This window comes from Lathyrus oleraceus, chromosome 1 (genome assembly GCF_024323335.1).
Source record: "Lathyrus oleraceus cultivar Zhongwan6 chromosome 1, CAAS_Psat_ZW6_1.0, whole genome shotgun sequence".
In the NCBI taxonomy this organism is placed as follows: Eukaryota; Viridiplantae; Streptophyta; class Magnoliopsida; order Fabales; family Fabaceae; genus Lathyrus; species Lathyrus oleraceus.
In genome coordinates, this window is record NC_066579.1 from 443608201 (window position 1) to 443680289 (window position 72089).

Sequence of the window (72089 nt, forward strand, 5' to 3'; positions counted from 1 at the left end):
ACCACCAAAGTGCCATCTATCAGAATTCAGAAAGACCACCCTAAGGATCTCATCATAGGGGATCCCACCAGTGGTGTAACCACCAGGTCAAGAGGAATAAACTCAAATTCCTGCTTTGTTTCCAAGGTTGAACCAAAGAATGTGAAAGAAGCCCTGACAGATGAATACTGGATCAGTGCCATGCAAGAGGAACTCGAGCAGTTCACAAGGCATGAAGTATGGGAGCTGGTTCCAAGACCTGAAGGGTCCAACATCATTGGTACCAAGTGGATCTACAAAAACAAATCTGATGAGAAAGGAGTAATTACTAGAAATAAAGCAAGACTAGTAGCTCAAGGATACACTCAAGTTGAAGGAGTAGACTTTGATGAGACATTTGCTCCTGTGGCTAGACTTGAGTCCATCAGATTGCTGTTGGGGGTAGCTTGCATCCTAAAGTTTAAGCTATTCCAAATGGATGTGAAGAGTGCATTCTTGAATGGCTACCTGAATGAAGAAGTCTATGTGGAACAACCCAAAGGGTTCTGTGATCCTAACCAACCTGAGCATGTATACAAGTTGAAGAAAGCCTTGTATGGGTTGAAGCAAGCACCCAGAGCTTGGTATGAAAGGTTAACCGAATTTCTGACCTCAAATGGATACAGAAAGGGTGGCATAGATAAAACCTTGTTTGTGAAGGATGAAGAAGGCAAAATCATGATAGCTCAAATCTATGTTGATGATATAGTCTTTGGTGGAATGTCAGAACAAATGGTTAAAAAATTTGTTCACCAGATGCAGTCTGAGTTTGAAATGAGTCTAGTGGGAGAACTGACCTATTTCCTTGGAATGCAAGTAAACCAAATGGAGGACTCTATGTTTCTCTCCCAAAGCAAGTATGCCAAGAACATAGTCAAGAAGTTTGGTATGGATCATGCCAGGCACAAGAGGACTCCAGCTCCTACTCATCTGAAGTTAACCAAAGATGATGGAGGGCCTAGTGTTGATCAATGCCTGTACAGGAGCATGATAGGTAGTCTGCTGTATCTAACTGCAAGTAGACCTGACATTTCTTATGCAGTTGGAGTATGTGTCAGATACCAAGCAGAGCCCAAGGTGAGTCACTTGAATCAAGTCAAAAGGATTCTCAAGTACATCAATGGGACATGTGACTATGGGATGCTGTACTCACATGGGTCTGAGCCTGTCCTATCTGGGTACTGTGATGCTGATTGGGCTGGAAGTGCTGACGACAGAAAAAGCACATCAGGTGGATGTTTCTTCTTAGGAGAAAACCTCATATCGTGGTTCAGCAAGAAGCAGAACTGTGTCTCTCTGTCCACTGCAGAGGCTGAATACATAGCTGCTGGAAGCAGTTGCTCCCAACTGGTTTGGATGAAACAAATGCTCACTGAGTACAATGTCACTCAAAATGTCATGACATTGTTCTGTGATAATCTCAGTGCCATCAACATCTCCAAGAATCCCATCCAACACAGCAGGACCAAACATATTGACATTAGGCACCACTTCATCAGAGATCTGGTGGAAGACAAGGTGATCACTTTGGAACATGTAGCCACGGATCTTCAACTGGCTGACATATTTACAAAGGCTCTGGATGCTACTCAGTTTGAAAACTTAAGGAGCAAACTGGGAATATGTCTCTCTGAGACCTTATAGCAACCACTGATGTTTGGGATAAATTGTTTAATATCTCTGCCTATTAAACAATTTGTACTAGGCTATGATTGGTCAACAGATCATAGCTATGCTGCTTGCAACAAGGGTGTATACAAGAGGGTAAGGAGACACCCTACAGTGAGAAGGCCACTGTACCTGCAGGAGTTCAAGGATGCTGTTCATGCAGGAGTGGTTCTGGATGTCAGAAACAAAATCATGGCATCTGATATGGTGGTACCTACTGTTAAGCAAAAGTGGGTGATCACTTGATCGAAGTTGTGAAGCAAGATCAAGTGGATGTTAACTTGGTTGAAACTGTGAAGTAAAACCAAGTCTGGGGCTCTGTCATTGTGCTCTGATAATGTTGTTGGCTTTGGCAACATTTGTGACAAAAAGGGGGAGTAATAACCATCAATCCCCTGACAAACAGAGTAAGTCTCTACAACAGACTCTCATGACAGATCTGAAGACCCCCCCCTGCAGCAGATATTGAAGTTTAGGTGCAACTTCTAATATGTGGGTGCTGCTATGTGAAGTTTTTATTTAACTTCCATGTGTGTGAGTGTGCTGCCACTCTGAGTGTTTTTAGCTAGTATTATTTCCTGCTAGGTGAGTGTTTCCGCTGCTATGAACTCTGTTATGGGGATCAAAGTGTTTTAGCCAAAAATTTGCCAAAGGGGGAGTTTGTAGGTGTTTAATTGGCTGCATTATATGGTAAAACACAAATGTCTTGACTGATGTCATGACATGCATATGTGACTACATTGTAGTTACTGCAGGACTAGCTAACACAGGATTTATTGAATGTCAAACTGGACGTTGTGACATTCATACCTGTCAACAGATACTAAGGAATAGAACATCAGGAGTTCTGTTAGAACTTAGTATTCACTTGCAGTCTGGTTATCAAGGAAGAACCAGACCTGGCATAAGGCCTACTGATTGAATGTCAAACTGGATGTTGTGACATTCATCATTGACAGCAGCTACTGAAGATTGGGCAGAGTGGTGTTCTGCTATACTTCAGCATTTTACTTAGTTTGTTCTTCAAGAGAATAAAAGAACTAACTTAAGGCCAACTGTGTAAATGTTAAGTTGGACACGTTGACATTTACTAATGTAAGCTGGTACTGTAGTATGGTCATTTTGATCATGTACAGGTCAGCAGATTTGTACAGTCTGTTTTCTGGAAAAACAGACTCAGCATATGGACCTTGATGTCAAGCTGAATGTTGTGACATTCATTCCTGACAGCATATGCTAAATTGTAGGTTGTTCAGTTTTCTGTTACAGCTTTCTCAGGCTATTCTTTAGGAAGTCAACAGCTTAGAGAAAATTCAGGAAATCAACAACCAAGCTACATTCAATGAACCTAACAAATAGCCTATTTGTTAGCAACCTAAATATTGAATTTGTGGGAACTTATGTGACCTAAAATTCAGGAAAATACAGGTGCAAAAGCCCAGGTGCTGCAATATAAAAAGGAAGGCATTCCTCCATTCAGTTTCAGGGATTTTGAGGCGTGAAGATTTAGTGTGTCCATCTTACTTCACTGCTGTATTTTTGTGAGTCTAGAATTAGACGTATCTTGTAAGCCAAGTCATTATCAAGTAGATGATTGCTTTGGCATAGGGTGTTCATTGAGTTGTAAGTGTTGTGTCACTCGAAGCTTTTAAGCGTGAGTGTTGTGTATCTTGGTTTAAGCTGTGAAGCATAACCAAGAGTTGTTTTTGAAGTGTGACTTCAAAGTGTTTTTAATATCACTGAGGTGATTGAGGGGGAGTGAGTAGGAACTCTGATCTTAGATTAAGATTGAAATTGCATTGGGTAGGGATTAAGTGATAAGTTGTAAACGGGTGAGTTTAGCTTTGAATTGATACTACTAATAGTGGATTTCCTCCCTGGCTTGGTAGCCCCCAGATGTAGGTCATGTTGGACTGAACTGGGTGAACAATTACTTGTGTTATTTACTGCACTTACTGTTAAGTTCTGCATAATCCCTGTCTGTGCAGAATTGGATGTCATAACAACCAGTGTGACATCCAAAGTCTGATAACTAGAATTTCACTACTGCTCCATGTACCTTCATCCTACACATGGTTTCTAGTGGGACAAAGAAGTAATTGGCGAATCTTACATGTGGGGAACTACTCATATAGCGCCAACAGTATGGGGAAGCGAATTTGATGATGACGAGTAAAGAAGCAGCGCTCGAAAAAATTACGGCTTACGTAGCAGAAAACAAACTCAAAGAGGCCCTTGAGGCTGAAGTAAAATATATGGCTGTCGAAGCCAACAAAGAAAATTCCAACGAACAATGTCCCCAAAGGGACGTTGCAGAAGATTATGATAGCAACCAAATGGGCGAATGGCAATACCAGAAGCTTGACGCCATTTATGATGACGAACCTCTAGGATTCGAAAAAGATCCAGTGTCAACTAACGTGAAGATTGTGGCACAAGATCCATTAGGAGAAGTAAATTTAGGAGTGGGGGCAGAAAGTAGACCAACCTACATAAGCACAAAAATGGACCCCCAGTTCAAGGTCGAAATAGTCCAGTTGTTGAAGGAATTCAAAGACTGCTTCGCATGGGATTACGACGAGATGCCTGGTCTAGACAGAAAGGTGGTCGAATTGCAAATGCCGATAATGGAAGGAAAAAAGCCAGTAAAGCAGACTCCACGATGCTTCGCACCAGAGATTCTGTCAAAAATAAAAGAAGATGTCGAAAGACTTCTAAAGTGCAAGTTCATCCGCACAACCAGGTATGTCGAATGGATTGCAAATATCGTTCCTGTAATTAAGAAAAATGGCAAACTTAGGGTATGCATTGATTTTCGAGACTTAAATTCGGCTACCCCAAAGGATGAATATCCCATGCCAGTAGCGTAAATGCTTATAGATTCTACAGTAGGCCATGAGTATTTAAGTATGTTAGACGGATACTCTGGCTATAATCAAATCTTTATCGCTGAAGAAGATGTTCCTAAAACAGCTTTCCGTTGTCCTGGAGCAATAGGAACATACGAATGGGTAGTAATGCCTTTTGGTTTAAAGAACGCTGGAGCAACTTACCAACGGGCTATGAATTCCATCTTTCACGACTTTATTGAAACTTTCATGCAAGTGTACATTGACGATATTGTGATTAAGTCTATTTCAGGAAAAAGTCATATTGATCATCTTCGACAATCCTTTGAAAGGATGAGGAAGTTTGGTTTGAAAATGAACCCACTAAAATGTGCTTTTGGTGTGCAGGCGGGTGATTTCTTAGGTTTTGTGGTCCACAAGAAGGGGATCGAAATAAATGAGAACAAAGCCAAAGCCATAATGGAGGCGAAAGCGCCATCAACGAAAAAGGGGTTGCAGTCTCTGCTAGGGAAAATCAACTTCCTCAGAAGATTTATCTCCAACCTTAGCAGAAAAACGCAAGCTTTCTCTCCTCTACTTCGACTAAAGAAGGAAGACTTTGCGTGGGGGCAAGAACAGCAAGCTGCCTTTGACAGAATCAAGGAGTACTTGGCTAGTCCCCCAATCCTAATGTCTCCTTGTAGAAAAATAAGTATGAGATTGTACATTTCGGCGTCAGACAAAACATTAGGAAGTATGTTGTGTCAAGAAGATGAGAATGGCGTCGAAAGGGCCATTTATTATCTCAGTAGAGTCCTGAATGATGCTGAAACTAGATATAGTATTATAGAAAAACTATGTTTATGTATATATTTCTCTTGTATGAAATTAAAGCATTATATAAAACCTGTTGATGTATATATTTCCTCTCATTTCGACGTAATAAAATATATGTTGTCTAAATCTATTTTACATAGTCGAATTGGAAAATGGGCTTTAGCATTAACAGAATACTCCTTGAAATATCTGCCTCTAAAGGCTGTGAAAGGACAAGTGGTTGCTGATTTTATAGCTGACCATTCTATAGATGAAGATGTAGAATATGTCGAATTAGAACCTTGGAAACTGTATTTCGATGGTTCCAGTCATAGAAATGGAACTGGCGTTGGGATGTTGATTATTTCTCTTGACAGAATTCCAACAAAATTCAAGTACAAAGTTGAAAGTCTGTGTTCAAATAATGAAGCAGAATATGAAGCTTTGATTGCTGGACTTGAAATCTTGTTGAAATTGGGGGCAACAAGAGTCGAAATAATGGGCGACTCTGAACTGGTGATAAAACAGTTGACTAAAGAGTATAAATGCGTGAAAGAAAATCTAATCATGTACTTTGTAATAGCCAATAGACTTCTCAAAGAATTCGACAATGTGGCCTTGAGGCACATCCCCAGGCTGGAGAACCAAGAGGCGAATGATCTTGCTCAAGTAGCGTCTGGATACAAAGTGTCGAAGGAAAAGTTAGAAGAGGCTATCGATGTCAGAGGAAGAGTCGTATCCACCAAGTTGTCATCATCAGATTTGGAGTCAATAAGATTAGGATACGGTGACGAAGAAAATTTTGAGATATTCAATATAGATGATTTAAGAATTGCAGACTAGAGAAAGCCTACCAAGAATTATCTACAAGACCCAAATCAGAAAGCAGAAAGAAAGATAAAATATAGAGCTTTAAGTTATGTACTTTTTGGAAACGAATTATTCAAAAAGACTGCAGAAGGAGTCTTGTTGAAATGCTTAGGTGAGGATGAAGCCTACATAGCATTGTCGAATGTGCATAGTGGAGCGTGTGGCACACACCAAGCAGGTCACAAAATGAAGTGGTTATTATTTCGACAAGGAATGTATTGGCCAACAATGCTGAAGGACTGTGTCGAATTTGCAAAAGGATGTCAGGAATGCCAAGTACATGCAGGCATACCCCATGTTCCTGCAAGTGAGTTGCATTCAATTATAAAGCCTTGGCCATTTAGAGGTTGGGCTTTATACTTGATTGGTGAAATTCGACCAGCCTCTTCAAAAGGGCAAAAATACATTTTGGTTGGAATAGACTATTTTACTAAATGGATCGAAGCCATACCATTGGTGAATGTGGATCAAGAAGCAATTATAGATTTTATCCAAAAGTACATAATCTACAGATTTGGGATACCTGAAACAATAACAACAGACCAAGGATCCGTGTTCACTAGTAAAAACATGCAGAAATTTGCACAAGAAACAGGTTTTAAACTCCTTACTTCGACACCTTACTACGCTCAAGCCAATGGACAAGTGGAAGCAGCCAACAAGGTGGTGATAAATTTGATCAAGAAGCACGTAAGAAAAAAACCTAGAAACTGGCACAAAACTTTAGTTCAAGTTTTGTGGGCTTGTCGAACGTCTCCAAAAGAAGCAACGAATTCGACTCCATTCAAGTTGGCTTATGGACATGATGCAGTTTTACCAGTTGAAATATATTTGTAGTCAGTTAGAGTGCAAAGGCATCATGAGATTCCATCAGATATATATTGGAGTATGATGATGGACGAGTTAGTTGATCTAGACGAAGAAAGGCTGCGTGCGCTAGATCTAATAAAGAGACAAAAAGAAAGAGTCGAAAAGTTTTACAACAAGAGAGTAAAATTCAAGACCTTCTCAATTGGTGATCTTGTTTGGAAAGTAATCCTTCCTATGGATCGAAAAGATAAGTTAATGGGAAAATGGTCTCCTAAGTGGGAAGGACCTTTCCAGATTTTGAAAATGTTTTCAAATGGCGCGTATGAGATTGAAGAAATAGGGAAAGATGAGAGAATCCTAAAGATAAATGGTAAATATTTGAAAAAATATAAGCCAATATTGCAGGAAGTAAAAATAACAGTCGAATAATTGAAAACATAATTGTGATAGCCCTGCCAAGTGAAAATGGCACTAAAGTTATTACAAGAAAGCCTCAAAGGGCTGAGAATTGTTAAAATTAATTCGACTATAGATTGAGATTAGCAAAAGTTTCTTTCAACGTGGCGAATTTCTTCCTCCGAAACTGGAGTCGATGGTCACAAAGACTTTTGTGAGTAGAGAGAGTCTCAATCTCTTGACTAAGTTGCTGGCCCTTTTTTGCATGTCGAATACCCGCCTTCAGTTCGTCGTCAATCTCAGTCTGCTTAGGTTGCTGTATAGATGCCTTGCATTTTTTCTCTTGAGAGATCTTTTCTTGAAGTGCTGCTATTTGTTTTTCCCATTTCTGGATATTATCATCACAAACAACAACTTCTTTGATGTAAGTTTCAGAAAGCTGTTGTAGCTTTGAAACTTTGTCAATCGAAGTTGCAACAGCGTTCCATTCAGCAGTTTGAGCCTCAGATTTGGAGGAGATTTGCTGGGTAAGATCTCTTTGACGATGAAGATCTGCAGTTGCCAAGTCAATAAGGGTCGTCAGCTCCATCACAAAACTGCCAACCTCAGCAGAAGTTTCCAAGACATTGACTTGCTTCAAAATTTTCTTGAGGTCAATATGGCAAGGGTGTTTTCTTCCAAGACTTTGAACAAATCAACATCAAGGTTCTTCATCTTAATATTGGTCAACATGTTACCAAGAGATGGTGCTTCAGAAGTGGCCCCATAAGTAGTCGAACTGCTCTGCGAAGAATCTTGAAAATTAAAACGAGTACTAAGCATAGCCTTCAGATACTCTAAGGGTCTCTGCACTTTGAGGTTTTCAAGCTCCTCGCGAGAGAAACTAGTCGAACCAGTTGATTTGCCACTTCCTTGGGTCTGGTCAGGAGCAGATAGAGTGTTTCGCTCTAAAATGTGCTCAGCCTCTGTTTGTTTCGACTGGTCGCCCCCATCTTGGGCAATTTCGTCTTCATGATCATTTTCGACCCCAACTTCCATGTCAGTATCATCATCCTGAGTTGCAGCATCTAATCCTGGATGAGGAGGAGATTCATCTTCAGAAGCTTCACCCCTTGTAGCATCGAATTCTGCTACAGTTTGCCTGTCATGATCACTTGTGGGGATATCTTCTTCTTGGACTGTTTCCTCCAGAATTTTCTCAGGTGTTCTTTCGACAGCCACTTGTTTCTGCAAAATAACTCTAAGCTTAGAAGAAAAAGAGGCAAAAAAGATGAATAATACAGTCGAAATAAAGATTTACCTCAGGAATCTCAGTGTTAAAGCTAGATTTCCCACTCTCTGTATCCTTCGACTGAGGGTTAGCATTGGGAGTACTTGCAAAATCCTTCCTAGTTGATTTAACAATGGATCTTTGGGAAGAGACCTTTGTGAGTTTCTTCTGAGGAGGAGGAGGGGGGATTAGCTCTGGAGATTCGTCACCAGATTCTTCATTAGGAACATTATCCTCTTCTTTCTCTTCTTCACTCTTTCTCTTTTGGACTGATGGGGGTTTTCAACTTACCTAGTCATACATACCAAAACCAAGTTAGTTTCTTAAAAGGGAAAGGAATAAATGAGAAGAAGTGATGTGTTGTACCTTTGTCGAATGTTTCTTAGCAGCACTTGGCGAGGCTTCGACAGAAGTTTTCTTGGCAGGAATCCTCACGGCTAAGGAAAGAAAGGAGATTCAGAAACGAATATAAGAAATACGTGATAATACAGTTAGAATAACAAAAGAAAAAATCATGTTTTCTGTGAACACCTTCAAGAGTGGGATCTTCCACGCGAACGTGTTCTATTCCAATATGAAGGTGTCCTTGGTATTCGTCCAGATGATACTTAGTCGGAACCACACGCTCAGCAGGTTTTTGGTACTGTTGACGAAGAATTTTCATAAAGTCCCCACAAACGAACCAATCTGGAAATGGAGGGCTAAATGCCACGCCAAATTCAGCAGTTGGCAAAGGAGAAAATTTTGGTGGATGACAACTAAAAGCCAGGTCATAGCGCGCCTCTGGTCGAAGATTTGGAGGCAATGACAAATTTTCAAACTTCTCCATCAATTTACGTTTTAATTTTGTTGCTGCTTCGTGTATGGTTCGACTAAGATCATCAGGTCTATACACAGTTTCGAAATTTCTGTATTTCTCTAATGTGTCTTTGAATACCTTTTTTCGTCTGATCCTGCACAAAAGCGAAGGCATTTGTTAAATGTGTAGCAAAGGCAGCTACGTCGAAAAATCTGTTGGAATAATAATCTTTCCACCATTCATCGAACTCAGGAGTACATAGGAATGATGGTCGAAAGATCACTGGTCGGATGTCGAGAGAGTCATCAGTCAGTTTCTTCGACAGTTCTTTGCCCTCACCTTCAGTATGAAGGGAGTTGTAAAAGATGATGGATCCTTTCTTGGGGAATATAGGTCGAGGTTTTATCTGGATCAGGCCAAACTATCTAGAAACAAGGTTGGGTTGATAAACTATCAAAGCGATTTGGGTTTTAGTGGCATTACGATAAGAAAAAAGGAGGCTAGGGGTTAAAAATGATTCCCAAACATTCAGAAATATATTTTCATCCTTCTGCATTTCAAAAGGCAGTTGTTGGGTAAACCATTTAGGTCCAATTTTTCTATCAGCAAAAGGTGTCATGGTCGAAGTAAACTGATACCTCTTGGCAAACATCATGACATAGCTTTTGAAAGCTTGTCGAAGGCTAATCCCTTCATCAGTTGGCGTTATTTGCACCAACCTTGGCCATTCGACAGTCCTATTTTTCACTTCTTCTTCATCTACCTCTGGCTCTACAGGGAGAGAAGCTTCAAAGGTGACATTAAGCCATAATTGCAAGAGCCAGAAAGGTCCTGATAAGTTGATTTTACCTTGGGTTTTGATGGTTTTCAAAAGATGTACGCTCTCACTCAGAGATTCGTAAAGGCTCGCCAAAATCATTTCGCTCAAACATAGTTTTGTGCCTGCATGAAGCTGATTGGCTATGATGATGAATCTCTTGGCAACTTGGAGGGAGCGAGAGCAGAACACATATTTGGATAGCCACAGAGTCAAAAAGGCTATGTGTTCGACATCTGAGACTTCCGTGGTGCTTTTGTCATGATAATAGGACGTAAATAAAGAGTACAGGGCGAGGCTAGTCTCAAAAGCGATGGTATCTTCATTTAGGATAGTAGGGTCGAAATCTATACCGTTGGGGTGAAGGCCAACGATGGCTGCTGTGTCGAAGAGAGTAGGCATAACCATCCCACAGGGAAGGTGAAAGGTATTATAAGTACTATCCCAGAAGTAGAGAGAAGCCAAAAGCATATTAGGGCAGATATTGGGTCCTACTCTCGACAACTGAATAAGGTCGAAAATGCCTACTTCTTTCCAAAAATCCCCTTTAACCTTTTCAATTTTATCTAGCCAAGATAAGTAGTCTGAAGGGTCTTTCGACCATGGGCAAGTTCTAAATATCCTGGGGTAATTTAAATAAGTTAAGTTCATTTCTCCGTCATCAGTCGAACTCGATGGGTCCTTTTGTTCTACCATTTCCTCTTTAGGTTGAGGTTTCACTCTAGCGCCTATGTGTTTTGTATGGAAATAAGATGGAAAAAATTCTCTTAAACGATCTGGTTTAATTTCTGGATTCGGAAGAGGACCTAACATAGCGTGACAGTTTCCAGAAATAAGAACAAGAATTAATACCTGGGATCTATAGATGCATTCTTTTTCTTTCTCATTTGGAGGTTCAGGAACATACTGTTGATTTCCAATAGTCATTGGTCCTTTCAAATCATGCATAGGAGAGAGAGCTGGATCCTGTTTCTTCTTGGAATGTTTGCTGCTTGAAGGTTTGTGAGGAGCCATTGTTAGGAAGAACAAAGGAATATTTCTCAGGGGAGTATGAAAGCTTAAGAAATGGGTATGAAGAAAAGTAAGCTGAAGCGTTAAAAGAGTTCAGAGGAAAAAGGTCTATGGGTATTTATAGGAGGAAGATGATGAAAACGCTTTAGAATGGTAATGATGATGGTGGGACACGTGGCCGATTTTCATGGTGATGTTGAAGAGGTGGAAGTTGAAAAGAAACCATAATGTTAGGAAATGATGGAGGTAGACTCTGAACGTGGGCTAGACGTGACATTTTGGAGAAAGTGTAATGATGAAATCTGTATTGGAAATTGAGATTATCAAAACTTGGAAATAATGGAATTAAATGACATGGCATCAAAACACTGGTTGACAACAAATGATTGTTTCTCCAAAAATAGTCGAAACATCTTTGCTGGGGGGCAATTTGTATATGTGCGTTTTTGACGCCATGAGATTAGTATGCAAAATGGTTCTTTCGACAAATGACGCCATAAGTGTTGTTCGACACTTCGACAAAATGATGGTTCGACATTTTGACAGGATAATTGCAGATGGAAAAACGTCTTTGACAAACATGGATGACACTATAGTATTTCGACAATTCGACAGAGTCTGGAGAGGGACGTCATTTTGACGTAAAGTGTAATTTCAAATTCAAAAGAGTTGTGACGTTTGGCAGAAGACGCGTGGAAGCATCTGGCGAAAGGAAGAGAGCCAAGTGTCACAGTTTTAGGATTTGTTCGTTAGTAACAGTTATTTTGTTTGTATATAAATAGGATAGTTGTTATCAGAAAAAGGGTGTGAAAAATTACTTGTACAAATTCCTGCAAACACTCAAAGTATCCGTGTGAGAGAAAAGAGTCATATCTAGAACATGTATGTGTAAACAAACACCAATCCTTTCAAAGTTTTATTTTATAAAATTTGAAGTTCTTTACCTATTTCTCTTTGCATTTATTAGTCAATTATCTTTCTGCATTTCCCTTTTCGACACTTTATGTTTCGTCAGTTATTTTCTGCCATTTATCTTATTCTTGTCAAATTTACACTTATTTAAACGTTTGTAATTAACACCTTTCGACATAAAAGATTTGATAAGCCAAATGAAAGATACAAAAGTTGTTCTAGAGATATACAAAGTTATTTAGATTTGCACATGTCCTAGGATTTGTGTGGTTGATCCTGCAAGTAACCCAATTCTACAAGTTTTGGAAAACCAGAGGTTGTTCGCCAGAATTCACCGCGAACAGAGTGACATTCTCAAGAGAGGGTGTCTATCCTCTTACACCATTATTCATATTTCTCCTTTTTGTCAATGAAAGAATGTGTCACCTTAGAGAGAAAAACTCAGAGAAAGTTAATAGGATTTGATCAATCAAGTGATAAGATTGATCAATTTTAGAAAAATCACCCAAGAACATGAAAACCCATCCTTGACAAGAAACTTGTGAGAACTTAGATGTGTTCTTCATTCACCAACAACTAAATTCCTTATTGATACCTTGTGATTAATCTCCTAGAATGTGGAATGGATCATGTGAATGTTAGTTGTGTGTGTGAGATTCTTTAGATGCTATTCATCATCTTCAACCTTTTTCAAACTATTATTGTGGACATTCAACTCTAAAGATTGAGTATAAGAGGTAGATAAAAGGTACATTAGGGAATCCTTTAACCTTTTTACTCATTTCCTTCTTTTCATTCTTCTTCTGATCCGTTTCTACTCAAATTCTTTCCAAACCATTTCCACGTGACTTTTAGGCCTTGTGTTGTGATTCCTGTTAAGGAGTTGATTCAAATTTGTAGAACAAGTTTTTGTTGATGTTGTTCATTCTATTGGGTATACTAATGTTGACATGCAGAAGATTGGTGCTGATTATTACACTAGTAATTTGCACATCTGGTATGCATCTGTTATGAATTTGAACATAATACATCTTGTTGAATTGTTAGAAGTCGTATGGTTTGTTAATATATATTTTATTCGTGAAATAAATAACAAACATGATATAACCTAGTGATACACTATCTTTCCAAATAACTGTGGTGACCACAGTTCAAAAATTTTGGGGGTTTTATTTTGGAATTTTGGTAACCTTGGTGATGAAGATGAATGTTCATTGTCAACTCAGCTGCCACGCGTGCATAAATAAATGTTGTTTGAGAAAAATATATATAAATGACTTTTATGAGATTTTTTTTTAAATAACCATTTTTTCAATTTTTTTTCGAAAATAACCATTTATTCAAAAAAATTACCAAAATAACCGGGTTTTGAAAAGGATGTGCCAGATGAATTGTCGCATCCCTAATGCATGTAGAGGAGGCGCCAATAGCATTGGCGCATGCATTGGGCTCCTCATGAGGAGGCGCCAATGCTAGTGGCGCCTGCATTAGGCCCCATGAGGAGGCATCAATACTAGTGGTGCCTGTGTGTGTTTGGTTGGTGTATGCGCCAATTCATATGGCGCATACACCCCCTGCTATTTTTTTATTTTAATTTTTAATTTTTTAGTTTTTTTAATTTTTTTAATTATTAATTATCATTGTTTAATAAATAAGAAATAGTAATGGAAAAAAATAAATTCATTGATGATGTAATAATTGGTTACATTGGACTGACAATAAACTAATGACCGACCCGATTATAACGTCCCCCTGTTTCACATCCCAGTGCGTTAGTTTGTCTCCGAGGTCTCCCACGATTTTCTTGAGGTGTTTAGGGTCTTTGTGTGGTGACCTGATCGAGCGATGGCTGGTTGGAAGGTCTGGCGGAAGTTCCAGCGGTATTTGATAGATGTGTCATCATTTGCTCCCAATATCCGGAGGGGCTCTGGCCAACGACGCTTCCGTAATGGAGTTCGGTGCCCATGTCATCGTAGTTAGATCGTTGGGGTTAGGTGAATTTGGGACGGTATAGTTGCCCAAATTGGGCCATTGAGTCGTTTTGAAAACAAAGCAATGGTTCTTGGGGTGTACTATAGTTAAACAATGGTTGAGTGTTATGTTGATGGGATGTTTGGGTGGTCATTGGTGGGGGGCTACGATGAAGTGACTCATATGAATCATCTGGGTTATAGACGGTTGTGGTTGTGGAGTTTGATTCTTGGTTTTGTGTTTGGGTGAGTGGTATGAATGGATTGCGACGTTGGATGGTTGGCATGAACGGATTGCGATGTTGGGTGTTTGGTTGTTGTGTGTATGTGGTTGGTTGATGTTGTGTGGTTGGTTGTTGGGTTTGGGTGGGTTCACATTGGTGTTGGATGGTGAATTATTGTGGGACGTACGATGACGAAGCAAGTTGGCGTGGATCCATCAAATATCGCGGCTCAGATACAAATTACTGAGTTGTTATCGACCTAAACCATGCTATATATTGTTGAGTCGGTCTTGCACCATGGATGCCTGATTCGTTCAAGATGTGTTGTCGTCGATTCCTCCATTGACGAAATATCTCTTTTGCAAAGTCTCTTCAGTTAGAATAATCCCATTGTGCATAAACCCTTTTTTGATGCCAATTCCCCAAACACGTGGGAGATTCTGGAATCTGTTGTAGCATTCCGAACTACAGTTTGACCCGGTCACTCTGGTGCATTTCCACCGTAGTGAATCGGATAATCGATGTCTTCGCTGTCCAAACTGCAGCATCGTCATGGTTCACATCATGATCCAGACCCAGATATGGCCTCCAGACAAACTGTAAAACAATACGAAACGATTAAATGGAAAAAAAATTGAGAAGTATTTTTAAATTAAAATATAGTTGGGTAGGATTATTACATCGTCATGTCCAATGTGGTCCAATAGATTGCGATAGACTACAATAGCGTGTTTTGGACACCTGTTGTAGTTCATTCCCCTTACTGACCACCTAAGATAAAAAAGAAGTGAAAATATTATTTACTGTTAATTATAATATAAAATATAATTAACTAAATCGTAAATGGTAAAGTGTTAGACTTACTTGGTTGCAAACGGGAACACGAATGGACGCTCATTTATTGGGGCGAGCTACGACATTCTTGACCAACCCCAAGCTTGAAGCAAGTACGCACATGAAAAAAAAAGTACATGTATTATTTTTTGCAGTTCTACACATTGCACTATATAGATGGGTCAACACAACTGAACCCCAACTATAAATGTTTACCTTATTAATGTTGCATAATAATGGTAAATACATTATATTTACACAATTACTTGTACTTTCTGAAAACAAAAAATTACCAAATAAAATCATAATATAACACCGAGCTTTTATTATTTTCTCATACTCGGTTGAATTGTCGGACAATACTATACTGATATAATATTGTTTAAGGTATTTTAAATTTATACCTTGCCCTTTTGCTTGACCGGATGTGTCTCCCTTAGTTTCGTCGTCTAACAAAGGGGCACTCAATAATTCATTGCAGATATTGTTGTCTTGGTTAACTCTACCATTCACTGCCTTTCCATCTATACGGAGACCCAACAACATGTACACATCCTCAAGTGTGACAGTACACTCACCAATCGGAAGGTGAAATGTGTGGGTCTCGGGTGTCCACCTCTCAAACAAAGCCAGAATGAACTTGTAGTCCACCGAGTACAAAACAATGTTGAGTAGATTTCCAAATCCATATCCTCTAATATATGGTTCTATTAAAGGATCGTGGGGTGCATATTCATGTACACGGCATCTAAACCGCTTCGGATCCTAATAAAAAAAAAGTAAGAAAATACAATTAGAAGAAGAAATACATAATCAACAAACACAACTCTATAAGAAGTAAGAAAAACATAGATAACAAAGGTATAAGACTAAAAACAAAAAAAGTAAAAAGAGAGAGATAACATACAAATGCCGAGATATTCTCGAGTGTGCCTTTGTGTTCATCGCCCATAGTCAACAAAGACATGATTTGATTTTACAAAGCTTAAGTGTGGTAGAGGAAACAAGTGTGGTAGAAGAATATAATTGAGTATTGATGAAGATGATTTGATATTGTTGATATGAGAGGCTATTTATAGATGAATGAGTGAGTAGGTTTTCAACCTAAGATGAATGGGATTGGTTGCATGCATTGGCAAGAAAAGACAAGGGAATGGCAAACTTCAGAAAGCATGTGAGGAATCTCTCTTCTAGGCGCATGTGAAGAATCGACATGCAAGGGAAGAGACGCCCTTCCTCTTGGCGCCTGCATGTGATTCTTCACATGCAAGAAAGATGCGCCCTTCCTCTTGGCACCTTAGTGTAGGGCAATGGGAAGGGGCGCCCTTCCTAGTGGCGCCTAAGTCCAAATCTTGTGAAAAAGCGCCATTCCTTTTGGCGCCCCAATTACTTTATGGCGCCTAGGGAATGGGAGCCTAGGTGTGAATATTAAGGCTCAGAGTTCAGAGATTCCTTGATTCCCTGGCGCATGTGTGTTCTTGCCACTCTTTTCTCTGCATGTTTGATTCTTTCTACTGCATGCATGGTCAAGTCTGTACAAACAATGACCAAGTTATCAATGCAACGACCAAGTTAGTAATGCAACGCTATTTATGCTGTGCAGATGAACAACTTAGCAATGCATTCAATTACATTAAAGCTATCTACATATTTAATATTTGAACAAAATGTCTTCCTCACAACATTACATGATCAATGCCCATGTCGAAGGTGAAATATTTGATCATTAGTTGTTCGGTTTTTGTTTTTGAAACACAGAGGTAACTCGGTTTACAATAAATCGATGATCAAATATTTCACATCTGAAACAAAGAATAGAAAAGACATTGCGGTGCAATAATATGAGCCAAATCATCTATAAAAATCCGGTTTGGTTTGCAGAAAACCAGGTAAAATTTTATCAAAAGAAGATTTAAGATGATAATGATGTTCAACATATATTTGTCAGTCACGAACAATCCGGTTACAACGATATAGAGTTGTATATATTACCACGTCAACAACAAGTGTCTCAGTTCATTGATCAGTCACAAGTGTTTTGTGAGTCTGATGACGAACAAGCTGAGGTGAATGTTCCAGATGACGAAGAAGAAGAAGCTGAGATCATGGTTGATTCGATGGTGAACGCTGAAGAGGAAGAGGAGCCAATACCAGCAAGTCATGTATACTGCCCACCCCAACACATGACAAGGTTGAATTTGGGTTCAGATGAACCTTCAGTAGATGTATGGTACAATCCTTACGTGTAGATGCAAGGATCTTTGAAACAAGGAGACACATTTCGCACAAAAGAGGAATGTGTAAAAGCCATTAAGAAATTCCACATGCAACTATCAACTGATTTCAGAGATGACAGAACTGACGCATCGAGGTATAAAGTTTATTGTCCGAATGAGCACTGCCTTTTTAGGTTGTCAGCTTCGTATCGGAAGAGGAACGAGTCTTGGGAGATTGGATCAATGGGTCTAGATCACACATGCATGCTGACAAACCCAATGCAAGATCATCATAAATTAAGCTCTCAACTAATATGCGATGAAATATTGTCTGTCATTGGCGATAATCCGTTGTTAAAGGTGAGTACAATAATCTTGCATATTAGGGCAGAGTACGAGTACACTCTATCATATAGGAAGACATGGATAGTTAGGACAAAAGTTGTTGAAAAAGTGTTTGGCAATTAGGAGGAGTCTTACAAACAACTTCCAAAATACATGTTGGCTCTAAAACAATATGCTCCCGGGACAATTGTCAAGATGGAAACATTGCCCGCCTATACACCAGATGGTACGTGTGCTGTTGGAAATAGAATATTTCACCGTCTATTATGGGCGTATCAACCATGTATCATAGGTTTTTCTTTCTGTAAACCAATTATACAAATTGATGGTACATGGTTGTATGGAAAATACAAAGGAACATTACTGATGGCAGTGACACAAGATGTGAACAATAATATTTTTCCAATCGCCTTTGCCCTAGTTGAAGGGGAGACTGCTGAGGGATGAAGTTTTTTCCTAAGAAATCTATGATTGCACGTTGCACCTCAGCCTAACTTATGTTTGATCTCTGACAGACACCCTTCAATCATCAGTGCATATAATAACATTGATAACGGCTGACAAAATCCTCCTTCGATGCATGTGTTCTGTATTAGACATATTGCTCAGAATTTCATGCGGGAAATCAAAGATAAGACGTTGCGGAAGAAGATTGTCAATGCAGGTTACGCATTATCAGAACCTTCTTTCAAGCACTACTGCGAGGAAATAAGATTGTCAAACGAAGATGCGATACAGTGTATCAATAGTATTCCATTGGAGAAGTGGACTAGGGTATACGACAACGGTCAGCGTTAGGGCCACATGACAACAAATCTTGTGGAATCAATGAACTCTCTCTTCAAAGGCATTCGTAACCTATCAATAACTGCTTTGGTGCAGGCTACATATTTCAGGCTAGGGGCGTTGTTTGAAACCAGACACTCAAAATGGAGTTCAATGTTGCAATTTGGACAGTTGTTCAGTGATGCTTCAATGAAATTCATCAGACATGAAGCTGCCAAAGCAAACACACACGTGGTTACAGTCTTTGACCGAACTAAAGGTTGGTTTAGTGTTGCCGAGTCCATGGATCACAATGAGGGCATGCCGATGGGACAATACAGAGTCGAACTAGATAGAGGTTGGTGCGACTGCGGAAAGTTCCAAGCCTTTCGTACCCCCTACTCCCATGTAATTGCGGCATGCTCAAAGGTTCGAAGAGATCCATCCTACTTGCTATCTGAAGTTTACAAAGTCCACAACGTTTCAAATGTTTATAAAATTAGTTTTTACGTAGTGGCAAAAGATGATTATTGGCCAGAATATCAAGGGGACATCGTCTGACACAACGAAGTTATGCGAAGGAAGAAAAAGGGTCGCCGAAACAGCACCCGGATTCGAACCGAAATGGATACGGCGAACAAAATGGTTAGACTATGTAGTTCATGTCGCCAGTCAGGTCACAATCGTAATAATTGTCCTAGTGTTGGAACAAGCACAACCAGATAAATTTACATGTACCTCTATTGCAATATATGAAAAACTAAATTTATTTCATATTAGACGTCTGTGACGAAAGTATCATTGCATAAACAGTAACACAAATAATTATAACAAATACAATACAAGAACTATGCAATTACAACCATCAAAACAATTTTGAACATGTAATGCATCATCCTACGAGCATCTTAGTCGGTTTTAATATCCACCCATTCGCGCACTTCTCCGTTTTAGTTGAATGTGACCACAAGCCATTGTATTCTTCTAATCCATTCATCCTCTCCAATTTCTCCCTCTAACCAACTATACAACGTCCGATTAAGACGTTCAAACGTATATGTGTTCCAAAGTCGAATTTGTATCGGAGCCACAACGACGGAAAATATTACATCAACATTTCATTTTTGAATGTATGCAGACATTGTTAAAACAGAGAAAATTGGAATTGATGGTGGTTGAATTAGGAGATGAGTTTGAGTGAAAAATATTGTATCCAAGGCGTGGTATTTATAGAGACGGAACATCAATTGTACAAAACACGTGGACGCCTAAGGGATTGACGCCCATACAACCAAGCACACATAGGCGCCAGATGAATTGGCGCCCACACAACCAAACACACACAGGTGCCACTAGCATTGGCGTCTCCTCATGAGGGCCCAATGCAGGCGCCACTAGCATTGACGTCTCCTCATGAGGAGCCCAATGCATGCGCCAATGTTATTGGCGTCTCCTTTTCATGCATTGGGGATGCGCCAATTCATCTAGTGCATCCTCTTCAAAACCCGGTTATTTTGGTAATTTTTTTTGAATAATTGATTATTTTCGATTATTTTTTGAAAAAAATGGTTATTTTGAAAAAGAATTCATTTTATGATGTTGTTTGAAAAATTAAAGGATCAACTTAGAATTCTTTAAAATTGAGAGATCAAAATTGACCCGATGTAAAGTTAAAGGATAAAAAAGGTATTTTGCCTAAAATAATTATCTTATTTATAAAAAAATTAAAAAATTAATTTATCTAATACATTTCAATAGTTTTTATTTTTAATTATATTATTTATAACATTGTTATTTACATTTAATCTCTTACATATATTATTATTTCAACTTAAATTTATTATTATTCTCAATTTTTTAAATTTTTTTTAAATTTTTTTATTTTTATAACAATCAGTAAACAAATATTCTGTTCAAAATTATTTTTTCTTTTTCTTTAAATAAATCTAAAAAATAAATATTTTAAGGACCCGAGGTATGAATATAAAATGATTTATTATGTAAAAATGTTATGTCACTCGCTATAGAAAGATTCATTATTTGCCCGTTTGTCAAGATTTGTTCCCGTGAAAAGTGAGGGTAGGTAGCATCATCACGAGCTGAATGCATGATCTCCTTCACTCCTTCCAAAAGGCAAACCCCTTTTCAGAGTGACCAAACTAGAAACTGAAGTCAAGCTTCCCGCTTCTATCTTTTCTTCATAAATGCAACCCATTTTCTTTCCATTCTAAATTCCCCTGCAAAAATGCTAACCTCATTTCCATTCCTCACTAACTCTCTCTCATTTCCAAATCCACTCATTTCTCTCCCCGCATTTCCCTCTCCCGCTAATTTCTCCCCTATTTCCCTCCACTTCCCCACCGCTCCACGAAACAACCGTATACGAGCTTCTACTAACGAATCAACACCTTCCACTTCCACGTCAGCCATCACCGTCGATAACTCCGGTTCTAACGGCTCCACCGCCTTTGTCATTCAAGCTCGCAACCGGATCGGTCTCCTCCAGGTCATCACTAGGGTTTTCAAAATCCTCGGTCTCAACATTGACAAAGCAACTGTTGAATTCGAAGGAGAGTACTTCATCAAGAAGTTCTTCGTCACTGATTCCCATGGGAATAAGATCGAGGATAAGGATAATTTGGAGAGGATCAAACGAGCATTGTCGGAAGCGATCGGCGGTGATGGCGAAGGGAAGGTTTCGTTGACTAAGTCAACGGCGGCTAATAGAGGGATTGTGGTGAGGAGAGCTGGATTTGTGGAAGGCTTTGGGGAGCGTAAGGCGAAAGCAGAGAGAATGTTTAGCTTAATGGATGGCTTTCTGAAAAATGACCCTTTCAGTCTTCAGAAAGATATTATTCATCATGTTGAGTACACTGTGGCTAGATCACGGTTTAGTTTTGATGATTATGAAGCGTATCAGGTAATTTCTATGTTTATGTTCCTTTTTTAAACTCAGCTCTTTTGGGGTTTGATTACTATGTTTTTGGTTATGCAAGTGTCTATTAGCATTAAGGTGTGGGTAATTGAATGAGATGGTAAGAGAACTCTTTGAGTTTAACCAGAGGTCTTGTGTTCAAACTCAATTCGAATCCAACTTTGGGAACACAACGGTTTCAAATTCTCTTGAGGGAGAGTTTTGCCACTCATTGTGATGATCCTCCCCGACTCAAGGAGCTAGTATGCACTTGCACGCGGAGGATACCCGATTTCTATCCATAAAAACTGGTTGAGCTAGGTCAATAAATAAATGATATATCTCAATAGTATGTCACTTCCTTTTAAGTGTCATTTTAGAAAGAAAAACTTGTTCTATTTAGATGTCATTTTAGAAAGAAAAACTTGTTCTATTTAGATGTCATTTTAGGTCTTTTAGTTTATGGGAAGTTAATAAAACTAGTTTATGGTTTTTCACTTGCATGAAAGTCCGTATAAGCTTTTAATAGGTTTATATGGAGAGAGCTTCTAAAAAAATTTGACTCAAATTGGCTTAATATTACTCCCTATTTTGTCAATTAATACCCTTATTTTCACCTAATCAATTAGTAAGAAGAGATTCATGGGAGACAATGGGCCGGTTTGTTTTGACTTTTTTTAAAAATGATTTTTATAGTGTTACATATTTTTGGTGTAAAAAAAAATTACAAATAAACTTTTCAAAAAAGCTTCAAATGAAAATTTGGTTTGAATAGTTATTCTTAAAATGTTATTTTAGATTTTTCATCATTTTATCGAAATTTTTTTTTGAATATCAAAATTTTCAAAAATCACTTAATTTTGAAGCTATTTCAAATAGCTTTTCATAAAAACCATTTTTGAGATACAATTTTTTAAAAAAATTATGATTTTGACTATGTTTTGATCTTCAATAATGTAGATTTATGTTATAGAATGTCAAAATTAGTCTTTTGATTTAGAAAAAACGAATATAGAAAAACTTGTAATATTTTGAAAAATATTTTTGTATAATCCATTTTCAAAAATACAAAGAAAAAGTTCAATTTTTTAAAGCTAAAACAACCCGGCCCAATGATTCTGATTAGTAGAAAATGACGGATAACTAATAAGTTAGCTGAAAGAGGATGAGCCTATAGGTGAAAGTGGATAAATTTGCGGTTGAACTAGCTAATAAATATAAAATGCATAAAGATATATTTTTAGTTAACATTTTTTTCAATAAGATACTAAAGGTAAAATGGAGAAAAAAATTATTACTTGTAAACTCAAGTGATACTTAAAGTTTATAAAAAAATATTAAAAGCTATAAAACATAAACACTCCTTAGATTAGATTAGGCGTGTCTCAGTGTCTACACTCATATGACCGTCGGATAATCCAAAAAAGTGTCATAAGAAACTAATTTTTCTTTGTTTCGACACACTTTGGACACTTTTCAAACTCACCATAGACTTGTCTAGAGTACTAATAGACATCTCTGAAAATTTGGACCAATTTTTTTGAAAGTAATATGATAAATATTTTAATTACTAGCATAACTTGTTTTTGAATATTTTGTTGTAATAAAACAAATTGATCAATTCAGATGCATATATAACTTACTTCCCATTCTCAATGTAGATATTTTATAAACGACCATATTTTATTTAATTATATTATATATCTATCGGTGTCGGTGTCCTATGATTTTATATTAGGAGTGTCGACGTGTCCGGTGTCGGTGTCCTATGATTTTATATTAGGAGTGTCGACGTGTCCGGTGTTTGTGTTAAACATATCTATTTTGGTCATATAAGCTTATAATATAAGTGATCTGCCATAAGCTCAAAAAGTTGTCTTTTAAAAAAAAGCCAATATAGTAAAGAGATAAATAAAATAAAATCTTATTAGGAATTTAAATAATAATTTTTGTATAAACAAAATATAAATGTTTATATAAATCTATGTCATGGCATTAAATCGCAACTAGATGCATGAAATGTAGAAGTCCAGCATGTTTGCGGATTTTTTTATATTGATATCAAGTTTATTTATTGAAGGAAATTTGTGATGTTTGAAATTCCAATAAAATCCTCCCTGACAATTTAAATGGAAAGCTACTAGAAGTTAACCAATTAAGTTCAAGTTTTTATTACTTAAAGAAAATATACAGTGGATGAGTAGGTGGCAAAGTAATGTTGATGGAGTGTGTCATTACTGACATTCTTATAGGTGCTTCTATTATATGGCGAATGTGAAGTTGAAAGAATAAGTGGCATATTTTGATTTTTTTTTCCACTTCTTAGTTCTTATGATGAAGGTTGTTGTAAAAGGAACAAAGTCTTCAGATAATGAAAGTTAAAGCCTATTCCATTAAATTTGGTCTATTTGATATTCTGAGATTGCAATCTTGTAGGTTATCAAGGGCTTCAAATAACAAATTAAAGTGTTTTGGCCTACTGTATGTCATATTTTTAATTGTCTATCATCAGAATATTGATTGTGTAATTGTATTTATAGGCTGTGTCACATAGTGTGCGGGATCGATTGATTGAACGCTGGCATGATACTCACATTTACTTCAAGAAGAAAAAATCCAAGCGCTTGTACTTCCTCTCACTTGAGTTTCTCATGGGTACTTGAAGTGATGTCCTAAACATGATTGGCATGTTTAATAAATCCATTTCTTTTACCATGTAGCAACTCAAACAGTTGTGCTAAGACTCCCAATTATGTTCTACTGGAGGTTTTCTAATTATATATATTATGTTGTGGTATGATAAAAGTATTTGTGGGCAATAAACTCAGAAACTGATAAACGTATCTGTACATTTTAGGACCCTAGAGATTTAAATAGTGTAAAAGGTTCCACTTCTGATGATATATGATCTGAAAGTGTATTTATAGGTGGTGGGTAGTTGTCACTGTACAAGCCAGTTTTGTAAGAGATAAGTTAAGACTAACCCAAATTTTAAGATGGTATTAGAGTTTATCCTCCAAGATCTAGTTGGCCACCTCCTATCAGGTTACCGCTATTGGGGGCCACTTAGGTTATGCTCCAAGTGTCGAATCCTGGGCGTGAAGAGGTTTGTTAAGAATCCCACATTAGATGAGATATGATCTGAAATGATGGGTGGGTTATCCAACACAATTTCTAAGAGAAGGAATGAACTTAAACAGACTGAATTTTTTTTTAAGATTCATTTCATGGTAAAGTCAAACCATACAGTTGATACTGAAATGCTTCTATTATTGGTTAACGGTTCATCAACCGTTGATGTCATGAAAGTATACAACTGATGCTCATCTTGTGGCCAATGCTTAAAAACATCTGTTTTTTGGATATCAGGTCGTTCCTTGTCAAATAGTGTCATCAATCTTGGCATCCAAGACCAATATACTGAGGCCCTAAGCCAACTTGGGTTTGAGTTTGAAGTTTTGGCTGAGCAGGTGATATTCACATTTAATCTTAATCTTTTGTATTTCCAGTTTACTGATGTTACAATATCATCTCAGAGCAATTGCGGTGGTTATTATATCTGTAATGTTCATGTGTGCTAATTCCTTGATAAGGAAGGAGATGCGTCCCTAGGGAATGGTGGCCTTGCACGTTTTTCAGCATGCCAAATGGATTCTTTAGCAACTTTGGACTATCCTGCATGGGGGTATGGTGTTACTTTGAGCTTTGTAATAAAATTTGTCTAACATGTTTGAAAAATTAATATTTTCACCACAGTTTCCGGTACTTAGTGTTTTAGTTTGGAACAAAGATATGGCTTGAATATCGATGACTCTTTGTTCGATAGCATATTTTTATATAGGCCCGTTTGTTTCAGCTTTTTTTAAAAATGGATTTTGTAATGTTACATATTTTTGTTTAAAAAAAATGTTACATTATTTTAAAAAAAGCTTCAAATGAAAAGTCGGTTTGAATAATTATTCTTAACATGTTATTTTAGGTATTTCTTCCTTTTACTATAATTTTTTTTGGATATCAAAATTTCAAAAAATCACTTAAATTTGAAGCTATTTCAAATAGTTTTTCATAAAAATCATTTTTAAGATACATCTTTTTGAAAAAATTGTGATTTCGACTATATTTTAATCTTCAATAATGTATATTTGTGTTGCATGATATCAAAATTAACCTTTCAATTTATAAAAAACAAAAATAAAAAAACTTTTAATATTTTAAAAAACGTTTTCATAAAAATCATTCTTAAAAATACAAAAGAAAAAATCTATTTTTCTAAAGTTAAAACAAACATGTCCATAATTTGCTCCCATTCTGAGAGTGTCTTTATCCTGAAACTACATGAATTTAGGATTTCTATTTATTATTAATTATACTTTTCACCAGCATCAACAATATTTATTTAGTCTCTGAAGCCTTGAGCACCACAGGGGTTTAGATCCTATTTAGGAGTTGACTTTTCATTGTTTGTTCTTACACTTCTTGTATGCATCACTTACAGAATGATTCTAGAACTGTGCATGCAAACAGAAGTATGCTTATTTTTCTGTGTTGAAAAGAGCATGCCTGTTATCCTAAGAACAGGTGCTGTCAGTTGAGTTTTATGGAGTTGAACTTCATTTTGCAGTTATGGGCTGCGTTACGAGTATGGGTTGTTTCGTCAGATCATAGTGGATGGCTTTCAACATGAACAACCTGACTATTGGCTTAACTATGGAAACCCCTGGGAGATAGAGCGGATTCACGTAACATATGAAGTGAAGGTTTGTTAGGCTTCACTCTGTTATGCCTTTTGTTTCACTATCTTACCTTAAAATTGCAAACTGACTACATCTGTTTATTCTTAATGGATTAGTTTTATGGGACTGTTGAAGATGTAGATAGGAATGGAGAAAAACTTAAAGTTTGGATCCCTGGAGAGACGGTAAGACTAATGTTGATTATAGTCACAGTTATGACTATAATCATCACCCCTCTTGGTATTATGACTATAATCAACAATTAATATATTGTTATTTGGTTTGAAATGAAAAGTTTTTCAAGAACATCTTCTACAATAGTTCTAGTTTTATGCTTACTTCTACCTGTGTTGCATTTAATTTATACTTTGGAACATTGATAATTTAGATAATGAACTTGTTTCTCCTGGAAAGGTGAACACTAGTGCAGTGTTTGGTTTAGAGGGGAGGAGCGGAGAGGAAATAATGCTTTTTGTATTTGGTTCTCAAAATTAGAGGAGAGTTTTAAAACTAATTTACTTTTATACTTATAGTTATAATCTTATGTTAGATTGTTCTTATGGTTATTTAATCCATTTACTTTACACTGTATATTTTGTAATACGGAGCACATTCCTCTAATTGCAGGTTGAAGCTGTGGCTTATGACAACCCAATACCTGGTTATGGGACAAGAAATACCATCAACCTTCGCCTATGGGCTGCTAAACCGAATAATCAATTTGATTTGGTAATTCCACTCTTGAGAATAAATTAAATTTGAGACTAGGGACCCAATTGTTTGAACTTTTAAAAAATGATTTTATGATGCAACTTTTTTCAGATGCCCTTTTTAGCTTCTAAGAAAGCACTAAATCAACATTTTTTTAGGTTTGATATTTTTATAAATATTTTGAAATGTTTATTTAATAAGGCCCCTTTTTTTAAGAAACACAAACAGGCCTAGATTATTTGCATGATGACATCATAATATTTGTGTAAGTACAGAATGTCCGAAGCGTAATTTTATGGCTTTTACCATAAAATTATTCAATTTAGGACAATAACTCTGTATGATTATACCTTAAGTCAGAGTGAAATTAGCTTAGAGTCGGGTAAAAACTTATCTTGCTATACTGTCCATTATTTTCAGTTTAATTTGGCACATCTCTTACTCTGCATGGGTTTAGGGTGAACTATTGAGCCATTTTTTCTTGATTACTATCTGTAGGAGGCCTATAACACTGGAGACTACATTAATTCTATCGTCAACAAACAAAGGACGGAAACCATAAGTAATGTTTTGTACCCTGACGACCGATCTCATCAGGTTTTCCTTTTTTTCTTTAAAAATAAAATAGTAATACAAGTCTTGCTATTATCTGTTCAGAACTAGTAATGTTTGTCTTCGTAGTTTTTCTTTGATGCTATGTGTGGAAAGCTGGTTTTGTTGGTTGCAAGAACCAGAGACTTCCACACTGCTTTCATTTAAGATTACTTTAGTTTTCTTTTGCTTCCTCATTGTATTAGGTAATTAGTGCGCAAAGCCTTGCTATGTAGTTTGTAGAATATTTTTCAAATATGTTTTTGGTTTGGCCTTACTTGTCTTGTAAAGTTGTCTAATATATTTAAACGCCTCTATATTTACTTTTTCTTTCATGCTCATTGAGCTTGTTTATAGAATTGATCATCTACCAAATATTTAGGGGAAGGCTCAGTGAGAGTACTTAGTACTAGATAGTTGTCAAACTAACAAAGTGCCATTTGTTCTCCTTTCTTCTTTTATTCTCTATTGTTCCTCTTTAATGCATGTTTAATGCATTACTGTATTTTAGAATGTGGGTTGGACCTAAGGTGAGGCTGCCCAAACTTTATAAACACTACACAAGCCATATCTCTAAGTAATGTGGGACTAAGTCCATCCACACCCAACATGGTGAAGACGTTCAATGATGCAATCAAGGCAACCCAAATGCCGCCATTTTGTAGTTAGGGGTGGAATGCAGTGAAAATGGAATTTCCAACACGCCCCCAATACTCAGGCCCAAATGAGCCTAAAGTGTGTACGATGAGGGGAATCCAACAACAGATCTAGGATAGGCTATGATGCAACTTTAGAATTTGGATTGATCTTAACTCATTCTTACAAAACCCAGCTTGTAAGGTGAGAGCTGCCCAAGCTTTATAAACACTACACATGACATATTTCTAAGCAATGGGGGACTGAATCCACCACTTCACACCCAACGCAGTGAAGGTGTTGGAAGCTGCGACGAAGGCAACCCAAATGTCGCAATTAGGAAGCTAAGGGTGGACCGTAATGAAGGCAGAATTTCCAACACTATGTTATGTTTCTCAAGCTTTCGATGTTATGACTCCGCCCATTCTATTTTAGTTTGTTTAGTCATCTTCCACACACTATTGACCGTCTCCTGTTTATAGAGACAATACACCTATGGTAGAAAATTTTATAGAACCTTTCATGGTTAGGATACTTTCTTGCTGTATAATGATTTCTGCCTTTTAATGAGTAAAAGCTCTCTTCTCATATTATTACTTTAATTATTTCCAGGGGAAGGAGATGAGATTGAAACAACAATATTTCTTTGTCTCGGCATCTTTACAAGATATCATCCGAAGGTTCAAAGAAGCACATAATAATTTTGATGAATTGCCAGAGCAGGTTCATTGTCAAATATTATGTTTACACACATTTGTTTCCTAGTTGGTATGATGATTGATCACTCTGTTGCAAGACTATATGGCCTCAAGAACTTGTACATTTTTTTATTGTTCCTCTGTTGTATGGTGCAGAAACTAGTTTTCTATTGACAATTGAAAGTTCCAGGTTATATTATTAGGCTCCATTTAAAAAAAAGTGATTCCTATCTGTTGATTCATTCTGTTGGTGAAAGTGGATTCAAGTTGATTATTGAATGTATCATATGATTGCTAGTGTCAGAATTGTGTCTTCACTTCTGTCTCGCAACTTAAGTTATCACTTTCCTCTGTTTAGGTTGCTCTCCATCTAAATGATACCCATCCATCCCTCTCAATTGCTGAGATTATGCGAATATTAGTTGATGAAGAACATTTGGGCTGGGACAAAGCATGGAACATTGTTTGCAAAATTTTCTCTTTCACAACTCACACAGTGGTAGCTGAAGGGCTAGAGAAAATCCCTGTAGATCTTCTTGGCAGCCTTCTTCCTCGCCATTTACAGGTATATTCCCTAAAGACACGCTTTCTGTATTTTATGTAGCTGTTTTTTTGAAGTGTTTATAGATAGCCTCCTCCCTCGCCATCTACAGGTATATTCCATAAAGAGACATGCTTTCAGTATTTTATTTAGCATTTTTTAAAGTGTTATTTAGCAATTTACCTCATATATGTGTTTTACCGCAATAAATTGAACGGCAGAAAATAGGTATGTGCTGTCCTTTCTTCAACTTTAATGTTTGACTAAAACATCAAATCATTTGCCGACATAGTGTACTTTTATTTTTGGTAGTTTTCCATGTTCACATAAGTAATCCAAAGTGAAAATATTGATGAATCTGTGTTGTTTTTTGTCCTTTGTTCTCATAGTTGTAATTCTGATTTTGTTAATTTTTTTTTATTATAATGCAACTATTTACTTAATACTTCAAATGCCCTTTTCAGATTTTATATGAAATAAATTCTAATTTTATGGAGGAGTTGAAGAAAAGGATTGGTTTAGATTACAGCCGACTTTCCCGGATGTCTATTGTTGAAGAAGGTGCTGTGAAGGTATTTTAGAACAATCTATTAAACTATACACTATAAATAGTTAAATACTTGGATGCACCCACCATCTTAACCATTTTCTACCTCACATTAACGAGATCCTTTTAGTCTTTTTTAGCTTACTTACTGTTCGACTTATTTATATCAGTCATTAAGCCACTAACTCTCAAGTATAACTTGGAGTTGGTTGTTACCTCCCTTTCCATTCAACCCGGGTTGTGTTGATGTATGACATGTTACATACATTTAGAAATAAATTAAATTACCAAGCAGTTAGGCATTAAGCTCAAACCCTCGACTGGGCATATGGCTCCCTGCCGAGGTCTGCTTACAAATGAGTAAGGCATATGCGAATCAGGGTGGTGTTTGTTGAAATTCACAATCATACAGTTTAGACCAGTCTTTTTCCCTGTAGGTGTTATTGCATAAGATAACTTTAATCTGAATAAAAGATGCATATTTTTGAATTCTTATGCAGTATGAGATGGTAATTCAAGTATATTGAGAAAATATTCACAAATTCAAAGATGTTCTTCATTGTAGTGCATGCTTTCTTGAATATCTTATTTGTGGAAGTAATTTGTTTAATATATTGTATATTTATGGATGGGATTTGCAGAGCATAAGAATGGCCAACTTGTCAATTGTTTGCTCTCATACTGTGAATGGTGTTTCAAAATTACATTCAAATACACTGAAAACGAAAACATTTAAGGTATGAATTGTACTAAATCATTTTCTGGTTTTCACCAGGGCTCATTGTGAAATCATAAAATAATAAACTCACTCCTCAACTTTGCAGGACTTCTATGAGCTATGGCCCGAAAAATTTCAATACACGACAAATGGTGTAACCCAGGTAGGAATTATCAGTTACTATTACGGTATATATGTAACTGTAGTTTGACATCCTTCTATATGACTGTTTATACAACACATATTTAAAGGGATTTAAATGTCTCTTGATTTGGGTTGTCTTTTGGAACACCTTTTTTTCTGTGAATGTAATAGTGATTGACTAGTGTACTCTGTGAAGACTGTTCATATCTACATCTTGTATCTAAATATGAAATTTATGACCTCCTTGTAATTACTTTTGTCAGAGGACTCGTGTCGGTTAATTACATCTTAAATAGTGGTTGTAAACCATATACGTTTATGATGTTTATTGTACAACTATCTGTGCATATTTCTCGTGTAATTTTTACGAGACTCACTTGAAAACTTAAACATGAGACTTTTTGAACATTTAAAAAAATGTGTGATTGCTTGTGCAGCAACTAATAATAGAGTGAATTGATACTTTTCAGCGTCGCTGGATTGTGGTGAGCAATCCCAGTTTATGCGCTCTTTTATCAAAATGGCTAGGCACTGAAGCTTGGATCCGCAATGCTGACCTTCTGACAGGATTGAGAGATCATGTAGACAATACTGGTTTCAGACAAGAATGGAAAATGGTAATATTTCTTGGTTTTCTTAATGAATTTTCTTTGGATCAGGAGAACTGGATTCGACCTTCCCTGATATACCTTTCTGTCCTATTGATATTGTAGGTTAAAAGGCTTAATAAAATGAGGCTGGCTGAGTACATCGAAACGATGAGTGGCTTGAAGGTTTATGTGAAATAGTTTTGCCAAAAGTTTTAAGTTCTCCCTCATTACAATCATAAAGTTAACTTTACCTGTTTCTTTCTTATTGCAGGTCAGTTTGGATGCAATGTTTGATGTTCAGGTGAAGCGTATCCATGAATACAAAAGACAGTTGCTTAATATATTTGGAATTATCCATAGATATGACTGTCTCAAGGTAGATGTCTCTTCCCTGGCACTAAAAGAACTTAATCGTTTATAAATTCTAATTTCATGTTATTAGCATATAAAATAATGGGTAATTAGAACAATAAGAGTAGTTAGATTGTATAAATAGGATGGTATAAATAAGGATATAAGGACTGGGTAGTGTAAACATTTACTAATAGAGCAGTGATTCTGTCGTAGAAGGGGAAGCCCTTGGAGGAGAGACCTCTCTCATGTTCCCTCTCTCTTTCTCTTATTCTTTCTTATTCTTTCAATAAAATATTTTTTTTCTTTTCAATTAATTTCTGGGTCCATTAACAGATGTGGGCAGAATTATTTTGATCTTCTAAAACAAAATATTTGCCTTTCCAGTAGAATATAAAATCTTTTTTGAGTAAACATTACATACATTCTTTCTGTCCATTTAAGCAAACACTTTTAGTAAGTCTGTAGGATTTGCATAATTTTCTGTGCTTTTGTTCTAATCTGGTATCCCCTCAACTGTAGTTCCACCTACATACGTACTGATCACTGCTTTTCATATCAATTTATACCAGTGCATCAACTAAATTTTTGCATTTACTTCTTGTAATATAGAATATGGACAAGAATGATAGAAGGAAAGTTGTACCTCGTGTTTGCATAATTGGTGGGAAAGCGGCTCCTGGCTATGAAATTGCAAAAAAGATTATCAAACTTTGTCACGCTGTTGCAGAAAAAATAAATAATGATGCTGATATTGGAGATCTTCTGAAATTGGTAAGTTGCAAGTTTTATTTTTTGAATATTTTCTTCAAAACATTCTTGTTCTTTCTGTTTGTTTTCATTTCTCAATAGATAGTACAAGATGCGCTGGAGCTGTTCAGTGTATTTATTATATTTTATTTTGGCTCACCTCTTGTTTATTTAGACTCGTCGCTTTTTTGTAGGTTTTTATCCCTGACTATAATGTCTCTGTTGCTGAATTGGTGATACCAGGGGCTGACCTCTCTCAGCATTTAAGGTTTGTTATTTCAATGCTCATCTCTTATAGTGCCCTTTTTAGTGCTCATCAGTGTTGCTGAATATATATCAATACTATGCCGCAGTTTTTATCAGCTTGATATTTGTTGTGCTCATAATGATCAGGAAGGGCAAGGTAGTTTTTAATAACAAAGATGTGGAGAATGATATAGTACAATGCTTGTCAAACTCTTATGTGAATTCAGAACTGTACGAGTTCATGAATTTGTTTATCAAAATCAAGTTACCGTGCTAACAAAATTGTTTGTGTAAACTTGGATAGACTCGCATAAAACTGCTAGTTTTAGGGCAATTGAACATGTCTACAACATGATACTACCTCTATCCCTATTTATAAGCACCTTTTCAAAGGTTTCTGTCCCTAAATATAAGCCCCAATTCAAATTACTATATGTATTTACTATTTTTTCCCTAGACACACTATTAATACTACTAAGTGCATTGGAAGATGAAAAGCAAAAATTAAACACATACATAGAAAAGGGTATTTTAGGAATATTGTTTCATAAAATAGACCATTTCATATGCTACATACTTTTTTTAATATATGTAAAAAATGCTAAGGGTGCTTACAAATAGGGACGAAGCTGGTGCTAGTAGTTGTTTTCCCCTAGACATGCCTTAAAAGGGTGCTTGTGATTTGTTAATTTGTCCAGCTATTTTGAACTTGTTGTGCATGTTTTGTATGTTGAGTTGTGAACTTATCCAGTGATTTGTGAATCTATCAATTTTGAATTTTAGTGCTATGTTAGTGTATTTAGCTCTTATCTGCACTGTTTTGGCCACTCATCTCAGTTTAATTTATTGATTGCTTACGGAACATGTTAGGATTATAGAATAAATGGAAATTGAAATAGTTGAAGTAGTTATGGGTTGTTAGAGTAATCAGTTAGTTTGGCTAGTTTGTTAGGTGGCTGTTCAGGTGGTTAGTTTGTTATGTGGCTGTTAAGCCTATTAGCAAAAGTCTGTAAATATCCTTCATCCGGTAGAGGAGAGTATCTTTGAATATTTGTAATTGTGAATAGAATATTCTATATTTTGAAGGAGAAACCGTCGGAGGATAGATTTTTCTCCTATTACTATTTCATCCTTTCTCAATCTTTCAATAAAATCATTTTATTCAAATCTGCCAAGTCTTGGGAATTCTTTCTTATACCAAGAGAAAGGTGCCTAACAGAATATTTTAACCTTGTTAGTGGGTTTGCTTTATTACTAAGTTTGAATGTAAGATGTTTACTATTCACTTATATTTTGTTCAATGTTCTATATATTGGAAATTTTTTTCCCATCATTTTTCAATAGTGCTATGCAAATTGACAGCAATAGTTTGGTATAGCACTGCAGGACAGGAAGCATCTGGAACAGGAAGCATGAAGTTTTTGATGAATGGATGCTTACTTTTAGCTACAGAAGATGGATCTACGGTAGAAATAATTGAAGAAATAGGGTCTGAAAACTTGGTGAGTGATGACTTATGATGTTCCTTTTTAAGTGTCACTTTTCTAAAGAAATTTTGTTCTTTTTTAACTATTGTTTTCAAAGTTCAAAAAATGCTTTAGAGACACACTAATCTTTCTTCAGACGGTGCTTTTAAATGACCTGGGTGCCATGAACCCTCTAAAATTTCAATATTATGTAAGATGGAATGGCATGCTAACATAGGGGAAATTCTATCTATATTTGACAGTGTAGTTTATGAAAATAATTAATTCTATAAAGTCTTTGACTTTGCTGGTATTCTCCAATGTTCGGCTTTTGGCTCTGCCATTGGTTGGAATCAAGTTACTTGGGCATATATCTCAAGTTATTTTTATCTCCAAGACTTCAGCTCTCTAAAAATGCTTTAGAGACACGCAAATCTTTCTTCAGACAGTGCTTTTAAATGACCTAGTATCATGCTTCAAGCAATAGAGTCGTCATCGTGTAGTGGCCTTGACTGAACTCAGCGTTGGCTTCATGATTTCCTATTTCATATCTAAAGCTGCTTCAGAGAGGAAATTTAATTTCAAGCTTTATCTTTATGAATAATTGTAATATCGTAAAATAATTGAGGCTTGCTTTGATATTTCTTGGAAATTTGTATTTATGTTAACAGCTTCAGTTTGAAATTTCTGCCATTGTTTCAGTTTCTTTTTGGTGCTAAAGCGCATGAAGTATCAGAGCTGCGCGAGAAAGGAGGTACTTTGAAAGTTCCTCTACAATTTGCCCGTGTGTTGAGGTATGAAAACAAATTTTCCATTTTTTTAAGCAGATTATAAACAGATGCAGATTAAATTTGTGATCACTATTTAGTTGTTCAAGGACTAAATTGATTAATCAAATTCTTAGGATGGTTCGAGATGGACATTTTGGTGATAAAGACTACTTTGAATCCTTGTGTGACACGGTTGAAGTTGGTAATGATTTATATCTTCTTGGTTCGGATTTTGGGAGTTACCTCGAGGCGCAGGTAGTATTTGAATCATCCATATTGTTGCTCTTTTTTGTTTAGTATATCAGAATCTAACATTTAATAATGTCACTACAGGCTGCTGCCGATAAAGCATTCGTTGAACCAGAGAAGTGGATCAAGATGAGTATTCTCAGTGCTGCTGGCTCTGGGAGATTTAGTAGTGACAGGACCATTCGAGAGTATGCAGAGAGAACATGGAAAATTGATCCCTGCCAATGCCCTTTCTGAGTCGTGTTCTATTTTTCCTAAAACAAAGGGCTCTTATAATCTATGAAGCATGAATATCCCAAACAGACATCGACACGACAACACCAGTAATGATTTGGAAAAATGAATAAATTAAACGCAATCACACGTTTATACCAGCACAAACACTAACACACCTTTTTCGGAGGTATCGGTGAGTTTAGTTGGAAGGAAAGTAAAGTTTAATAAATGATTGTGGTCATAGATCCAACTTGAATACTTCAAATCATTTTACTGGATTACTTTTCTTTAACAGTCAATATTCGTACATTATCGTTAATTTGTTAGTTTATGCTCAAGAAATCAAACGTGGGATCATCTTTATCACTTTACTCATTAACTCTTCTACTTCAGCTACTAAATTAAACCTATATCTTCCAATTTCTGACTTAAATTAACAATATCTTCTTTAGAAAACAATATTTGGACATACATACACCCATTTTAAATATTGAGAAAGAAATAGAGACCATGTGATATATTTGCTTATATTCAAGAACGAAAACAATATATGATATGATATATTGGTGATGCGATAGAAAAGAGAAAGAAAAAAAAGGTACATAATGGTGTTATGAGTGTTGAAAAATTAAAGGTGTTTACATATCTTTTCAATTTCTTTTTCTTTGTTATTGCTTAAACTTCTTATGTTTATAAAAGATTCCACTGCCAAAAGTCATCCAAAAACTATTATTCCCTACGTTCCTCTCTATAACTGTTATTTTTTACACAAATTAAAGAAATTAATAAATTTTATTACATTTTAAGTAATAGTTATCCTTATTTCTATATTATATTTAATTAATTATTTAAAACTTCATTTAACTTGAGTCTTATGTATAAGCAAAAACTTTTTAGATTTATTGTTGATTTTAAATATTAACAAATGTCTAGACATGTTCAATATCTTTATTTTAAAGTTATAGCATGTCAATTAAAAATTAATTAATAGTTGTGTTAATTCTTTTATATAAAATTAAAAATGTTAAATATATTTAACTATCATTTATAATGAACAATAAGCGTAAATCATCTTTTTTTTTACTTATAATCAAATTCGAAGTATTTAATATTTTTTTCTCGGTAATAAATGATTAAGAATAATTATGACAAAACTATCAATTACAAAGCAACAAAGTTAAAAAAAATAAAACTTCAATGTATTTTTAGTTTTTCTATTTTGATGATTTTTAATTTTTAATTTTTAGTTTCTCTATTTTGATTATTTTTAATTTTTAAAATTAGTTTTTTTATCTTCAATTTTGTAGACGTGATATTGATTATGATTAGAATAATTTAATATTTTTTTCAAAATAAATTAATTTATTAGTAATTTTAATTATAATTTTTGAGAAATTTATTTAGAGATTAATTAATATAAATATTAAAAGATACTTCTGGGTTCTAAGCCCGTGATTCAACAACACCTATCAAATCAACTAATGTTTATTGAGGAAAATTTTACCTTGTACCCCTACAGTTAATCCCATACCCCTACAAAATTTTAAAAATTTCCATTCTATCCTTAATTGGTTTTAACCAATTTACCATTTCATTTTTATCATTCAGTTGAAAATTTCAGAAATTACACTTTCACACCCCTCGCACCGGAACTCCTGCAAAAAGACTTCCTGTATGTATTTTTCCCAAACCGGAAGACTTAAAGAATGACTTCCGGAACACACAAAAAAGCAAACCGGAACACTTCATGAAAGAGTTCCGGTTCAATTAAATTTTTTTTATAAAACCGGAACACTTCTTGAAAGAGTTCCGGTGATAAAATTTTACATACCGGAACTCTTTGGAGAAGTGTTTCGGTATGTATTATATGTGTTTCGGAAGTCTTTCAAGAAGTCTTCCGGTTCGCTATTTTTTTTATTTTTTTATTTTTTTATTTTTTTTTATTTTGCAGGAATGGAAAATCTTCCCCAAATATGTGTAGATACTACTGATGCGTTTATGACGACGGAAAGATTTGGTACACGAGAAGAGGTTATCAGATGGATTAAAGAGGTTGGAATCAACGATAAAGTAATTGTTATTATCAGTCGTTCAGATACTGAAACGGGGAAGAGAGGGAGAAGTAACAAAATAATATTTGGTTGTGATAAAGGTGGGAAACACAATATTAGTGATAGTGGTACCCAAAGTGCGTCGAAGAAATGTGGATGTCCATTTAAAATCAGGTCGACTCCGGCGAAAGATGGATCTGGTTGGAAGATTGATGTAAAATGTGGGTTACATAATCATGGTTTATCGGATACATTAGAAGGTCATTCGTTTATTGGTAGGTTGACCACAGATGAGAAGCAACATGTCGCTGATTTGGCAAAGAGACATGTAGCACCTAGACACATATTGCTTTCCTTGCAAGACAATTATCCTGAGAATGTCACTCGGATTACGCAAGTATACAAGCATAAGAGTGTGATACAAAAAGAGATAAGAGGTCCTAGGAGTGAGATACAACATCTGTTTAAGCTTATTGAGGATGCAGGATATGTGTATTGGAGTAGAAAAAAGGATGACTCGGAAGTGGTGAGAGAGATATTTTGGGCACATCCTGATTCAGTTAAGTTGTTGAATATATTTTCGATTGTGTTAGTTATGGATAGCACCTACAAGACAAACAAATATAGACAACCTTTGTTTGAAATTGTTGGCATGACATCGACCGAGTTGACTTTTGCTGTTGGATTTGCGTATATGGAGTCTGAGCAAACAGAGAATTTTTGCTGGGTATTGGAGAAATTAAAAGAGTTGTTTGTGAAGAAAGACATGTGTCCACAAGTGATTTTGACAGATAGAGATCTTGCTTTGATGAAAGCAATTGAAGTTGTGTTTCCCAGCTCGATTAATTTGCTATGTAGATTTCACATTAACAAAAACGTTGGTGCCAAATGCAAACAACATGTGGTGAATGACCTGCAAAAGACGATAGACACATTATGGATGGAAGTTGTCTGGGCTAGTGATGAGGTTGAGTATGGTCAGCGGTTGCATCAACTTGAGCAAGCATGTGTTGATTATAGTGGATTTATTAATTATGTGAAAGACACATGGTTGACTCCACATAGGCATAGATTTGTTGGAGCATGGATTAATCGAGTGCTACATTTGGGTAACATAACGACTAATCGGTACGTCTTATAATTTTGTATGTGTTATTTTTATATCTGATATTATTTCTATGTATTTTTTATGTGTTATTTTCAATATTTTTAGGGTTGAATCTGCTCATTGGAAGTTAAAGCAGATGTTAGGAAACAATATAGGTGACATGGTCAAATGTTGGGAAGCAATGAATAACAACTTGAGGTTACAACTGGGAAACATTAGAGCTTCTTTTCAAAAGAGTTTTTACGAAGTTGAGCACGCACACGTAAGTCCCTTTTATGGTTATTTGCGTGGTTCCGTATCTCGAGCTGCTTTGAGACGTATTGCTGAAGAGTTATTGAGAGTTGATTATGTTGGAACTAACAGGCAAATATGTGGTTGTACTCTTAGAACATCTTATGGGTTACCTTGTGCTTGTGAGTTAGGAAGATACAGACTAGGTGGTATACCGATACCCATTGATGTTGTTCATGTTCATTGGAGGAAACTAACTATGGAAGTTGAGTTAGAGGTAGGTGAAGACGATGGACCAGAGGTGGATATGACTTCTGCAATGGATGAGTTGTGGAGACGATTTAGGTCATTAGATGTTATTGGGAAAAGGGCATTAAAGAGTAGGGTATGTGAACTAGCATACCCAACAATGACAACATTGTGTCCACCACCTGAGAAAATAAAAACCAAAGGAGGAGTGAAGAAGAAAGGGAAAAAACCAGAAGATTATGATGTTTATAGGGACCCTTCGTATCATGAGTATGTTGATAAGGCATCTCAATCTTCACAAAGGCAATCTCAATCTTCACAAAGGCAATCTCAACCATCACAGACTTCGAAGAAGATCAAATTATCAAAGAAGCAACCACAATTCATTCTTCAATTTCCTAATCATATTAGGTCATACATTGAAGATGTAGTTAATGTTGAATCAGATAGTAATTGTGGATTTAGAGTCATTGCATCATTGCATGGATATGGTGAGGATGGTTGGCCAATGGTTCGTAGAGAGTTGGGGTTGGAATTAATAGACAAGGATAGATCAACTTTGTATGACAAGTTATTTTCTAATCGGTTGTCAGTAGTGAGAGAATCTTTGATGATAGAATCCTTTGATTCACAACCACCTGAAAAATGGATGAGTCTACCAGATATGGGTTACTTGATAGCGAATCGCTATAATGTTGTACTTGTCTGTTTAGGCAATCCGTGCATGACTTTCTTTCCGATGACAAGTCCAAAATAGGTCGTAAATCATCGACCTTCAGGACTCCCTGCCTATACGACCATCTCATCGCTCGGGGAAGACCACAGTTATCAGCAGGTTTCCAATTCTCCCCTCTTTTTCCAACAGTTGGAAAGTACTCGTGAATCCAACACTTTTACAAAATACAAACATAATAAATAAAACAAATTAAGTTAACATATTTTATAAAATGAATCCAACACTTAATTAACAAAATTAAATTATATACCTGTAGGAGAGTAGGATATCCACCGAGCTATTTGCAACTGTACATGGACGCATCTCCAAGATATCGGTAGAGGGTAACTAGTGCAGCTGCTCCCCAACTATATCCTGAACATCCATCCAAGTCCCTAAACAGGAGGAGGTATCGTGCCTCTACAAGTGTAAAGGTCTTATCAGCAAATATGGTGGAATCCACCAACATCAATAGATATGCTCTAGTCGCATATGCCCAATTGGAAGCAGCTCTATGATGTACGAATAAATCATATAACCACTCCAACTTGTAATACGACCCCCTGCAGCTACGAACATGTGACTGTGCCTGACCCTGTGACACTCCTAGGTAGTCAACAGCAAGTTCAACAGCTAGCTCTTCAGTCACATCCTGAGGACTCCAGAAGATACCCTTGATGGGCAAGTGAAGTAGACATGCGACATCATCTAAAGTAATGCTCATTTCACCAAAACGGCATGTGAAATGAAGATGTCTCTAGATGCCATCTTTCCACAAATGCAAAGACAAGATTTGTGTCTATCTTGTTCAAACTCGTTCTCTGCAGTGAAGATAAACTGGATCTAGATACCCAACTCTCCATCTGTGGTGGAAGAGCCAATGGAACCCTAGAAGTCAACTTCAGTCCATGTCCGGCAACCTTCAACTCTTTCTTTGGACCTCTTTCCTAAAAACAATTAAAACACATATTAGAAAACAAATTATAAAATATTCAACTATTATTCATTTTCAAATATAGCCCGTTTACTTGCCTCACCGAACCATATATGTCGAGCAACATGATGCTCGTACTTCACCAAAAGAGACGTATCGTACGACCCTCATGGATATCCAGTCGGCTCAGCTGCAGCTGCACCCCGGTCTAATGTGCGGACTGGAATCCGGCCATCTGCACCTCGTCTTCGAACCACTGCAAAAAAATGTTTTAAAAAATAATTAAAATTAAAAAAAAAAGAATTACGTACCGGAACACTTCAAAGAAGAGTTCCGGTTAGTAAAAAACAAAAAAGCCTTCCGGAACACTTTCTTAAAGAGTTCCGGTATACATCATCCAAACCGGAAGTCTTTAAGAAAGACTTCCGGTATACAACTATACAAACCGGAAGACTTTCTAAAAGACTTCCGGTTCAGTGCCCCTTAAAGGCAACAAACCGGAACTCTTTAGAGAAGTGTTCCGGTATACAATTAATGAACCGGAAGACTTACTCTGAGTGTTCCGGTTTACAATGCAAAAAAGCTAAATATTTGTCTTCTCCGGAAGTCTTCAACGAAAATGGTAAAAAAAAATTGAAATGGAAAATATACCCTATTTATATGAGGGTATTTTGGTCAAAAAATTTTAAATGTAGGGGTGTGGGTACAATTGTAGGGATACATGATAAAATTTTCTTTACTAAGGAGTGCTAATGCAATAAACACTAAAATTAGTAGTAAGAAAAACAATGTGGAACTTGTTCATCAACAACACATGTATACTATCTTGAAAGACACCTTCATCAACCAACACTGAAAGTTTATTTGTGATCCCTTGGACTTCACCAAATTTTGTAAAGTTCTTATAATCATGGTTTCGAACAACATATGCGATATCATCTAGTTTGATTCTAAAAAATAATGCTTATATTCTTATTTAAAATTCTCAAATTATCATTCATAAAAATATTTGAAGAAAATGTATAAAAAAATGAATTAAAAAAAATCTATATACACTTTTTAAGTTAAAAATGTTATACTTTTTAAGTCAGATTTAATTAACTGATTTAATAAAATCGGTTGTTGTTTGAAATTTGAAAAATTGGCTTAAATTCAAAATTCATCCAACACTTTTTAAGTCAGGTATACGTTTAACCGACTTAATAAATGATATAAAGAATTTAAAATTGTGTCTTTTTCATGAGCTATTGTCATTTAAACTATTGCAAATCTTTATGAAAATGTCACAAATATTTGCATTAATTCATTGAGATTTATTAGGATGTATTTAAGGTAAAATACATTAGTTTTCAAATTACCTCTTTTATTATTAATTTTTCACAATAACTCAAATAATTTTCTAAGTGTTCATTCTTTTTCAAAAATATTGAAACTTTGTGCATAACTTTAAAATCACTAAAAAGATTTCATAGTATATTCTGAGCATTTAAGGTTTATATATATTGTTGAATTGTATATTGAAAGGGATGAAGAGTTATTTATTCTTGGAAATTGTTCAAAAAATATATTTTATTCAAACATATCATTTTGTTGTAATTTCATCATCAAGTGTGCAGTGACAATTATTTATAAGTAGAAAATAATGTGCTTTCTAAGTATATGTGATATTCATCATAGTGTCGGTGATTATCGGAGAAATGTCCTTTGAATCAGGGTGATTGAAAGTCCACCATAATTGTTGGTGTTGTTGGGAATCAAGTAAGTGATTTGTTTCTTTGTTGTTGTTAGAAGATTGTAGGAGAAGTCTTCGTGTGAGACTTGTATAAAGATCTAATAATAGTGAAAATCTTTCATAGAGTGTAAGAGAATTATATGTACTTTTGGTTGATAAAAGGAACTAGTAGAATTCTATGTGTTCATTTACTTTACTGCATTTATTTTTCTGCATATCACTTCTATATCTTAAACTAGAAAACCGTCGACAAACTGTTTCGTTCAATGACTTGGGTACATTGGTTCTATAGAGAGTCAATAAGAATTTGTGACCCCTACTACAATTCATATGCCGACATTATATACTATTACAAAGATAACTGTCGACAAAGATTAAATCCTACGAATCTGACACTTATCCCACTAATTAAGGCTAACTCGTGTCCACGCGTCCTCATTGATAAAACTACTGAAAAACAAAGTATCATGTTGATAACTGTTTGAAAACTGCTTCGAACTTCTCAATTGCCTGTCAGAATATCTAGTTTACCTCTATAGCACTTGTCGAAACATCCCTTTGCTTAACTGATTTTTAGACTTAGAAAACAAAGTCTTACATAACAGGTGAACTTGTCGTAACCCAACCATTTTGTCGAAAACCCTTTTAGAGATTTGGACATGTTTTGAAGAGAGCGTGATCCTAATCATGTTGATTTATTCTTGAGATTCTTCCAAACCATACTTACCATAGTCGAACGATTCAGTCGAAGTGGTTAATATGTCGAAGCTTGAGGCTTCTTGACACTTAACATTTTTACAGTAGTTATTAACATTTTGTTACTTTTTCTTCCGCTATAGTTTCAAGACTAACACCCTATCCCATACTTACCCATATCAAACACATATATACTCATAACAAACGCATTCGAAATATGCTTCATTTTTAATTGAATTACATATAAATTACTTATTGTCTGATAGTCACCATACATATCTCGACAACTTTTAATCAACAATTTTAATTCTTTTATACACGCTAAAATTCTAAATTGTTGTTGTAATGATATTTGTAATGTTATAAATATATTTGTGAAAAATCATTTTAAAATTCAAAATAAATTTATTCCCCAACTTAAATCAAAATTTAAAATTCACAATAGATTTATGTGTTGATTTAAAATAAAAAATAGATAGACTTAAACATCTTTGTATCCAAACGTCTTCTGATCCTTCTTCCTTATTTCATATTGCACAGTTCTCTACGTTTCTTGTGCATTTTTTATAACCGGAGTGTAGCCGTCATTGACGAGATCAAAAATATTTTGAACTCCAAACAACATATGCATCTGAATCAACCATCAATTGCAATTCTTTCCGTTGAATACTGTAAGCTTAGTGTTCAAGTTATCATTTTTGTCGTTCATCTTTGTTCTTTGTAAATCAAATCACTCAATTCTCACTAAAACTCGTGTTTCCCAAACATTGAGAATTAAAATTTGTGATTCTCCTCAATTTCGAACTTCAATTCAACGCGAAATTCAAAACCGAAATCAATCATACATCCACTACATTTGTGTTTCTTTGTGAATCGAACCAGAACTTTAGATATCAATTATTGAAATTCAACAATGAAACTCTATTAACAATGCACAAAATAAACTTCTATTAACAATATTCAAAAGTTGGAGAATATGAAAGAAACAAAATTTTCAAACTAACTTTTTTAATTGTAAAATAGGTTAAAATATGTTAAAATATGTTAGAAATGCAATTACATTTCTTTATATAAACATTTAAATTAAACTCAAATTTAAATATAAACTCACATTTAATATCGATGGAATTTAAATGCAAATGCAACTGAATTTAATATGAATTATATTTATCGGTTTGTGCTAAATAATGTGCATAAATTTTAATTTTATCATTTTGACTTTGTTTAAAAAATTCAGGTTTATTTAATCAGTTGCTAAAATTCTTTGTTGTAATGATATTTGCAATGTTTTAAATATATTTTTGAAAAATCATTTTAAAATTCAAAATAGATTTATGCGCTAACTTAAATTAAAATTTAAAATTCAAAATATATTTATGAGCTGATTTAAAATTAAAAAGCATTTTAATAAGATAGACTAAAACAATATAACAAAAAATATTAAGAAACTAAAAGTAAAAAAAAAAAAAGGAAAATTTTGAAAATTTACGGTGAACGTATTAAGTATTAACCCTTTAGAAAGTCTTGACTTGGTTTCGCAATTACAGAGTGCAAAGCAGAGGCAACCGAAGAAGGGTCAGTGGTGTTTGCGAGAAGCATCGCATCGCATCGCATTCACAATGGTTCCTTCCATTTCCATATTCTTCTTATCTTTCTCTTCTCTCTTTCTTCTCCACAATTCGCTTCCGATTCCACCTCAATCAATCGATCACTTCACCTCTCAGATCAACCAAATCAACCTCAAAATCGCTCACTTAGGTAATCCATCAAACAACACTCTTCTTCCTATCCTATCATTCAAATTATGCTGCATTTCACTTTGACGAGTTGTTTGATTGCAGAATCGGTTCTCGAAGAAACCAATCGAAAGGTAGCTGAAAGGGATTTGTATATACAAGAGTCTGAGAACCGAATGAATGAAATGGCGGAAAAAATTCATCATCTGAACTATACTCTCTCTTCGCTCAAGGTTTATCGCTAATTCTTGACCTAATTTATTGACTGTATTTTTGGTTTGAACGAGACAATATTGATTTCAGAGATCGGAATTGATTTTGACATGATTGTATGTTCTCATATATAAATTGATTTTCCTCCTAAATTGATTCTAAATCAAGTTAGAATTTGAAGCTTTTTCTTGCAACTGATTTTGCACCGCATTCAAACATAAATCGCTCAATATGTTTAGTTTAGATTTTCGAAGAGCTAAAAGCGGGTAAAATTGATTCTGCAATGATTTTGAGGTGTCTGATTCTTCTAAAATTGATTCTACTTTAAAAGTGATTTTTACATTAGAAATTTATTATTCAACTTAATTTTGCATAAAGTTATTCTAACATACATTATTTACGTTCAACTCACTTTTAACCTGAATTAATTTTACAGATTTTTTTCACCGCATAACCAAACATTTGCTCAAGCTTATTTTTAGTTTGAATCAATTCATTCAAAATCAACTTATTTCACTCAAAATGCATAGTTATGCTAGAGGAGGTTGATGTGATTTTTACTAAAGTTGATTATATTTGAGGGCAATGTGTATTGATCTATCTTGCAGGGTGATTCATTGCATGCCGAGACACGACTTAAAGCTCTGGAGGAAGAGGTATTTGAATTCCCTGTTGCATCTTTTGCTTGATTGTTTGTACAACAGTGAATTATTTATTTTCGGGATTTAATTGAAAGTTCAACTGATTTGAGGAATAGGTGTGGACATGCATAGGTACAACTTCTTTGGTCTGCCTTGAGAAAGAACAACTTTGATCTCCATATTTTAAAATCTAAAGCGGAAGATAGTGAAAAGAGACTGGATGAAGTTACTTCAAGAGTTGAAAAGGTTTGTGCATTATATATATGCTATTATTTTCTTCATATATGAACTGAAATTTTTTGTTCTACACATTTTGGTTATAGTGGTTACTGTGGTATTGGTATATAAATATAAAGGGGAATTCAAAATCCTTTTGTTTGTTACAAGAATGAATGATTTTTTAATAATTTTACCCTAAGCAATGAAATTAACCTAAGCAATGAAACATACATAATTGTATCCTTAATAGTTACAAATCCTACCTTCAATATATGAAGCACAAACGCCCCGAAAATGACTCCGACACTGACACGGTGACACCGATAATAATTTGAAAAAATGAATAAATTGAACGTAATCACAAGTGTCGGTGCAAGTATCCGACACTGACACGGTGACACCGATAATAATTTGAAAAAATGAATAAATTGAACGTAATCACAAGTGTCGGTGCAAGTATCCGACACTGACACGGTGACACCGATAATAATTTGAAAAAATGAATAAATTGAACGTAATCACAAGTGTCGGTGCAAGTATCCGACACGGACACACATTTTTTCAGAGGTGTCGGTGCTACATAATATACTCATCGAAGTTTGTGCATGGAATAGCTACTGTAGAGGGAGGATCTGTGAAAGTGCTTTTAGTGAGGAGAGAGAGCAATTGCAAATATTTTACCGAGGAAGTCTAGAAATATTTCTAGAAATACTTGATCATTCTGAGGTGTTCTTGTCTATGCTCCAAGATTAATCTGGTTTACAAGTTTATGTGTTGTATAATTTTCTCTAGGGTTTTTTACTAAATCCTATCTGTTCTTTGAGTATGAGTCATTGAGCCTAAAGAGTGTATGATAAGGCAAAATAGTGATTTGTGCCATAAATCAACCAGATGTTGGTCAAAGAGAGTTTTGTAACTCGACCTTTCCTAGCTAACCAGCAACTGATAAGCACCGGTGGGCATGTGTATCAAATGGAAGAACAAGCATCCATATAGCAAGGAAAAATGTCTGTTTAGAAGTATATATAATCTGTCTTAATCTAGTAATTAATTGCTATAGTATATTATAGCTCACAAAGGTTTCAGCTGATGTAGATGTCCACTGTGAATTTGTTTATTTTATATGCAATTTAACATTTTTTTTTTCTACTCATTTTGAGCCTTGGTTGAGATAGTTTATAGATCCTTGCATTAGTTGATGTTATTCATTTTTTCATTCAGATGAGTGACATTGTGACTGAACAGTGGATTCAAGTTCAGCATCTTGAGCAGGCTCTTCACATTGCCAAAGTATGTAAAGTTTATCCTCTTATATAAGTTTTTCGGAAACCTTAACAACTTAACATTGTGCTTGTCATTTACTTTCTTTTTGTGCAAAGATGAGGGCTCTAAAGGCTCAAAGGCAAGCGAGCTTAGAAAGATGCACATTCTTGAAGGTAATTTAATTATTCAGTTTGAAACATTTATCTGCCATGAATCATAATTTCTCATGCCCTTTTCATATATTTGTTTGTTCCATAGTTTATATCTATAACAATATATAAAGGGAATACTTTATTTTGGTATAGTCTTCTTTTCTACCAATTTTACCCTTACTTAATTGTGTAATTTACTTCCATTCAAACCACTATTATTAACTTCCACATAACTTCCTACTATTAACTTCCACTTATTATATATTTTTTAAATTATACTTAAATATAAAATATCATTTATATCTTTATTGATGCACATTAGAAAAACGGACAGACGGGCACACGGGTGCTTGCTAGTTGGAAGATAATAGGTAAATGTTTTTGTGATTTATTCTTTGGCCAAAGGCTGGTATTTATAGTGAGAATACAATTAATTTTCTCGTTGAATTAAGGAGAAAATTATTACATTGGAAAAATAATAAGACATAATAGAATCCTCTAGAATTGCCTAGAAAACAATAAAATAGGGAAATAAATATTGATGTATTTTCCAACAGTTTATCAACAGCCTCCATGATGATCTTCGGGAACTGGAATCATTTGTGTTTGGTGGAAAGCCTATAGTAGGGTCATTCATCTCAAGAGCTATGGATCACTTGAAGAGATGCTATTCAATGACTAAGAAGTATCACCACCAGGTCTGTGCATGAGAATATATTTGTTTTTGGTTAATATTTGATAGATATATGTGAAAGAAAAAGATTGCTAAGATCTGATGGGTCATTCATCTTAATTGTATGTGTAGCTTCAAAGTTCCATAAAAGATGTGATGAAGAGAAATGAATTGACTGCATCTCTTGCAAATGATGAATTAGTCTTCATCCTGGTAAGCTTAAAGCTTTTGGTTTACTTGTCAAATCTAAATTTTTTAGATTGCTAGGTTTGACTGCTCTTTATAAACTTGTGGTATGGTTCTCTGATCATACATAGATGTTTTCAGGCATCTGCTGTAATCACATTTCCATTAATTAGCGCCTGGATGTTGTTTTCATCATAAACCATTATTGTTGGGGAAGCAAGTTTTTTCCCAAAAGGAAGCTGTCTTCGTACCATTTCTATAGTGACTGACATCTGCGATTCTCTTCCAACACTCATGCTCAAAGAACACATTTGTTTCTCACTTCTTAGTGATGATGGACAAATTTAGTTTTGATCTTGTCCGATAGTAGTAGCCGATGATATTTCATAGTGTGAGTTTTGACATCATGGATATATCCTAAACAACACGCAACTAGGCCATAGCACTAAAAATGGTATGATATGGAGATAACAAAGAAGAGTTTAAAAACTAGGGTAATGGTAGTGTTAATTTTTTATACTTATGTTTTATCATGACTTCTTTACAAATGTCTGAGTAGTTAGTTGGAAGATGTGATTGAACTTTTATGTAAAACTTTTTCACTTACAGGGCAGATATTGAATTCTCTAGATAGGTAAAAGTGCATGTAAGGCTTGTGTGCTCTATATTGCTCTAAATAGTGGTTAGTTTGTTGAAGACTGTGTTACTTCAAATATTTTAACAAAATGATCATATTTATTCATGAATAATGGTAATTTAAATGACTTTTATTTTTTTCTCCTATAATTTTTTTTCTTGTAAAAGCAACCTTAACACAAGCATATTTTTCTTTTTTATTTGATTAAATATATTTTTGGTCATTCTAAATAAAATAAAATATGAGATATTTAGGAGGACAATGAAAATATTTAATTATTTTTTATTTTTATTGACGCTAATATGATTTATTATTATTATTTATATTTATTTTTAATTTCACACATGACTTTTTTTTTTTTTAAACTTTGAAATTATAAAAGGTGAACACATTAAAAAATTGCATTTAATACACATTAAACCCACAACCTATCCCCATAATGCCAACCTCTTAGATAATATTTCTCATTTAGATGTATATATTAAAAATTATGTAAAATTATCTTTATATGTTTTTAAGTATTATTTTAAAATAAATTATTTTAAATTAATTAATTTAATAATAAATTTAAAAAATGTATATATTATGTTCCAAAAATTATTATTTTTTAGTTTATTATTAAAAACTAATTTTAGTTTTTATTAAATAACAATGGTTATATATAATGTTAGTAAATTTAATCTTCATGTGATAAAGTTAGATTCACAATTAATTTTTACAAGAGAAAATGAGAAGTCGTCTATATGACAAGAGCATTAACCCATAAAACAACAATAACAATCAAGTTTTATTTTATTAAACATGGATCACTACAATTTGCGCTATAATATTCTATTTAAATTATATTTTTCTCTTAAATTATTAATCTCAATTTTTTTAATAACATTTTAATTGTTTTTCTAAATATTTCTTTTCCTCTAATAAATAATTTACATAATAATTATTTTTATAAAAATAACAAAATAAAGAAATAAATCATTAAGAGTATTTTAAATTTTTTTTATAAATAATATTATTACAAATAAGAATATTGATTGGTTGTTTTGATATGTATAAAAAAAAAAATGAAAAAGAGTATAAGAAATGTTGACTTTATACTTGCAAAATGGATCACTTGTCAACTCTCAAAACATGAATTTTATTCGTATTTTATATACTCTTAAATTACAAATAATTTCTAATGCAAGAACACCTTCTACACAATAAAAGGTCATAAATGTAAATCCACATACTCATCGAAATTTATCCAATATACGCAAATCTCAGCCTCATTTCTCCGACAAAACAAGCATGGAAGACACAACATGGGAGCAAAAACTCCACGCCCTAACCCACATCCTCACAACCCCCACAACCACACCATCTCTCCACTCTCAATTCTTCATCGCCACCCAAATCCCATGCTACCTCAACTGGGACTACCCTCCAATCCTCTGCTCAAATCCATCTCTTCTCCAAAAATGGAATCGCTCGTTCTTCCTCAAAAGGCTCACCACAATGGGCATTCCTAAAACTTCCTGGAGGTCGAAGTGTCCGTTCCAGCAACCTCCGCCATTGATTCTTGCTAGAGGAGTTGAGGAGGCACAGTGGGGAAATGAAGAGAGGAAGAGTTATGCTAGGAAGAGACTTTCTAGGAAACAGATTGGTAGAGATGTTAATCCTGTTTTGGCCGTTTTGTTACCTAGTGCTTTGCTGTTGTCGGTTTTTATATGGAATCCGTTTAGTTATCTTGATTGAATTTTCAATTACAAATTCTGGTATCATATTTCGTTTCTTTTAGTTTGTATTAAGCTTTCTGAGTCTTGTGACAAATGGATCATTTAATAGTTTTTAAGTATAATCTAGTTGTAAAATTTAATTTAAAATGGTTCTTGTAGAATCATGAACTACACTACAAAATTATCAGAAAAAACTAACTATCTTTATAATTTTTGCAAGGAGAAAAATAAGACTGAAAAAAAATGATGGATGTGATGGATTTGGATTGGACGGATAATTGGTGAGTTTTTGTCCTATCAACCCCACACTTAAATTTGACATTTTCTTTATTTTTATATCGATCAAATTGCCATTGTCATTATTTACTTATATCAAAATTACATATGATCAAAAAAATTTATTAGAGAAACTGTAAATTTTTAAAAATAATGTAGTTATAACAAAATATCAGGTACGCAGAATTTTGGAATTTGGTGAAAACTCTGCAATTTTATCGGTTTTAAAAAAAATCGGTATGTATTTTAATCGAATATTTTAAAAATATATGGTATTTCTAGGAAAACAATGTTACTTACCGAATTTTTTGAAAATCTGGAAAACAATTTTTTTTTGAATTTTTAATTAAATCATGGTATTTCAATTTTTTAGGTTAGTGTAAAAAATGCAGTAGATAATTTCAAAATGCTTTATTTGTACGGTCTAAATCCGAATGGTTCTTTTACAAATTTTATGCAATTTTTTTACGACTAACACAATATATTTTATTTTTTAAATAGTTCCCTCTCGAGCTGACGTGTTAGCATGACCACAATCCATTGGTAAATAACATGATATTATTGTTGTTAATGTTCATTATGTTACCACAATTGAGATCCAAGAAAGGAAAAATAAATTGATTATGAATTGTGAGAGATGATGTAACTATAAAAGTAAGAGTTCCTCTAGACACTTTTAGTATGAAAGTTAAAATGTCCATTTATGCGAGATCTGTGTTAAGTGGTAGCGGTTGAAAGGTGATGGTTAGCTATGTAATTCACAATCATAAATAGTTATGGATTTAGATGGCCATGACATATTAGGCCGTTTAAAAGACGATGATAGACAATTTGTGAATCACATGACAAAATACAATATGACTCCCAGGTACAATTGCTGCTTTGAAAGACAGTTTGTCCGACTTTGAAAGGATCATGTACAAAGCCAACTGGAAGTGAACAATCTATCAAGTCATCTAGAGAGATTTACTTGTCTCAGTGTCCTATTTTCTTACATGACTACATTGAAGACATTGTTGATGGGAAACCTGGTGGAAATTGTAATTTTCGTGCTATTGCAACTTTACTTGCATGGGGTGAAGAGTCATGATCTTTGGTTCAGACGCAGTTAGATTGTGAAGTTTATCAACACCATCAATTGTATTCCAATGAGTTCTATGATACTTTCTCTGAAGTTACAAGTTCGTTGCGAGTAGCTGGCTTAGGAGTTTAGGGTTGTGAGAAGTGGATGGAAATTTGTGATATAAGTTATCATATTGCTTCTAGATATAATGTGATATTGACCTTGTTGTCCATGAACCTTAACATCACTTTCTTTTCATTATCACCAACTATCTCTGCAAGTAGACATAAGTTTATTGTAGTTGGTTTTGTTAACATCAATCACGGGGTTGAGGTGAAGCTGAAATCTAATTGTCCATTGCCTCCTGTTGCTGACCGCTGAAGACAAAATTGTAAGGTGCGAGATCATGGGAAATAACATATGCAGGACGTATAAGGCATCGAGTATAAGTTTTTGAAGTTTCCATAATCTATTTTGTATTCATATTCTTCATATTATAGTATATTATCCAATATATGTATATAGTTTATCGAGTTAAATTGTGACTGTACATATACTTTTGATATAATCAACTACCTACCCATTACTATTCAATGTCACTAATCAACCTAAATTATCCTTTAAATATTATTTATTCATGTCTACTGAAAGGACATAACTATAAAACACATATTACCCAATCGTAGAGTTGCTGAGAACAATTCATTCACCCACATGACACTTTTCAATTGGTCCGAATTTTTATTATGCCCCTTATATCAATTTTCCCCCTCTTTTCACCCCATTTCTTTTTTTCCTTTTTAAAAAAAATCTCTTTTTTCCCTCACTTTCTCTCTCTTTTCTAGTCTCCTTCTTTCTCTCTGTTTTCTTTCTCATTCATTTTCTTCTCCTTTCACCACTTTCCATTTCTCTCTCTCCCCTTTCAACCGAGTTCTTCCCCCCTTTACAAAGCAACCATCCCCTCTGTTTCTTATATGTTCATATTTTAACACGAAAAACAAAGTAATTTACATGGAAATAAGATGAAAATGGTGTACTTTGATAATAGATTTTGGGATTTTTTTAATCCAACAATGTCTTTCTTTTCCCCTTAGATTGATTAGCTGATTTGGTATTATTTCTAGTTTTGATTCAAAATTTGGAACTTTATGTTGTTATTGAGTGTAAAATATGATTTTACCTTATGTGTATCAAAGTTGAATACTTTGGAATTTTTTTTGTGGTTGTTGGTTTTCGTAGGTGGTAGATATGTCTACTTCTACTAACAAGAGATTCGAGGCGCTATTTTATTGATTTTGTTCTTGATGTTGTTCGGAAAGAAGCAGAAAACAATGATTGCTTGTAGGGTATTGTCATACCCCAAAATTTGCCCGTTGGCATTACAAAGCATTTTCCAAGACCCTCTGACTTGTTCTGCAAGGCACTGATATCAAATGGACAAAAGCCCACTCACAACAGGCCCAATCCACAGGCGGCCCAAAATAGCTGGCTCGCTAGGCGAGCAGCTCCTTCGCCTAGCGAACATTGCATCATGCCACTCGCCCAGCGAAGCGTTGGATCCAGGAAAAAGCCCAGACCTAGTTTGCTCGCTAGGCGAGCAATTCCTTCGCCTAGCGAAGCTTGCGAGAATTTGAGGTTTTGGACCTCATTTTAAGCCCATTAGGTCACCCTTACCACTACTATAAATACCTGCTCCTCTGCCACGAAAAAGAACACACAGAGACGGACTCACCCACACGGAGACACTCACACAGAGACCCGGAGGAAACCCTAGCACCGAAAGCCTGCTGATCCAAAGAGTTCAGAAGGCGGAAACCCTGAAGGCCGCTTACCCGCTCCGAAGCTACCGCCGCCCAATTCAATCCGGCTCGCCAATTCAAGGTTGCAACTCGATTTGCAAACAGGTTTGCCTCACTATTATCGCTTTAGTTTCTTAATTGGCATATGATATCGCTTTAGGGTCTTAATCTACATATGATTATCACTTTGTGTTCTTATTTTGCATGTGGTACCGCTTTAGTGTCTTAATTTGCATGTGATATCGTTTTGTACTCTCATTTGGCATATGGTACCACTTCATGTTCTTAATTTGTGGAGGATATTATAATTGAATTCATAAACATTTTGAAGTTTTGCATGAGAATTTAAATGTGCTTGAATATTGTGAAACTGAACCATATAATTATGTGTTGGAGGCCATAAGCCATGCTGCAGATTGAGGTCATAATTTCAAACCCGTGGCCGCTCGCTAGCTCATCGCTAGGCGAGCCCGCAGCGAGCCTTCGCTGAGCCTTCGCTAGGCGAAGCAGAGGCGAAAGGGACAGGGGCTGCTTTGTCTTTTTATTGCCCATTTTATGTTTACCTAATGATGATTCTGCATTATTTGGCTTAAATTCCTGGCTGTGATATTTATTTTATGGTGCAATTTCCAATTGTATTTTACCTCGATGCTTTAATCCGTGTGTTCATGGTGTAAAGGCTAGCATACTTCCGAAGAAATAGCCGGCTAGGTACTCCGCTTTATGCATGGGAAGCCTTCATGGAGAGGGATTCTAAATTATTTCACTTTAATGTGAAGATTCATATTGATTGCCTAATTAATTTTAATGTAGTGATCCTTAATGTGTGGATTTTAATGTATCGATTTAATGCGGTATCATCATAATTACCTAATGAACTTAAAACATGGACTTTAAATAAATGATATCGGACCTCTCTTATTTACCCCACGATTACGGTATTACGGTCATGTCCCGCGAATGTGGGGATATCCTTAGCAAAGACCCTTCGGTTAAATCATCATAGTCCCTCGGATGTTGCCTTCGAAATTACGATTTCGTCCCTCGATGACCCTTCGGTGTAGCCTACGGTTAAATGATGATAGTCCCTTCGAGTGCTAAGGTATCCTCACAACTGTTGCCTTCAATGACCAGCCGATGACCCTACGATGACCCTTATACATCCCAAGGATAAAACTACTTACTTCTCAATAGTAAGGACAGTTTTACCCTCATAAGGATAGGAAATGCCCGGAAAGACCTCGGACAGGTATAACCTTAATTGCTCATTCATAACAAAAAAAATATACTTTTCACCTCACACCTTTCAAACCTCTTTTTGGAAAATCACCACTTAGCATACATCCGCACTAGGATCATTGCCGAGTTATATTTTTCTAAACTATTTTCTAAATTAAAACGAGATAACCACTTTGTATACATTCATGCAAGAATCATTACAAAGTTAAATTCTCATTTTGCAAAACATTTTTCACACCTTTCTCAACCACCTTTTTCAAACTAGAAAACATAAATGATTGAGCAATTAAGAGCCCATGGATAACCATGGATACAAAGGGTGCTAATACCTTCCCTTTGTATAAAGTACCTCCCGAACCTAAGAATTTAAAATTAAGGTCTTTCCTGTTCTTTTCCACCTTTCCTTATGGGATAAAAGAAAAGTCGGTGGCGACTCTTGCTAACCGCGACATTGCGATTACAAATCCAATAAAGTCCAGTTCACCGTATGACAGAACTGGCGACTCTGCTGGGGACAATAAAGAGAGGTCCACCTTAAGAATCATTTATGTTTTAATTTGTTCTTTCGTTTTAAGGGATTGTCTGAGTGAAAGATCCTACACCCGGATCTAGTGTACCTTAGGTAAGTAGCAATAGATCATCGCGACTATCCGGCGTATACTGGAATGGTCAAAATGATGGCTACGGTTAATGTGACACTTTGATTGTCCTGATGTTCCTCATGTTCACTTGAGGAAAAATTTGGCTTCCGCATGGTGTCATCAAAGCATTAATCAGACCTTTAGAACCCTAATTGACTCATCCTGGCCATTAGAAAGTAGTGAGATAACTGGCTTCGATTCTGACTGAGGTTGGTTGATACTCGATACTACACTCTTTGAGATTGGACTTTAGGGAAGCTTCGGTCAACCACTTGGTGTTGCACTGAAGTGGACTTAAAGGAAGGTCAATGATTGGAGATCCTTCTAGAACCCGGTTACTATTCTAGGACAGGTTGAACCAACCAAACTTCAGTGGGGAGGGTACTTACCTATGGAACTCATGCAAGCCTTAAAACCTAGGAATGATGGTTGTGTGACTTGCTTGTGCTTGTTATTTATTTAACCTCATAACATCATAACATCATGACATCATAACATCATAGCATCATCATACTAACCATTTCAAGGACTTAGGGATTTAACTTTGCTTTGTTTTGTATAACAAAAAAAAAAAAAAAAAAAAAACAAAAAAAAAACAAAAAAAAAAAATAAAAAAAAAGTTTCCCGTTTTGGTAGTTTATGCAAAGTTAAATTCCAAAAGGCCTTGAAAACATTTCATGCATTGCATAGCATAACATAGCATAACAGGTACTCTAAAGGGGTCAGTGTTCTCACGGTTTTCCTCCAAATAGAAAAATGGACCTCGAACAAATTGTCAAAGATCTCCAGGCTCAAAATGCTCAACTCCAGGAGATGATCTTGAACTTATCCAAGGGGCAGGAGGAACTAAAGGCTCTATTGCTCGAGACGAAAGACAAGAAACCTGTGAGTTACATTAACCCGGGAAGAAGGCTCAAACGACAGGCCACAAGAGTCGAGATTCGAATTCCGAAGGATCAAGAAGAGGAAACAGAGACAGATTCGGAAGATGAGAATGCTGATCCTTTCAACCCTGAGGATGACGATGAAGATTACGAGAATGAACAGTACTCTCCAAAAGATGACAAGTACAAGTTGTTGGAAGAACGTATGCTAGCTATGGAGGGTCAGAAGGCGCCCGGTCTGGATTTCGAAAGTTTGGGTCTAGTCTCCGATGTGATCATTCCTCGCAAATTCAAGATCCCCGCTTTCACTCAGTATGATGGGGCATCTTGTCCTCAGATGCATCTGAGAGCTTACGTGAGAAAGATTCAGCCGCACACCGCTAATAAGAAGCTCTGGATCCATTTCTTCCAAGAGAGTCTGTCTGGCACACAGTTGGAATGGTACTATCAGCTCGAGAGCTCTGACATCCGCACTTGGACTGATTTAGCAACAGCTTTCTATAAACAGTACCAGTATAACTCTGAACTAGCACCTACTCGGCTACAGTTGCAGAATATGACTATGGGATCTAAAGAAAGTTTCAAAGAATATGCTCAAAAATGGAGAGATTTGGCTGGCAGAGTCAAACCCCCTATGACCGATCGAGAATTGGTGGACATGTTCATGAGCACACTGACTGGCCCATTCTACAGCCATCTATTGAGGAGTTCCTCATTGGGTTTCACTGAACTTATATTAACAGGTGAACATGTTGAAAGTGGCATTCGAAGTGGGAAGATACAGGCGACTACCTTTGATCCTCCGGAGACTCCTAATGGCATCACTGCCCCTCTGCCTAATCATGACGAGACTGTCAATGCTGTGGAAGATACTGATAACGATTATGACTTGGATAGCTGGATTTCCCCAACAATTGGTGACAGACTCAATAATTGGAAGGCTGAAGACACTATCCCGATTTCCTTTAGTCAGGAGTAATTGTTATTGCCATTTTTGTGTTTCAAAGCATTGTGTCTAGGTCCGGGGCATAATAGCTAATTTTTCAAGGGTTTTGTCATTTTCATAAGCATATTTACATTCAATAAATCAATGGACTTTTTGCATTCAAATATTGCGCTCTTTATCTTTCCTGTCATTTTTCAAACAAGCTATGTTTTCTTGCACACACTCACGTAACAATTTGCCGATCCATATCCACTCTGGATCCTGTTGGTAATGACTCTGCTACTGTTCATTATGACTTTGAAAATCCGATCTACCAAGCCGAGGATGGAAGCGAGGAAGATTGTGAAGTCCCTGGAGAACTTGCCAGACTGTTACTACAAGAAGAAAAGACCATACAGCCGCAGGAGGAATCAATTGAAATTGCAATGGGTACTGAAATAGACAAGAAAGAAGTCAGAGGTTTCTTGGGGCACTCGAATTACATTGCCCGATTCATCCCGCATTTGACTGCAACTTGCAAACCCATCTTCAAATTACTAAAAAAGAAAAATCAAGAGATGGTATGGAATGATGAATGACAAAATCAAGAAGTATCTCCAAGAACCTCCAATTCTGATGCTGCCAGTTGAAGGAAGACCTCTAATCATGTATTTGGCCGTGTTAGAAAATTCAATAAGGTGTGCTGGGGCAACATGACGAGTCTGGTCGAAAAGAGCATGTCATACACTGCCTTAGCAAAAGGTACCGACTGTGAAACAAGATACTCACAGCCCGAGAAAGCTTGCTGTGCTTTGGCCTGGGCTGCTCGCCGACTAAGAGAGTATATGTTGAATCATACCACTTTATTGATTTCTAAGATGGATTCTATCAAATATACATCTGAGAAACCTGCTGTCTCCTGAGAGAGTTATCACTGATAATGGTACTAAACTGAACTCTGCACGCAGTTCAAAATAAAGCATCATAATTCTTCTCCGTACCGGCCAAAGATGAATGGCGCCGTGGAAGCTGCTAATAAGAACATCAAGAAGATCATACAAAAGATGACAGTAACGTACAAAGACTGGCATGAGATGTTACCATTTGCTCTCCATGGTTATCGCACTTCAGTACGCACTTCGACAGGGGCAACTCCTTTCTCTTTAGTCTACGGAGCGGAAGCTGTTTTACCAGTAGAAGTCCAGATTCCTTCTCTAAGAATCATGAAAGAGGCGGGCTTAGACGAAGATGAATGGATTCAGACTCGACTCGATCAAATAAACTTGATTGACGAGAAGAGACTTGCGGCTGTTTGTCACGGGCAGATATACCAGAAGCGCATGACCCAAGCATTTAACAAAAGAGTCAAGAGACAGGTGTATCAGGTAGGCGACTTGGTGATCAAGCGTATCACTCTACCACAAGGGGACCCCAGAGGCAAGTGGACTCCCACATACGAAGGGCCATTTGTGGTTAAGAAGGTATTCTCTGGTGGAGCCATGATACTTGCTACAATGGATGGCGAAGACTTCCCGCATCCTGTGAACGCGGACATAGTTAAAAAATACTACGCATAAAAGAGACCCGCTAGGTCGACGTACCTAGGCAAAAGTAAGGGCATCCCGGCGAACCAAAAGGGTTCGGGCAAAAATTAGGGATAAATATATAAAGACGTATACCCGGCAAGTCGAAAACCTGAAAAGGCGGCTTGGGCAAAAAAGGGTATCCCGGTGGACTGAAAACCTGAAAAGGCAGTCCAGGCAAAAATTAGGGATTAAAGCGTATGACTATGTCCCGTTCTCCGCCAGCTTCAACCAAGTTCCAGGGACTGAACAAGCCAATCACTTCTATCCGACAGCAGGAGATGAGATGCTTGGAGACATAATGACAGTAGTGGAATTAAAATCAATAGGATTTCTTCTGCATGGCTTTCTCTTTTTCTTGACAATTTCCTCTTACTAGGATTTCTGTCTCCTTGTACACGAATTGCCTGTTTATAGGCTCTCTTTCAAAATCAATACAATTTCATTTCCAAAAAGATGCCTTTAGTTTTACCTTTTCTGTTTTGATGGCATAAACGTCCATTGATTTAATTTGAATTGATATATGTGTTTGAATATGATCAATGTTTATAAAAAATGCATGCCTAAAATAGCAATAGCAATTACTACACGACTTCAGGATCGAGGATAAGGTCTAACCACGCTTTCCAAGGAGGCTGTTACTAATTCGATTCCCCGGCAATGCCAATTATTCCCCAGAAGAGGTCGGCACCGCCCTACCGAAAGGTCATCCCTTCCATCCCCAGCCAGGCCCCGTTGGACAGAACCCAAATCCCCAGCTAAGGAAGGGCCATCAATACCAATGTCTCCGACCAGCAGACTGAGATCTATCTCCCCAGTAGTGTCCCCTGGAAGAATGTTTCAGACGCCTAATGCATTCATTACATCATTTCATACCTGCATACAACGCTCACATTTACTTCATTCCGCATCATACACTTTACATCATTTCATATACATGCATACACATGCATACCAGGTTCGCAGGCATAAAACATCTCATGCATCATGACATTGCATGAGACTAACTTCATTTTTCAGGTTAATTATCCTCCTGGTACAGTCAGAATAAAGGTCCATTCGGACGGACATCTGTATCAGTTACATTCAGGATTCAACCACACCTTTCAAATATACTCCATGTCAACATTCATTCTGACATTCTCTCAATGGTGGCATCTCTAAGCCCACCTTAGATATTCGCTGCAAATACAACAAATATTATCAGATACAGCCTAACGTACGGTTCATTCTGATTCAGCCCAACATATGACTCTTTCAACTCAAATACGGTCTAACGTACGACCCATCCTGACTCTCAACAACTCCAATACGGTCTAACATACGACCCATTTGGACACTCCAATCCTCAGATACAGCCTGACGTACGACTCATTCTGCAACTTCAATACGGTCTAACGTACGACCCATTTGGACCTCCAGCTCAGATACGATCTAACGTACGATCCATTCTGATCTTCAACAACTCAGATACGGTTTAATGTACGACCAAGTTAAACCTTCATCTTCTCAGGTGCTACCTTCGGACAGGTACATTCCTGAATGGTAGTCTAGTATACGGCTACTCCCTTTCTCAGGTGCTACCTTCGGACAGGTACATTCCTGAATGGTAGCCTAGTATATGGCTACTCCCTTTCTCAGGTGCTACCTTCGGACAGGTACATTCCTGAATGGTAGTCTAGTATACGGCTACTCCCTTGCTCAGGTGCTACCTTCGGACAGGTACATTCCTGAATGGTAGTCTAGTATACGGCTACTCCCTTTCTCAGGTGCTACCTTCGGACAGGTACATTCCTGAATGGTAGTCTAGTATACGGCTACTCCCTTTCTCAGGTGCTACCTTCGGACAGGTACATTCCTGAATGGTAGTCTAGTATATGGCTACTCCCTTTCTCAGGTGCTACCTTCGGACAGGTACATTCCTGAATGGTAGCCTAGTATATGGCTACTCCCTTTCTCAGGTGCTACCTTCAGACAGGTACATTCCTGAATGGTAGCCTAGTATATGGCTACTCCCTTTCTCAGGTGCTACCTTCGGACAGGTACATTCCTGAATGGTAGTCTAGTATATGGCTACTCCCTTACTCAGATGCTACCTTCAGACAGGTACATTTCTGAATGGTGGTCTGGTATACGACTACTCCCTTTTCAGCAGATTCAGCCTAACAGACGGCCCATTCTGCAACCCAGATGCGATCTAGCGTACGATCCATTCTGATCTTTCATCCCCAGCAAAGTCATCCGCCTAATGAACAGCTCACTCCGGTATTCAGATACGATCTAGCATACGATCCATTCTGATCTTTCATCCCCATCAAAGTCATCCGTCTAACGAACAACTCACTCTGGTATTCAGACACGGGCTAACATACGATCCAGGCTGATCCCATATCCCCAGCAGTATATAGCATACTCTGACTCCCAGCGAAGTCGACAGCATAATGGATGACTCACTATACGGTCTGATGTATGACCCGGTGTGACACCCATGTCTCTAGATATCGTCTAACGTACGACACAATCTGGAAATCTCCTCAGCAAGTTTCTTGGATGGCATCTCTAAGCCCATCTCCGTCAAGACTGATGGACAAGCGCAAATTTTCGGGGCATTCTAGTGTTCAATAATCTTTCACCTCCAGACCACGAACGGCACATGCCATTCTACTCTCTCGGTTCGAGAATATTGAACAGGGGCAGCTGTCATACCCCAAAATTTGCCCGTTGGCATTACAAAGCATTTTCCAAGACCCTCTGACTTGTTCTGCAAGGCACTGATATCAAATGGACAAAAGCCCACTCACAACAGGCCCAATCCACAGGCGGCCCAAAATAGCTGGCTCGCTAGGCGAGCAGCTCCTTCGCCTAGCGAACATTGCATCATGCCACTCGCCCAGCGAAGCGTTGGATCCAGGAAAAAGACCAGACCTAGTTTGCTCGCTAGGCGAGCAATTCCTTCGCCTAGCGAAGCTTGCGAGAATTTGAGGTTTTGGACCTCATTTTAAGCCCATTAGGTCACCCTTACCACTACTATAAATACCTGCTCCTCTGCCACGAAAAAGAACACACAGAGACGGACTCACCCACACGGAGACACTCACACAGAGACCCGGAGGAAACCCTAGCACCGAAACCCTGCTGATCCAAAGAGTTCAGAAGGCGGAAACCCTGAAGGCCGCTTACCCGCTCCGAAGCTACCGCCGCCCAATTCAATCCGGCTCGCCAATTCAAGGTTGCAACTCGATTTGCAAACAGGTTTGCCTCACTATTATCGCTTTAGTTTCTTAATTGGCATATGATATCGCTTTAGGGTCTTAATCTACATATGATTATCACTTTGTGTTCTTATTTTGCATGTGGTACCGCTTTAGTGTCTTAATTTGCATGTGATATCGTTTTGTACTCTCATTTGGCATATGGTACCACTTCATGTTCTTAATTTGTGGAGGATATTATAATTGAATTCATAAACATTTTGAAGTTTTGCATGAGAATTTAAATGTGCTTGAATATTGTGAAACTGAACCATATAATTATGTGTTGGAGGCCATAAGCCATGCTGCAGATTGAGGTCATAATTTCAAACCCGTGGCCGCTCGCTAGCTCATCGCTAGGCGAGCCCGCAGCGAGCCTTCGCTGAGCCTTCGCTAGGCGAAGCAGAGGCGAAAGGGACAGGGGCTGCTTTGTCTTTTTATTGCCCATTTTATGTTTACCTAATGATGATTCTGCATTATTTGGCTTAAATTCCTGGCTGTGATATTTATTTTATGGTGCAATTTCCAATTGTATTTTACCTCGATGCTTTAATCCGTGTGTTCATGGTGTAAAGGCTAGCATACTTCCGAAGAAATAGCCGGCTAGGTACTCCGCTTTATGCATGGGAAGCCTTCATGGAGAGGGATTCTAAATTATTTCACTTTAATGTGAAGATTCATATTGATTGCCTAATTAATTTTAATGTAGTGATCCTTAATGTGTGGATTTTAATGTATCGATTTAATGCGGTATCATCATAATTACCTAATGAACTTAAAACATGGACTTTAAATAAATGATATCGGACCTCTCTTATTTACCCCACGATTACGGTATTACGGTCATGTCCCGCGAATGTGGGGATATCCTTAGCAAAGACCCTTCGGTTAAATCATCATAGTCCCTCGGATGTTGCCTTCGAAATTACGATTTCGTCCCTCGATGACCCTTCGGTGTAGCCTACGGTTAAATGATGATAGTCCCTTCGAGTGCTAAGGTATCCTCACAACTGTTGCCTTCAATGACCAGCCGATGACCCTACGATGACCCTTATACATCCCAAGGATAAAACTACTTACTTCTCAATAGTAAGGACAGTTTTACCCTCATAAGGATAGGAAATGCCCGGAAAGACCTCGGACAGGTATAACCTTAATTGCTCATTCATAACAAAAAAAATATACTTTTCACCTCACACCTTTCAAACCTCTTTTTGGAAAATCACCACTTAGCATACATCCGCACTAGGATCATTGCCGAGTTATATTTTTCTAAACTATTTTCTAAATTAAAACGAGATAACCACTTTGTATACATTCATGCAAGAATCATTACAAAGTTAAATTCTCATTTTGCAAAACATTTTTCACACCTTTCTCAACCACCTTTTTCAAACTAGAAAACATAAATGATTGAGCAATTAAGAGCCCATGGATAACCATGGATACAAAGGGTGCTAATACCTTCCCTTTGTATAAAGTACCTCCCGAACCTAAGAATTTAAAATTAAGGTCTTTCCTGTTCTTTTCCACCTTTCCTTATGGGATAAAAGAAAAGTCGGTGGCGACTCTTGCTAACCGCGACATTGCGATTACAAATCCAATAAAGTCCAGTTCACCGTATGACAGGTATGGTTTTCAAACTTTTGTTAATAATTTTAGGGTTCTGTTGGTTTTTGAAATTGATGGGTATGTTAGTGTGTTTTAAAAACAAAGTGAAATTATAGTTGAAATTGTGTACTTTGAAGTTGGATCTAGCCTCTAATGTCATGTTGTTGTTTATTGGAAATTGATTTATTCTTGTCCTTTTGATGTGTTTTCATCAACAACAATCTGATGTAACCATTTCACTTGCTCTAACCATTTTTCCGTCATATAGTTTTCTGAAAAAAGTTCATGTTTGTAGTAATTTCTCATCTGCATAAAATATATCTATTACAGTTTACAATATATTTCTGTCACAATAAGTTCAGTTTGTAATAATATATTTATGTAACATATGTTTTCTTTTATCAAACTTTCTCATCACAAAAAACATTTTACAATAGCTTTAAGAAGCTTCATATCTGAAAAGCGTTTGCAGAACTCAAACAAAATCCAATTTCACAACAAACTAGTTTTTTAACACCTAACCACATTGCATATCATGTGACTTTACAATTCATTAAAATTCTCTGTTTGCATTATCAAAATATTACCCAATTGGTTATTCCTCACACTGTTATGACCACTGCGCAAAAAGGAACATTGTCTACTAAACAAATACTATTATCCATTTCTATGAAAGCAGACTTCTCTGGGAACTGCAACATATTAGTATCGTTTAATCGTCAGTTTCAAGATCCACTATGGCCTTGTATTGTTTAACTTAATATCCGTTTCATCTATGTTATACTCCACTTTTGTAATTGACATGTCTACTTCATATACAAGTACTTTATTATACTCCACTTTTGCAATTGACATGTCTATATCACTATCTTAACCTATTTAGCTTACTGTATATTCTGCTTCCATGCACCAACTGCCAAAAAGATGTTGCCAAAGCTTTAATGAGGGAATGCAATTCTTATATTTCCACAGGTACTAGAATACCTTTACATAAGCCAGACTCACCAGATGCATTTGTGAGGGGGGAATTTTTAAATGATTCATAATTCCAACCTCTAATTCGTTGAAAGTAAGTCTAAATCACATTATTGAAAACAAACACTCATGAAGGGGAACCATGCATCATTAAAAGCGACTATAGAACCCTTTGATAGGCCCTACAAGGGAGATCGTCCAATCATAACTCGCTCCCACATTCCTGTGGGCATTCTCCATCCAACGTGTCTCACTAAAGGTGGACTTCGTACCCAAAACGCCACGTTCCACCATGGAGTACTAATCTGTGTTAGCAGGAAGCTCGAGATCCCACTATATCTTTTGAACCATCTCATCATCACTATCAACAAGCAAACAATTATGACTGTGACTTAAGGAACGTGACTGAGTATCTATCCACCACCAAACCTCACCCTCTCTCGGTTCTCAACCGCATAGGTGCTAAAAGGTCTTAATTTAAACACATGCCTTAAATTTATTTGAATATTTATCTACCATCTTCGAGTTTATTACGAGGATTTTAGGGATAGAGAAACCATGACTAACTTCCCTGATGTCAATCTTAAATGGGTTTTCTCCCCTATCTTCCTCCACATCCATCAAAAGGTTCTCTTCATCTCGGGGACCCTCCAACCCTTTACCATCTCCTCTAGAGTCTCCCATAGTGTCAGAAGTATTTCTAATCTTTATAAAGTTTACAGGAGGATACCTCACTTCTAAAGGATTCTCTGCCATTATTTCAGGGTCTACCACCTAGTTCGCGAAGAAGCATTATTACTTATATCATCCCTAGTAAGTAATAAACAAAAACAATTGAAAAGGTAGAGAAATAAAGTGTTATCTTGAGAAAATTGCAGAGTTTGAGCCAAATGGGCAAATGCATAATCACTAGAAACCCAAAAGTGTTGCCTAAGGGAGAGAGTGGGGGTCAAAGGAAACAAACAACAGACTGCTTGCAGAGAAGAAATTGCAGGGAGAAACTGATCTAGAAAGCATTGTTGTAAAAGGAGAAAAAGAGAAAGTTGTGGAGATCAGTCCTTTTTTATAGGCAACCAGGAAGTGCATATTTACGACTAAGATTAAGAAGAATACCAGAAGGCATGAACAACAACTCAATATTAGCCTCGATACCATAACAACCATTGCGTTCACTTGAGTGTTATAACGGTGTCACCACTTCCTACCCTTGGAGTCTAAGGCCACATTGAGATGTTGAACTGCGAAACATTTTAGGTTACAAGACGAGCATTTAATGTGTGTTTTTTTTCGATGTAACCTACTCCCACTCAACATGTCCTCATCCCCATCTCTAAGTTAGGGACCTGTTCGGGCATATCGAGACGACGAAGGAGATCAGTATAAGGGTTGTTATAAATGCTCCCATCACAATCCTCGCTTCATACATTGGCAACAAGGACTTAATGGGCAACTGTTCTAGACCCTCCAAATAAGATCGTCCAAACACGAAAGGCCCAATCTAGAGTACCCTCATAGGAAAGCGATGAACGGGTAGACCTCCTCTAGAGGATCGCACACAAGATCTAGACTACTTGCTCATTATCAACTATTGGATCCAATTCGACGGCTTCTAGCATTCTATGTCTTGTCAACTTATAGAGGTTTTAAATGTCCGTCATATAAATGCTCGTCTGTGTACCATAACAGGTATATTTTTATTCACTCTTGCAAGTTACACCACTTTGACCTTACTAAATTAGGCTTTAAAGTGTTAACCTTGCATACACACTCGCTCAGCCGCACCAAAAACTTGCATTGTTTCATTAGAAAAACTTCATATCCACACATCATAAATGTTCTGTTTTGTGTAGGAATATAATCCAAACATGAGACTTTTAAAAAAGGAAGTGACATAATTGAAGATATCAAAAAAAAAATTGCCCTAAATATTTTCTTTTTTAATCTTTTTATTCTCCACTTCTCTTATCCAAATCAAAAGAGTTTTCCTAAATCTCTTCTCACTCTTTCTCTTTCCTTTACCTACTCAAACTACAAACACACCCTAACAAAAACTATATATAAAATAAGATAGTTAAGATGAAATTCAACACATCTCAAAATGAGAAAAAATAATTTATAGATCCATCAAATAAAAAGTAATAATTTTAAATCTTAAAATCTAGCTAGATAAAATGAATACAAGAATATTATGGCCTATGAGTAACAAACGGAGCCTTTTTGCCGTTGTCTTTAAGCAACTAGAAAGTATAGTTGCACAATGCGCCAATCACGCAATTAAGAAAGACAAACAAAAAAGACAGGTGGCCCGCCTTTTGTCGCTTCTTATGTTTAATTTCTATTGTTGTAATTATTTAGTTTTGCGATTTTAATTGGTGTTTTGCTGGCTGTGTTTTCGATTCAGTATTTGAAAAGTGTATTTAGGAGAATTTGATAATAATTTGAGTATGTTGCACTTTGTTCAAGTGTGATTTGTGATGTAAAAGTGCCTTCAAACTATATTTGGGGAGATTTTAGTAACTTTTAATTGAGTTTTTTTTTCTTGAATGATTTTGGGAATTCTTTTTTACAATAATCAACTGCTTTAATTTAATTTCTTAAATAATCATAATTTTAATTTATTTACCAAAATAATCATGTTTCAGGCACACGTTTAAAGTATGCGTCAGTTGGACTAGCACATGCATTTTGTTATTGAGAAGAGGCGTCATCACCATCGGCACATGCATGCAGTGAAGTCAATGCAACTGTCACATGCTTACTAGAAATCATGTGCATGTGCCATTGCATATAGCGCAAGCTTTATGTATTATTATTTTTTAAATTTTTTAAATTTTATATTTATAAATAAATTAAATAAATAGGTAAATGAAAAATAACTATTAAGATTATGATATAAAGTTAAAATACATAACAATTAATAAGAAAATCAATGATCCGCCCGATTAAAACGCCCTGCTGTTCCACATTCCGGTGCGTTAGTCTGTTTCGAGGTCTCCCACAATTTCTCTGAGGTGTTTGGAGTCTTTGAGTGCTGACATGATGCAATGTGACTGATGTGAAGGTCCGGTGGAAGGTTCAGCGGCATTTGATAAATTTTTCATCATTTCTTCCCAATAGCTGGGGGTGTTGCTGCCAACGGCGCTGCCGTAATTGAGTTCGGTGCCCATGTTGTCGTAATTGGGTCGTTGTGGTTGGGTGGTTTGTGGACGGTATGGTTGCCCGAATTGGGACATTAAATCGTTTTGGAAACGAAGCAATGGTTCATGTGGTGTAATAAAGTCAAACAATGGTTGGATGTTGTAGCGTTGAGATGTTTGGGTGTTCATAAGTGGGGGGCAATGATTGGATGACATTGAATCATATGAATCATCCGAGCTATAGACGGATGTGGTGGTTGCGTATGATTGTTGGTGGTTAGGGTTTGGTTACTGGTTTTGAGTTTGGGTGTGTGGCATGAATTAGTTGCGTGGTTGAGTGTATATGGTAGGGTAATGGTGTGAGGTTGGTCGTTGGGTTTTGGTCGGTTGACATTGTTCTTGGGCGGGGATTTGTTGTTGGGCATTTGATGACAAAGCTCATTGGCGTGAATTAATCAAATACCTTGGCTCAGACACAAACTGTAGTGTTGTAACAGACCTAAACCATGTCATTGGCGTGAAATAATGTTGAGTTGGTCTAGCACCATGTATGATTTGTTCGTTTAAGATGTATTATCGTCAATTCCTCCAATGACAACACATCTCTTTTGCAAAGTCTCTCCATCGGAATAATCCCATTGACCATCGACTCTTTGTTGATGCCAATCTCCCAAACACGCCGGAGGTTATGGAATTTGTTGTTGCATGCCGAACTGCAGCTTTACACGGTAACTCTGGTGCATCTCCACAGTAGTGAATCAGATGATTGGTATTTTTGCTGTCCAAACTGCATCATCGTCATGGTTAACTTGATGATCAAGACCCATATACGACCTCTAAATAAACTGTATAAGAATTTGACATGATTAATGAATATGTAATTGGATAATTTTTTAAAATCAAAAGTAGAGTTGTTTAGTAGTAATACATCGTCTGGTCCAATGTCGTCTAAATGATTGTGATAGACTACTACAACGTGTTTGGGACACCTATTGTAGTGTAGGAGAATTGCCATCCAAGGCGCAGCGGAATTTAAAAATTTCTCCATTTAGTGATCCTTACGAATGGGCATGATCAGTGATAGAATCGTTACCTCTTGTGGCGATTCAAACCTTTGGTGCAGATCTCTGATAATGATCAAAACCTTTGATACAGATCCACAGGGCGATCACGAACGTTGAACGATGACAACGTCTCTACTCAGTCCACACGAACGGATTCCTTCAATCGCAGTGCTAGCTGTTATGAATGAAGGCTTTGAGTGAGAGAAAGAGGGAAACAAAATTCCAAGTCTCCACTTGAATTTCTGTCTGAGTGGAATGGAGTCACAATGCTTCTACCCAAGGGGTTCTATTAATAGAACCACTTGTGTGGGCTTCAAGCCAAAAAGCCCACTTAAGTGCATTTTGGATCATATCTCATAATATGCCAAAATCACTTAAGTATTTGGTACCTTACCATATTTCGTCTCCCACTTAAGTGCACCGTACCTTACGGTGTTCCTTAATTATTCTATCTCTCATCAATCCGTCCTTTGTGTGTGACCCTATAGGTTTTCGCGGCGTTGGCAATTATATTAAATCACGTATTTAACATAATAAATAGTGAGCGGTATCTAGCAACACATCACTGCTACCCAAGTCACGAAAATGTCATGTGATCTGACAAAAACCTCCTGTGATAATAACTATGTGTATAATTACCCCTTTGCCCTTATGTCTATATTGAACACAAGGTATAGACCGTGTCACCCTTGTCCAGTTCAATATTGGGCCCATAGACATTTATCCTGTTAAGCAGGATTGGCAAATTCCATCTAGGACACTCATGTCCCTCAGCATGCTTCGTGGAGTACTCATTAACTGTCTTTATGGTCATCCGGTTACGGATGACGTTGGATCAGTAATAAGGCACTCAACTCTACATCTAGGATCCATAGTGGTTTCAGGTCGAAGAGTGGTATACACTATTATCACCATGAGAATAACTTATGACACTTTGCATAACTTTCTATATAGTATTCTCATAGCGGGTCAATCCGGTATAAATATTACTCCTAATATTCATATCTATGTTTAAGACTTGATAACTCTTTATCCATGATCCATGAGATGTGATCATCAATCTACAAACATAATAGTCTTAATGCTTTAATGTTATCCCACTTCACATTAAAGCTCGACTACGGATACTTTAAGAATAGTGCCCTTATGTTTAATGTGTTCTCATGATTAAGTCACAATTAATACATTAAACGGACTATCTATTCTAGAGACTTTATTAATTAACCATAATAAAGAAAATGCCTTTTATTATTAATAAATAATTCGATACAAGTACCAAAAGTATTGGCCTCTAGGGCTTACACCAACAATCTCCCACTAGCACTAGAGCCAATCTGGCATACCCCGTATGCCCATTGATCTAGTATGGCCATCATGCTTCTGCTGCGCAAGAGGCTTTGTCAGTGGGTCAGCTATATTGTCAAGTGTAGGTACTTTACATATTTTCACATCTCCTCTATCTATTATCTCTCGAATGAGATGATAACGCCTAAGTATGTGTTTGGATCGTTGGTGAGATCTAGGCTCCTTAGCTTGTGCGATAGCACCATTGTTATCACAATAGAGACCAATGGGATCCACAATGCTAGGGACTATGCCAAGTTCACTAATGAACTTCCTGATCCAAACAGCTTCCTTTGCTGCACTTGAGGCAGCAATATACTCGGCCTCGGTCGTAGAATCAACAACTGTATCTTGCTTTGAACTTTTCCAGCTCACAGCGCCACCGTTCATGCAAAACACATAACCAGATTGCGATCTAAAGTCATCCTTATCTGTCTGGAAGCTAGCATCAGTGTAACCAATTACAGCCAACTCTTCCTGACCTCCATATATCAAGAATGATTCCTTAGTCCTTCTTAAGTACTTAAGAATATTCTTAACAGCTACCCAATGGGCATTACCAGGATCAGATTGGTACCTACTTGTTGCACTTAAAGCATATGAGACATCTAGTCGAGTACATAACATGGCATACATGATAGATCCTATTGCAGATGCATATGGAGTCTCATTCATGTGTTCCCTTTCTTCCTTAGTTGAAGGGGATTGTGTTTTTGACAGACACAGGCCATGTTGCATAGGTATGAATCCTTTCTTGGAATCATGCATATGAAAGCGTCTCAACACTTTGTCTATGTATGTACTCTGACTTAGGCCAAGCAGTTTTTGTGATCTATCTCTATAGATTCTGATTCCTAATATATAGGCTGCTTCACCTAGGTCCTTCATAGAAAAGCATTTCCCCAACCAAGTCTTTACTTGTTGCAGGGTAGGGATATCGTTTCCAATGAGTAATATGTCATCTACATATAACACCAGGAACACGATCATGCTCCCACTAACCTTCTTGTAGACACAAGGCTCATCTTCGTTCTTGATGAATCCATATTGTTTTACCGTTTCATCAAATCGAAGATTCCAGCTTCTGGAAGCTTGCTTCAATCCATAGATTGATCTTTGTAGCTTACATATCTTATGGGCTTCTTCTGGTATGTCAAATCCTTCAGGCTGTGTCATGTACACATCCTCAAGAAGATTCCCGTTAAGGAAAGCAGTTTTGACATCCATCTGCCATATTTCGTAATCATGATATGCAGCAATAGCAAGTAAAATCCGAACAGATTTAAGCATTGCAACTGGTGAAAAGGTTTCATCATAGTCAACCCCATGAATTTGTTTATATCCTTTTGCAACCAGTCTTGCTTTATAGGTATGTACCTTACCATCCATGTCAGTCTTCTTTTTGAAGACCCACTTGCATCCTATAGGATTAACTCCTACAGGAGGCTCTACCAAGTTCCAAACTTGGTTAGTGTACATGGAATCTATTTCGGATTTCATGGCCTCTAGCCACTTCTCAGACTCGGGACCAGTTATGGCCTCTTGGTAGGTCACAGGCTCATCTTGATCCATGAGTAATACATCACCTTGATCTGTTATGAGATATCCATATCTCTCAGGTAGGTGACGTATCCTGCCTGACCTACGCTGGTCTTGTTCTACTTGAGCAGGTTGCTCTTCCACAACCCTTTGTGTTTCCTGCT

At 36.4% G+C, this 72089-nt stretch overlaps 3 protein-coding genes across 4 annotated transcripts; all 3 read left to right on the forward strand.

Moving 5' to 3' along the window:
• The first annotated feature begins 20586 nt into the window (after positions 1–20586).
• Positions 20587–35734, forward strand: LOC127081761 (uncharacterized). 2 transcript variants are annotated; one of them, XM_051021983.1, is made up of 22 exons: positions 20587–21489; positions 24024–24138; positions 24853–24953; positions 25077–25168; positions 26105–26240; positions 26333–26401; positions 26844–26945; positions 27426–27524; positions 28767–28877; positions 29211–29417; positions 29858–29965; positions 30582–30677; positions 30765–30821; positions 31273–31419; positions 31516–31575; positions 31664–31768; positions 32356–32517; positions 32688–32761; positions 34118–34241; positions 34908–34999; positions 35110–35230; positions 35309–35734. In XM_051021983.1, the coding sequence occupies exons 1-22, from the start codon at positions 20815–20817 to the stop codon at positions 35459–35461; spliced, it is 3006 nt and encodes a 1001-aa protein (XP_050877940.1). In that variant the 5' UTR covers positions 20587–20814; the 3' UTR covers positions 35462–35734. The 2 variants fall into 2 exon arrangements, with proteins under 2 accessions (XP_050877940.1, XP_050877944.1); XM_051021987.1 differs by lacking the exon at positions 24024–24138 and having other exon boundaries at positions 21336–21489.
• An 8954-nt stretch (positions 35735–44688) lies between these two features.
• Positions 44689–48935, forward strand: LOC127081773 (uncharacterized). The gene is made up of 9 exons (XM_051021994.1): positions 44689–44914; positions 44998–45125; positions 45714–45761; positions 45879–45992; positions 47187–47255; positions 47345–47401; positions 47938–48078; positions 48186–48266; positions 48381–48935. The coding sequence occupies exons 1-9, from the start codon at positions 44776–44778 to the stop codon at positions 48435–48437; spliced, it is 834 nt and encodes a 277-aa protein (XP_050877951.1). The 5' UTR covers positions 44689–44775; the 3' UTR covers positions 48438–48935.
• Positions 48936–49992: 1057 nt separating this feature from the next.
• LOC127081784 (uncharacterized) lies at positions 49993–50639 on the forward strand. Its single transcript, XM_051022003.1, has one exon. It carries the CDS (start codon positions 50167–50169, stop codon positions 50611–50613), a length of 447 nt encoding a protein of 148 aa, XP_050877960.1. The 5' UTR covers positions 49993–50166; the 3' UTR covers positions 50614–50639.
• The last annotated feature ends 21450 nt before the right edge of the window (positions 50640–72089 follow it).

What these genes read in the sequence shown, in the direction of transcription:
- LOC127081761 (XM_051021983.1), top strand. Translation starts at nt 20,815, where the DNA reads ATGCTAACCTCATTTCCATTCCTCACTAACTCTCTCTCATTTCCAAAT. An exon ending in TTGGAGATCTTCTGAAATTG is followed by an intron (nt 32,518 to 32,687) that starts GTAAGTTGCAAG and finishes GCTTTTTTGTAG; the next exon opens with GTTTTTATCCCTGACTATAA. An exon ending in GACCTCTCTCAGCATTTAAG is followed by an intron (nt 32,762 to 34,117) that starts GTTTGTTATTTC and finishes AGTTTGGTATAG; the next exon opens with CACTGCAGGACAGGAAGCAT.
- LOC127081784 (XM_051022003.1), top strand. Translation starts at nt 50,167, where the DNA reads ATGGAAGACACAACATGGGAGCAAAAACTCCACGCCCTAACCCACATC.
- LOC127081773 (XM_051021994.1), top strand. Translation starts at nt 44,776, where the DNA reads ATGGTTCCTTCCATTTCCATATTCTTCTTATCTTTCTCTTCTCTCTTT. An exon ending in CCTCAAAATCGCTCACTTAG is followed by an intron (nt 44,915 to 44,997) that starts GTAATCCATCAA and finishes GTTTGATTGCAG; the next exon opens with AATCGGTTCTCGAAGAAACC. An exon ending in TTACTTCAAGAGTTGAAAAG is followed by an intron (nt 45,993 to 47,186) that starts GTTTGTGCATTA and finishes TTTTTCATTCAG; the next exon opens with ATGAGTGACATTGTGACTGA.